The sequence below is a fragment of the Sprattus sprattus genome, assembly GCF_963457725.1.
Source record: "Sprattus sprattus genome assembly, chromosome: 8".
In the NCBI taxonomy this organism is placed as follows: domain Eukaryota; kingdom Metazoa; phylum Chordata; class Actinopteri; order Clupeiformes; family Clupeidae; genus Sprattus; species Sprattus sprattus.
This window is the reverse complement of record NC_137927.1, coordinates 26,855,126-26,926,174: the sequence shown is the minus strand read 5'-3', so window position 1 is coordinate 26,926,174 and position 71,049 is coordinate 26,855,126. Positions and strand designations below refer to the sequence as shown.

General features: G+C 42.8%; 7 protein-coding genes across 8 annotated transcripts in view; 3 read left to right on the top strand and 4 right to left on the bottom strand.

Annotated features, from left to right (window-relative positions):
* syt7b (synaptotagmin VIIb) overlaps positions 1–2,805 on the bottom strand; it is a gene marked incomplete at both ends in the record, with an annotated part of 85,484 nt that extends 82,679 nt beyond the window's left edge. The window contains one exon of the mRNA XM_080843204.1: positions 2,772–2,805. Within this exon, the coding sequence (XP_080699330.1) occupies positions 2,772–2,805 (34 nt within the window). The remainder of the gene's footprint in view (positions 1–2,771) is intronic.
* Positions 2,806–8,915: 6,110 nt separating this feature from the next.
* On the bottom strand, positions 8,916–13,582 carry slc25a22b (solute carrier family 25 member 22b; the record flags this gene model as incomplete). Its single annotated transcript, XM_080843554.1, has 9 exons — positions 8,916–9,069; positions 9,331–9,406; positions 9,639–9,793; positions 10,114–10,267; positions 11,006–11,066; positions 11,257–11,314; positions 11,871–11,961; positions 12,098–12,153; positions 13,452–13,582. Coding segments are annotated over 9 exons (936 nt in total), but the record flags the coding sequence as incomplete, so codon positions are not given.
* A 4,840-nt stretch (positions 13,583–18,422) lies between these two features.
* rplp2b (ribosomal protein, large P2 b) lies at positions 18,423–20,269 on the top strand. Its single transcript, XM_080843022.1, has 5 exons — positions 18,423–18,513; positions 18,936–19,059; positions 19,403–19,451; positions 19,584–19,679; positions 20,148–20,269. The coding sequence occupies exons 2-5, from the start codon at positions 18,937–18,939 to the stop codon at positions 20,225–20,227; spliced, it is 348 nt and encodes a 115-aa protein (XP_080699148.1). The 5' UTR covers positions 18,423–18,513; position 18,936; the 3' UTR covers positions 20,228–20,269.
* A 5,877-nt stretch (positions 20,270–26,146) lies between these two features.
* fth1a (ferritin, heavy polypeptide 1a) lies at positions 26,147–29,973 on the bottom strand. Its single transcript, XM_080843930.1, has 5 exons — positions 29,692–29,973; positions 28,185–28,290; positions 27,580–27,726; positions 26,741–26,866; positions 26,147–26,600 (listed from the first exon to the last, which is right to left on the bottom strand). Exons 2-5 carry the CDS (start codon positions 28,284–28,286, stop codon positions 26,442–26,444), a joined length of 534 nt encoding a protein of 177 aa, XP_080700056.1. The 5' UTR covers positions 28,287–28,290; positions 29,692–29,973; the 3' UTR covers positions 26,147–26,441.
* A 9,370-nt stretch (positions 29,974–39,343) lies between these two features.
* sh3gl3a (SH3-domain GRB2-like 3a) lies at positions 39,344–57,532 on the top strand (the record flags this gene model as incomplete). 2 transcript variants are annotated; one of them, XM_080843909.1, is made up of 11 exons in its annotated part: positions 39,344–39,388; positions 51,983–52,051; positions 52,284–52,356; positions 52,687–52,830; positions 53,748–53,881; positions 54,435–54,593; positions 55,220–55,323; positions 55,465–55,589; positions 55,987–56,019; positions 56,464–56,532; positions 57,327–57,532. In XM_080843909.1, the coding sequence occupies 11 exons, from the start codon at positions 39,344–39,346 to the stop codon at positions 57,530–57,532; spliced, it is 1,161 nt and encodes a 386-aa protein (XP_080700035.1). The 2 variants fall into 2 exon arrangements, with proteins under 2 accessions (XP_080700035.1, XP_080700036.1); XM_080843910.1 differs by lacking the exons at positions 55,987–56,019; positions 56,464–56,532.
* Positions 57,533–59,775: 2,243 nt separating this feature from the next.
* gjd6 (gap junction protein delta 6) lies at positions 59,776–60,993 on the bottom strand (the record flags this gene model as incomplete). The annotated part of the gene is given in 2 exon segments (XM_080843908.1): positions 59,776–60,975; positions 60,979–60,993. Coding segments are annotated over 2 exon segments (1,215 nt in total).
* Positions 60,994–68,882: 7,889 nt separating this feature from the next.
* LOC308369460 (E3 ubiquitin-protein ligase MARCHF3) overlaps positions 68,883–71,049 on the top strand; it is a gene marked incomplete at both ends in the record, with an annotated part of 3,367 nt that continues 1,200 nt past the window's right edge. The window contains 2 exons of the mRNA XM_080843911.1: positions 68,883–69,067; positions 69,382–69,586. Of these exons, the coding sequence (XP_080700037.1) occupies positions 68,883–69,067; positions 69,382–69,586 (390 nt within the window). The remainder of the gene's footprint in view (positions 69,068–69,381; positions 69,587–71,049) is intronic.

Sequence of the window (71,049 nt, the reverse complement as noted above, 5' to 3'; positions counted from 1 at the left end):
TCACTGCCTCAAAGCCCTGCAGGTAAGTTGCTTATTACTCAGCTGTCGGCCTGGCATATGTCTTTGTCTAACATGCCTCTTTGAGGTGATGATGCGGAGCTGGAGTCCACCTAAGGTTGGAGCAAAAAAGCACAAAGAGGAGTGCTTTCACCCGTTTAATTTGAGGAATAATTGACTGAATCAGGAGGTTAAATGTGGGATGCTTGGCTAGAACTGAGAGCCACGGCAACAATCCATCTCTCCAGCAGAAAGGTTTCAGGGGTCATTCCGCCGGGAAAGAAGAGAATTCATGCTCACTGCACACACAACCAGTTTCAGCTCCGTTATCCTTTGTACCACAAATCAACAAATAATGTATTGGCTTTGCCTGGAAATTAGCTCGTAATCCGTTTAGATAAGTACAGTGCGAGATTCCAGAGAAATTCCCTGCTGAGTTTCCATTCAGGCGGGGGAAGAAGCTGCTTACTGTCATGACGATAATAAAACTGAGATTAGAGGGCAACTGGGGTCCCCAGAGTCTCGCTGCAGCATCATTTTTTCCTAACGTTTTCCAACAAATTAACTAAATCCATTTTTGTGATATAAACAGGTTTTAAAATGTTCAAGGAGGGAGTTTGTAAAATGTCAGAATGACTACTCCTTTATGTTTTGGAAGACAAAAAAATCAAAGACCGAAAACCAAAACAGATTTCTGCTTTGACGGAAAATCTCATTCTGCTAGACATAGGGGATAAGTGTTATCTTTTACTTTAGTAATTCAAATAAATGAATGTTTCCAGCTCCAAATTGCACATTCGGGACTTAGAAAGGATCTACCTTTGCAAATATGAATTCCTTTCATGGTCATGTGCTTAACGATCACTTTAACCAGTTAATGATCTGAGTTCAACTCTAAGTGTGTGCACCAGTTGGAGCAGGTCATGATATAGGCTACAACAACACAATTCCTATGGTTCTTACCTACCTCTCCATGGAACCACCCTGGCTATATACAGTTAAAACAAACTGTTCCTTAAAAATTCCAATCCCATTCTGTTTTGTGTGTGTGTGTGTGTGTGTGTGTGTGTGTGTGTGTGTGTGTGTGTGTGTGTGTGTGTGTGTGTGTGTGTGTGTGTGTGTGTGTGTGTGTGTGTGTGTTTGAGTGTGTGTGTGTGTGTGTGTGTGTGTGTGTGTGTGTGTACATGTCATTATATAATCAAGGTTAATAGCTTGCTGAAAATGTTTCAATTCAGAGGGCGATTAAATAGATAAATGACCCCCAACACATACTGCTATGGTTCTGGCTGTTTCAGACAGTGCGTCTGATACAAACCTAAATTTAGGCAAAGAGATGGCAGAGATGAGAAGGAATCCTCAGGCGATGAGGGAAAGATAATCGATACGTCAGTCTGTTAAATCACTGGCACAGACATGCTCAATCTCCCCCGCCTTGCTCCACCTTGAGATGCGCCGGGAATTTACAAGGAGAAATGCACGTGGAGAGGGAAGCACCGGCATGCGCGGGGAAACGGACCTATGGGCGCGACCGTTACCCTCCTCGCCGTCGTTTTACAAACATAATGGCACCGCCCAAGCTGAAACGTATCACATACGATGAAACAAGGAAAACAATTCCGGTTGCCGTTAATTGAAACGTAATATACGATGATATAACATCTACATCGCATGCGCGTATTTCCTTTGAAACTGCCACTGTTTATTTGCCAAAGGGAGATTCCAAGAGCGCGTTGTTGGACTTGGTAGGCAAGTCACAGGTGCCCCGATTAGATCCACCTACCGAGCAAGAAACTGTTGACAGAAGTCAACAACCATCATACCTTATAATCTTACAGACCCCACACACCCGAACCTCCCAACAGAAGCAATTGTTCGCTTCAAAATACGGATTGGAGGTTAGGGTTCTCCTTGTAATTCTAAAAACCACGTCTCAAGAGTTGCCGCGACAAGGGGCAAGGTAGACGGGCTAGAGACAAGTCTCCGCCACCAGTGATTATCATGCCCCTTGCAAACATGCGAAAACCCTGGGTATATTTCCTCATAACCACTTGTAGATTGCTTGTCGTTTGCCTCAGCGTTTGGACCGTCTAACGGGACGCTGGTCACGCTCAATAATGCGCACAAAAAAGATAAGAGATTAGCACTCATTTACGCACACAGGCCCGCACGCGCTGTCGCCTTTGCACACCCTCTTTCTCAATACACACATATACACACGCTTTCTAATAAAAACCAGTCGCTGCGACGCGCACACGCACACATACACACACAACGCAGGCTCGCCTTTCAAGGATGTATGGATGAGAATGTAATGACCTTGTCTTTACCCGCCAGGATGGCCTAAAGTCACATTGACATGGATACTAATAACAACAAAGTAGCATAAGCAAGCATGGCAGAACAACAAGTGAACATTGAACAGGCAAGCGGCATCCGAGTACTCTACTCAGTAGTCTAATGACGGTTATTATTACTATAGAGAAACGCACTGTCTGTATCGCTGGGGTCATTGCCCACATAGACATGAAATGCATTCACCAGGAATATCAACTAGATAGTCACACTGCAATATTTTCAACGATGGGCAATACCACCAAGTATTGTTATTGCAAGGAGTACTGACCCCGAGGATAACGGGTTTGTGTTGAAAGGGATGCAAAACATCTGCTTAGTTGTGGATACCGACACTCCTAGCTATTCAAGGGCGTTTTTACCAAACAAACCAAACAGTGAGGAAACAAAGTGGAAAAGCTACGCGTATGGTGTGCCCTTACCTTTGTTGTCCTCGTCCTCGCGATTCAGATGCATGACTGTTCACTTTTTCACTTCAGGGCTGTTCGTAATTGGTCTCCTCTCCAAAAATTCCCAAATTCTTTGAATAGTTTCGTGTCCGAGTGTTGTGTTGCTTCTCTGCGAGCGATCGACCGTGCGCGCGCGTGTCCTCAGCCAGTGTTTCGCTCGAGCAGGTAGTCAGTCGGTGGTGTTGCTCTCTCCTCCTTCCCTCCTCCTCTTCCAGCTCCCTCCCTCTTTCTCTTCCTCGCTCTCTCCCTCTTTGCTTTCCTTGTCCTATTCCTTACAATCCCTACAGTCGATTCATGGGGTTGTGACAGGAAGAAAGGAGAGGGATTTTGGTGAGGAGGAAGATGAATGATGGGCAAGTGGCTGTCTGTTGTGTGATCGTCGGACGCTGGAATCATCAGCTCATGTCCTTGCCAGATGATTGCACGAGCCATTCATTGGTTTGCCTACATTACAACGCGTGCCTCTCCGTCTACGCATCCAACTGGATCCCACTGTTCAATTGATCAGTGTGGTTGCCTCTTCTGCTGGATGTCCTCATAACCACACATCCTATTAGTTTTCAGCACCAACCCCTTTGGCCATTTCGTCATTCTAATATGATATTATCTGAAAGTCTGAAGAGAGATTATATAAAACTCTGTCTTGACATTTAGTGACATTTGTCACAGTTTAGCCCAGAGGTCCCTTGCTTGTCTTTGTGGAAATATTTTCTCAGCCTCTCTCAAGAGAAAAACAATAAACTATTGCACATGCACACACTACTCTACTCTCAATATGTTTAGTGTGAAAGCTTTTTGCCTCCAGGATGTATTTTAGAGGAAAAAAAGACAATAAATGAACTCCTAATTACTGTAAAATAACAAGGCTACACACAGTAAAACATTCTAAGTGACACTTTTACCTTCCCAAATTTCCCTATGGGATAGAATTGCTAACAGATAATTGTGAAAAATACAGTGATCATCATGTACCTCCACTCATCACGGCCAGGTGTGTTAATCTGACGAGAAAAAGAAAACACTGAAGAGAAAGTTTTTGAAAGGCATTAAGTACAAACAAGTAGCCCAGAATAGACCCATCTGTGGCTATTTTTGTTGTCTTCCTCTCTTAGATGGCTTAACCTTGAGTGTTGTGTTCCTGTGGCCAATGACACCTCCATGAGATGGGAGATAATATGCTGGCGCTTGGAGCAACTGGCTCCGTGCCTCACCCTGTATCTGTGGACCCATTTGGCCCAAAGATATCACGTTCTCCCAGTTATCAGTGGGTCTGACTGTCTGATTTTCTCAACCCCCCCACCCCCACCACCACCCCCACCTCGCCCGCTCTCTAGGACATTCTGACTGGTCTTGCCTTTCATCCATATATGTCACTTATGCAGATGCACAAATGTGCGTTTCTACAAACCTGGGTGGGTGATCTGTCTTGTACACAAAGAAATGTCCTCCAGATCATTTTCATAGAAATGTTCTATATCTGAGTGTACTGACTATGCCAGTTCCCTCTCTCTCTCTCTCTCTTTCTCTCTCTCTGTCTATCTCTCTCTCTATCTCTAGCTCTCTCTCTGTCTCTCTCTTCCTCTCTCTCTCTCTCTATCTCTGTCTCTATCTCTAGCTCTCTCTCTGTCTCTCCCTCCCTCTCTCTCTCTCTCTCCCTCTCTCTCTCCCTCTCTCTCTCTCTCTCTGTCTCTCTCTCCCTCTCTCTCTCTCTCTCTCTCTCTCTCTATCTCTCGCTCTCTCTCTGTCTCTCTCTCCCTCTCTCTCTCTCTCTCTCTCTCTCTCTCGCACACGTGCTCTCTGTGCATCATCTCTGAGCTGAATATTCATCAGTCCGCCTCGTTGATGCCTCAGAGATCCAGTCAACAAGCAGGCCTTTCATCTCCTACTGTTTTCCTGGGTGATCAAGCCTGACGGTATGAGTGCCTTGATCTAGCCACCTACCTACTCAAACCTCTAACATCAACAGCATACTCATATCTCGTGCTCAAACCAGACCAGTACGATCAGAAGAGACTGGTGCACATTGATTTGAAGCTGGATAACAGCAGATGATAAGAATGTCAATTAACCATAGTCCCCCTACCCCATCTCCACGCCTGGTAAAAATAATAATAATTATACCACAGAGAATAGGTGATCGTTTGAATGAGGCTCTGCACACTGTTATGTTGCATGACCCCCATATCTTCCCTAAAGACAGAAAAACCAACATGAAGGAACATGTGTGAGTAAACACACACTCAAACAGTCACAACCCATTCCCATATAAATACATCCCCCATTCCTTTTTTTTGCATCTAGGTTTCAAAGCAGACCCTTTGGCAATACATGAAACATTTCCTCCATGGGCAAAACAATCTAATAAAATGACCAACAGTCAAAACTGCTTATGCACATAGGCCCTCACCAGCCTATGGGCAGCAGCATGGAAAGACTATCTCAGGGCTACATGCTGTTTGCAGCCTCTCTGTCCCTGCCTGCTTGGGAAACCCTTCCCTTCCATATGCTGGCCTTAGTTGTCTAGCATATAGTCTCAAGGAATACGTTAGTCAGTAATGCTTTTTAAGGAATCAAAAAAGACCACCAGCATAAAGCCACCTTTTGCCTTGGTGAAATCCAGTTAAAATCAATTCAAATCGCCACAGGGAATAAGAAGCTCTAAAAAAAAACAGAAAACTGGCAGGGATGCTTGGGAAAATAAGATGGATAGATAGATGTAATGAGATGTGAGGAAAAGAGATGAGACGGGTCGTGACGGAAATTGATCGAAATGGCGCTGAGGACTATTTTCTGCCCTGGCCCTGGAGCCCGCTTGCCTGGATCGTCTGCTCTGTGCCTGGCATGTGGAATAGGATACAGGGCTTCAGCGCTTGCCCCCCAATAAACAATCACCTTTTCTTCTTATTATTATTCTGATTCTTCTTCTTCTTTCTGCAATCAATGGATTTATTCTCATGGCCTGATTTGCTTGATGGCATGTCTGGTTGCCTGAAGTCTCACTGAATCGGTTCTCTTTTTCTCTTTCGCTCTCTGGATGTTTCTCTCTCCTGTTAGTTATTAGCTGAATACACACACAATGTCGACAGATATTGATAGAATCAGTCCCTGAATAGATTACCACTTTGGGTCCATTTCCAGCATCTGTTTTAGAAATTGATTTATTTAACAGTTTTTCTTCAGAATAAGAAAATCACATTTAATGGATTTGCATGTCTGAACAGCTAGCTGCAGAAACAATGCAGACATTAGTATTCATGACTAAAGTGGGGCAGTTTGAGCCAATATTTCAACTGGAGTTTCAAGTGATCCATAATTGAATTATAAAAAATAGAAATATTCTGATGATGAATAAATGAACGGACAGCTCACAAAAAAAAAAAAAAAAATCTTTCCTGCAGCAATGACACATTGCTGCTCTCTGCTGGAGAATTGGCAGAACTGCAGAAAACAACCGAAGTGTATCGGTGCCAATCAACATGTGTTCTAAATTATCAAAATTAAAAATAATATTTAAAACTCAAATACAGTCATTAATCATTTTTTCCTCATAGGTGAATATGTATAATGTATAGTATTGGCAAAAGTATTGACCTCATTTTAAACTAATAAACGAGACATTTATTAAGTCATGGGAAAACAAAAACACTGCCTTTAAGGTATAATTTTTCCCACCTAACTTCACCCAGACAAATTACTTTGACCTACTAGTTGTCAGCTCAGAATGTATAATTATGAATTTTGGAGCTGTGGGCTAATTCAATTGACCTTATTCAGCATTTAATCTCCAGAACAGAACATTTTCTAATTTGTGAATGAAAAATTGGCTCGGACTCGGATTGCTCTGGTGGTCACAGTGGAAAATGATCTTGCCGTCCAGTACATGTTGGGAATGTGAGCATTACTGGGGAAGTCAAATGCTAAGGCGCTTTAGGTTTTCAGAGGCTTCTCTTCTTGTTTGAAACATCAACCACATGAGATGAGTTTGGCAAGTCGGTGACTCTAGAGCCTTGTTGCCCTGGTTACCACTGTCCAAAGGACCACACGCAGTCCCCTGGGAGCGGTTACCGGAGGAAACGATGATTTTCATAGCGCCAACTGTTCACGAGCAAAGAGAAAGAGACCCAGGCAAGGACAGCATGGGCTGTTCTTTTCATTGACAAACAATCAAAGTGAGGCAAACAGCAGAATTTATTCTTTTATAGCATTTATTTGAAATTGGACACTTGGACATAACTTGGACATAGTCTTTCATTTTGAATATTCACTTATACATATATATATATATATATGAATATACTTATGGAGTTTCTAAAGCCATTCAAACACACAAATTACCTCTATCTCTCCACCAACAATCTCCCACTGAAGCTTCTAAAACTCTGATTCTATCTTCAATAAAACTGTAAAAAAAAAATACCATGAAAGGTTTACAAGGTAATCAGAGAACTATGGATTATTTAAAATGACATATTTAACCAACAGGAGACAACATGAGTCAAACCTGAACTTATATTACTCTACCATTAATAATTGATAATCCAGTCCACAAGGGTCTGCAAAAGTCATAGAGCATCAGATAGTAAATGCCTAATAGAAAAACGGCCTGAATTAAAGTTAAATTTGGATTTCGTCCATCTGAGTGTTTAAAAACAAAAGTCCTTACATAACACGGACACATACATAGTCCTGGGCGGTAAACAATCTTACTTTGGGTACATTACCAGTGAGGGAGCTCTGACTGAGACGGTAAAACGCACAAACACAAAATGTATCCTGAGGAGGATTTAATACCTCACACAAGTACAATTCAACATCAAGTCAGTCATCTAAATTCCCTTATCTGGGCTTTGTCAATGCTCAACCAGTGGCGAAATGCTGGGAACCAAGATTCCATGTTCCCAGTTTGGGGAAAAATTATTGATTGCTCCACAAATTCAATTCATGCTGCTCCAAGTCCCTACCAACATGCCTTATACAGCACAACTGCCTCCCATCTGACTATCTACTGTCAGCGGGAGATGTGGAGCAGTAGACAGGTGCAGAAGAGTGCTGAGAGTTCAGTCACAGAGTGCAGAAAAGCTAGGCCACGTTGCTGGAAATCATTATCTGCTGTCACCTCAAAGACAACTCTCCAAATAACTTGATTCCTTAATCCCCATAGGGGTACACCCAGTGTCACACTGAATTAGCTTCACAAAGAGAACATTCTTCAAATAATTGTGGGGACAATGCTATATGAATTGAGGGCAGATACAGGACAGATAAGGCCATGTCAAACAACCTTTACTAACTAGTGGACTGATCTTACCTTAACACTAAGATAGAAAACAGATGAGATCAATATTCAAAGATTTGACTAAATACTACTTTTATACAAAAAGTGCTGCTCCCTCATACATTTCTATGTGCCTCCTTAAATATATATTTTCAAGCTCACATCATTGTTGTTATCTCAGTTACAGGTGAACTGAAACACTAGGCATATAATAGAAACCATACTCAATACCAGCCACAATGTAATCTCCTGAGAGAACCAATTACTTTTACTCTCCGTATTATACCAGCCAATCCATACAGTGTTCTAAAATCATGCTTCTTTATTACTGAAGAGAAAAGTAGCTGCATTCAATTGATTCATTTCTATAATGAAGTAATGACCATTTTTTAAAAGTTTCATCGATTCTTCAGACACAGCTCTTGAAAAGAGGAAATTAAAAGGAATAAGATTCGTTTTACTCACACTACCAGTGAAAAGTCCGGTCAGGAGAGTAAAAAGTCTGATCTATTTTTAGACTTAGAGCAACTGTCAACTGTCGAACTGATGAGTAGGTGTGTAGGCTTCAAGCAAGATACTGCGCTCCGTGCCACCATGAACCTGCCAACTGAGATGAACTCCACCCTGCAGGGCCAGATTTACTGTCTGTGAACAAAATAATGTCTCTATAAAAGCATTTGTTACTGTTCCCTCTTCCAAGAGGATTTTACAACGCCAAGGGAAGGTCAGCGGCAGTCTAGACCATGACAGAGGGACGAGAATGAGTTCGGCCTCATATCTCCAAATGATGTGTAGTCTGTTCATAAAGCCATGTCTTGAACTACAAATCCCAGGGGATGCGGTTATGGGTCTCTCCTAGGCAGGAGGCTGAGGATGAGCTCCCCCACGCCCAGGAAGTACACAACCTGGGCAATGCCAAAGAGGGGTGCTATGACCAGGGCACGGCAGTAGGCACCCTTCAGGAAGGCGGAGGGACCCTCGTGACGCAGGATTTTCCTGAATTAAACGAAAGAATGGACAAGTTCTTTATTTTCCAGTTTATGTGTAAAAAAACAGTTCTGAAAATATAAATGTTAAATGTCTGTCAAACCTAGCGTATGGTTTTAATCCATGATAGTTTGCACTATATTATTGATAAAAGCAAAATAGATTAGCCTTCCACCTATAAGCCCTGAAGGCATGTGCATTTTAGTTGCGTTACTGAATTAATGTCCATTGTCCGTTTTTCTTAGTGTCCATGAAAGCACCACATGATACCTTATGCAATCTGTCACTCCGGTGTAGGTGTCTTCATGGCCTCCTCGAGTTAAAGACTGTATTCTGGTTTTAATCACTGAAACAGAAACATGCACAGATCACCAGTATTTAGCCCAAACCTGCATCACCAGTATACCAACTATATAACAAACTTCTATATTATACAATATTCCAACATATACAAATACATGGCCCATGAGCTATAGTAATTATACTGTTCAAAAGAATGTACATGCATAACTACAAACATGAACTGTGTACTCCTACAGACTGTAAGATGCATTATGAGAGAGCATTGGCACAGGTACCATCCACAGGGTTGACAGCCACAGCAGCCGTACTGCCAGCCACGCAGCCAGAGATGAAGGACACATAAAATGGGGCAGGTCCCTCTGTCCCACTTCTTCCCAAATTGTTCAGATTGGCAAACAGAGGGAAGTAGATCATGGAGAAGGGAACATCCCTGCAGAAGAGACAACAGGATGACAGTTCCATACAGCTTGTGTGTATGTGTGTGTGTGTGTGTGTGTGTGTGTGTGTGTGTGTGTGTGTGTGTGTGTGTGTGTGTGTGTGTGTGTGTGTGTGTGTGTGTGTGTGTGTGTGTGTTTGTTTGTGTGTGTGTGTGTGTGTGTGTGTGTGTGTGTGTGTGTGTGTGTGTGTGTGTGTGTGTGTGTGTGTGTGTGTGTGTGTGTGTGTGTTTATGTGTGTCTGTGAGAGAAACTGTATGACAGTTTCTGTATGCATGTGTGCATGGAGTGGACATGTGTGTGCGTTCTGCTCAACCTCAGTAATGTGGCTCCAAGGCCCTTGTACAGTCCAGCGATTCCTTCACTCTTTAGAAGGTCTTTGGTCAGCTGGAGGGCTGTGGGAGACTTCAGTTGCAGGTGGCCTGAAGCAGCTCTCCCCTGAGCCGGCGCAGTGGCCTTCCTTTGGGCCTCTGAGAAACATCCACCAGCATCAGCCCAGCATCATCAACATGAGACAAGATGGCATGGTGAAAATATCAGTCTCCCCCTTACCTATCCGTCCAGCATCATCAACATGAGACAAGATGGCATGGTGAAAATATCAGTCTCCCCCTTACCTATCAGCCCAGCATCATCAACATGGGACAAGATGGCATGGTGCAAATATCAGTCTCCCCCTTACCTATCAGCCCAGCATCATCAACATGGGACAAGATGGCATGGTGCAAATATCAGTCTCCCCCTTACCTATCAGCCCAGCATCATCAACATGGGACAAGATGGCATGGTGCAAATATCAGTCTCCCCCTTATCTATCAGCCCAGCATCATCAACATGGGACAAGCTGGCATGGTGCAAATATCAGTCTCCCCCTTACCTATCAGCCCAGCATCATCAACATGGGACAAGATGGCATGGTGCAAATATCAGTCTCCCCCTTACCTATCAGCCCAGCATCATCAACATGGGACAAGATGGCATGGTGCAAATATCAGTCTCCCCCTTACCTATCAGCCCAGCATCATCAACATGGGAAATCATCAAGATGGCATGGTGCAAATATTAGTCTCTCTCTTACCTATCCGTCCAGCATCATCAACATGGGACAAGATGGCATGGTGAAAATATCAGTCTCCCTCTTACTTTCCCGTCCAGCATCATCAACATGGGACAAGATGGCATGGTGCAAATATCAGTCTCCCCCTTACCTATCCGTCCAGCATCTTGGAGTTGAATCTTCAGCATCTCCATTGGGGTGGTAACAATGACCTGTTGTGTGCACATACAGTAATATCACACACTGCACAGCTGCAACCATGGGTCTGTGTTCATCATAGGAGATAATGATGTCTCTGAGACCAGGACTGGACTGGACTGGCTTAACAGCAAAGCCACCTGGCGCTGCAGTGTTTTTCAAAGCCACATGGGGGCGACAGGGAGACACACTATCATAACTCACCTGGCAGGTACCGGCTCCACAACCCGCCAGCATCTCGCGCAGCAAAGTCAGCTTCTGGCTAACAGGGGGGGGGGGGGGGGAGGTGACATAAAACAAGACAACTATTTGATAACTCTGTGATTAATGCATATCCTTATTCATTCATCGGAAGCACAGCTTCAGCAATGTTAACTTATTATTAGGCAAAGATACAAACATACACACACACACACACACACACACACACACAGAGACACACATATACACACACACACACATATACACAGTCGCAAGCTCACACACAAGCAGCTTTAAAAGGTTAATAATTCACCAGTTCAGCTCAACAGAACATTCAATAATTCAACAGCCTGGTTTTAGTTGTCATGGAGACATACAAAAATAGTCCAAAGATAGTCCAAGAAGGCACAACATTGTGGGTTTGTGAATGATCTCAACTTTCCAAAACATTTGCCATAGATCAAATGATACACTTTCATCCTAAAATAAACCACAATTCCATTTTTGCAGCGACTCCTGTTTCAATCAATATAATTCATATTACAATGCTTCAAAATAAATACAGTGGCTACGGAAATAACCCTTCATAGTTTAGTGTGTTTATCATTATCGCATACCCATCCTTAGAAAGTTGTTGTCGAAAGAAATCATTAGCAGCAAGCTTTATGGCTTTCTCTGGGGTGACAAGGGTTAGGTTGACTGCTGCACCTTTAAAACATTCAAAGCATAAACAAAACTCATGTTCCCAGTCACCATTGTGTACATAATGTGAACATTGTCAAATGATGGGTAAACGGGGGAATTGTGAATGAATTGTATGTGTTTTCTATTTGCTCAGACTTACCTCTGTACATCCCAAAGTAGCCATCTGAGCGAATGGTTTTGATAAGGCAATCTGACCTGTTAGAGGCATGATGAGTGAAAAAAAAACATTTTCAGCTGAAGGAAATCAGAAATACTTTTGTGTTATATTACTTGCTGAATCTCTATGCATGCAGCTATGGCCAGCTGAGTGATTGCAGCATAAAGATGGACTGGTCAGCACATTGGCATTTCAAACCAAAACAATAAACAAGCTTTGTGTGTTCATTAAACTGTTGGGGAAAATGCTATAACTGTAAGTGACAAGAGGATATCTCTCCAACTATTCCCTGATTTTATAGGTCATAAATTATACACATTTTGTAGAATGCCCTAAAGTAAAAAACAAAGCACAAATCATTCCATGTCATGTCAGAACTGCCAGAAGACGCCATAAAACACAGATGAGCTAATTTTCCTCCCATGCTTTCTAATAAGACATGGGTAGCATTCCAAGTACACTGTGTTTGAAAATGAATGTTCTAAATGGCTGCTGAAATCAATAATTTAAAGTTATTTACAATAATAAGGTGGCCTGAAATTCAGGTAAGAATTTCATTAAGCAGTTCAACCCTGAACCAACCCTGGACTACAGAGTGCATCGCCTAGAAGGCCAGCGGGAACAACAGTGTTTATAAGTGCATCGCCTAGAAGGCCAGCGGGAACAACAGTGTTTATTAGTGCATCGCCTAGAAGGCCAGCGGGAACAACAGTGTTTATTAGTGCATCGCCTAGAAGGCCAGCGGGAACAACAGTGTTTATAAGTGCATCGCCTAGAAGGCCGGTGGTAACAACAGTGTTTATTTTTCCTACACAAGACCATACACGATTACAATGAATTTAAAAATGATACCAAGTTGCCTATAAAAACATACCCCAAAAAGTGTCAATTTGCTGTAGGCTAGTTTTGCTTTAGGATTGCTCCTCAAATCTAGATACTTTCCACTTTGTAGCTTTAGGTTTGAGCTGGTTGTGTTTTCCCATCATTATTTCAGTAGCGTAAATTCCTCTCTGACACCAAATAGTCTGAGCTCATTAAGAAGCCATCTGTATGATGCTGAAACTTGAGCTGAGTGTTATTCAAGACACTTAGCGCATCATGAGTAAATGTTCCTAAGAACTTCAAAGAGTCAATAACCCACTGAATCTGTCACTGAGTGAGTGACTGGAGGGCTTTCCTTGTTACTGTCATTGCTATTATGGTTAGGAGTGTAATCAGTTGTAACCATTAGCTAATAAGTCTGGATGTTGGCACACTTGGATCCATTAACTTGAGTGTGTGTACAGAACTCTTCATCATGGCAATTTCTGGATACTAACAGGGAGGTTTTGCCTACATGTTGTTGTAGAGACGAGACCCATTTTGTTGATTCTGGAGCCTAGTCTTGGCCAAGTCGATCGGAAACACACAAGTAACTCCAATCAGTCCAGCTATGCCTCCATTTATAAGCTTGGCAGGCAAACTGAGAAATAAAGCAAAAGAGAGAATAGGCAAACATTATATTGTCTTACATGAAGAATTTATTTTTTTCACTTTCATGAACCATAGAGATGACTTATAAAATACATATCATGAAGGAACTTAACAGTTATATTCTGGGGGAAAGATTACCTGATTGTGTTGTCAGCCATCAGTTTAACTCCAGAAAAGGCCCTCCAAATGCAGACTGTCTGTCAACCTGACAATCAGTGTACCGTGGGTGTGTCAGTATTTACATACACGTCCTCATCGGATTTAATTTGCCTTTCTGTTGTACATGCTACACAACAGGTGTTTCAATGTTGAGAGTTCACATATTTGTGTCAAGTCTATTAAAAGGAATAACCAGCAATCTAAGAGTTACAGTTAAATGAAACTAGTGAAATAAGAACACTGTAGACTGTAGAAAGTGTATGAGTCCTTCACATGTTTTATTTTAATCTTGATCTTCTCCTGGTGAACCTCAGGGTACATCTGAAATTTTGAGGAAAAACTGGCATCATCATCAGGATCACCATAGCTGTTTCCAGTTTGTTGAATACTTTAATTTGATCTGGTAATCTAATCTCTCTGTGCTATTACTGGCCTCCCTGGGGAGGGAATCTGAGGTGTACTGGTACGAAGGCCTCTTTATGCTCTGTAAGCCCTGTAAGATGAGCCGACTATTAAAAAGAGGGATATTATAGACGCTGTCACACCCTCTATCTAAGCCAATCTTGCCATTCTGCCCCTCTACTGTATTCCTTTCTTACTCCCTAAGATTGAGATCCATACCCTTTGGCTATAAGTGTGTGTGCTTACGTGTATTCGTCCCTACACAATGATGGTTTTGTTTGTACAAGACAATGTATTCAGTATGTGGGGAACAAACAGGAGTGTATCTCATACAGCCATATCACGCAGCATCTTAAACACAACCAGCATCCAACATGAATCTTAAGCACACTCTGTGGTACAGTAACCATAGCAACCAACTCTTCACAGGCCCCTAACCAGTGCTATAATTACCATGGTAACAAATCATTGAAAAGCAAAAGTTGTGATCATTTGTACCAAATACTTTTTTGATGTGTAGCCTACACACAAGACCGTACCTACTGATCAATGCATATCCCAAATTCATGACCAAAAAAAGCCATGTCAGAGCTGTCCTGAAGAACATCTAGAAACAATGCAGAGCATAAGCTCACAACTACCACTCTGAACTACACAACTCAAAATGTCATTGACCAAACCGCTCTACTCTAGCATGAAATTATATGAAGCACACCATCTCTCTGTAATGTCAGAGTTGCTTAAGAGATATTTGAGCTCTTTGCTTCTCTATGAATCCCATTTTCCCATTGCTCTCTAATTCCCTCTCTTTCCTTCTCCGGCCTGTCTGAGTGCTTTCTGTTCCGGTCTCCTTTACAGACAGATTTGTAACAATACACCTGTGACCTAACCTCTGGTTTTGTTTCCAAAATAAATGGAACTACTGTGCTTTGTATCTGTGTGACTGTCAGTGAGTGAGGGTGAATGAGCCTACTGAATGTAGGTTTGCCAAACAGCACTGAGCTGCACATTTTTTAGTTTTTTTCATTGATGCATTTGCTAAATTGATTAGTGGTGTATATACAGAGCCATATACACTGTTTTATTGAGTTTCACATATGGATAGCACAAGAGGAAAGGGATAGGGTTGTAATATAGAAAAAGGATAGGGATCCCTAATGTAGTATAGAAACCCCCTTGTACTAGAGATCTTCTGAGTATCAGTCATGTAAGTAATGTACCAAAATACCAAATACCAAAAGTGTTAATACAATAGATACTAAAATGGCAAAACCATTGAGATAACTTTCTATTTTGACCTGAATTCAACACATACTAATGTAGCAGAATGTTCATTATGACTACCTGCCATTATGACATCTTACTAGCATGTGGCATGTTGTGTTTAACTGAGTAATCAAGAGAATCGCTATACTGATTTTTAAATTTTCAACATCAAATGTTATTTTCCTAGTGTTAAAAGTGTTAAGGTATTGGGATGATTATTACAATCCTGAAAAGTAACCCTAAACTTAGTTTTGAGTCTAAAAAAAACAAGGGAGAAACACGCAAAATGATAAATGAAAGAAATAGGACAGATAAAAACTAATCTTACTTGATTGCTGGAAGGTGTCCCTGCATACCATGGTCTGTCTCGTCTTCTTTATTTCCCCAGTCTCTCTCAGCCCTTCTCCTCTCCTCTCTTATCACCTTACAGTTGAGCCTTCACCAGTAGAGGAGCGGTTTTGAGAACTGTTCTCATTGGTTGGCCACAGGTGAGGTCTGGCTAATGAAGCCTATTGTTGCTTGTATTTGTGAATGCATGTGTGCATATCTCTTTCTGTGTGTGTGTGTGTGTTGTGTGTGTGAGAGGGGAGTATAATGTTTCGACCTAAAACTTTACACACTGCCCACATAACAGGGGTTGGGTTGAAAGGGTTCTGAAGGAGTGCCCTGTCTGATGTCTGCCCTGAATAGGGGAATTGTTTTTGCACCTGAGTTAGGCTGCCCACCTTTGTGGACCTGAGCAAACCACATCAAAGTAACCTTGTGCCTAGTGACTGGCATGCTCAGATTTGGAATGAGACACTGAGGTAAAAGACAAGCTAAGAAATGTGGAAATAATACAGTTGAAATGTGGAAATTTTATAATACAGTTAGAAAAATAATGAATTCACTATTCTGCTGTCTCGTCAATAATATTATTTTTCTTTTCCCGTGTACCCCTCTAAGGAAGTATCAGTCATGAGACACAAATCACAGGAACCAATTAAGTTCATTTTTTCATTAAGGAATGAAGCCAACGAAAAAATGATTCAACATTCACAACAAACAATTACTGTCCAAAACAGACACATGTGAATCTGTTGTCAAATTAAAAGGTGTAATTTTATTGTGTCCAAGTGCTCAACTTCTTTACATGAATTATCTTCGGGTTTCCACAAATGTAAACAAAAACAAAACAAAAAAACATACAAAATGGATAAAAACTATATATATTATACTATGCAGGAGACATAGTGAACAACTGATGACTACTATTTTGGAAATGTTCTACAGTGTGCAAAGGCAAGGACTTATTTATATATCGATTTTTCGATTTCTCTCGATTCTCTCTGGAACGATTCTGTCTCGATTCAGAAAAGTTCATAATCAATTTTTTTACACATTCATTTTGTGTGCAAATGCAAGCTGCATTGATTATTGCATTGTTCATAGAAAGTCATAATTGTGACAAGGAAAAATCTTTTTCTCTAATAAAACAATAGAGAATGTAATTCATCTGTTGATTTTCTTTAATTATTAAACACAAAGTAGAAAGTGATTTGGGACTGAGTAGAAAACGAGATGCATCAATAATCGTTTTATCGGTTAAGAATTGATAATCGATAATCGGTTTAGAATCAATAATCGATGTAGAAATGAATCGTTGACCTCTGAATCGGAATCCAACCCCTACGAAAAAAATCCAAATTAAATAATCATAAAAAACATTGTAAAAAGGGTGAATATCATGTATGGATTAAAAAAAACTGACATCCACAGCAAACACATATCTGTGCAATATATATTCCGCTTTTAGATTCCCACTATTACAATGAGAATATGTAACATTGGAAACTGAGACATGCCATTCGAAGGCCCAGTGAAATGTGCTCACATGTGGAGATCTGAATGTCCAAACAGAACCCAACCTGATATTTTGAACACTCAAGGAGACCATTTTCTGACACACAATGTCCCTATTGACATTATATCTTTTCACAGGAGGCATTCTGATCCCTCGAACAAACCAAAATGGGAGGGATATCTTGCAGCTCTGTCGAAATCTGGGTCTGTACATTGCCAACAGTAGGTTTACGAGGGGACTCATGATTCACATTTTGCTCACCTCTTGGGAATAGTTCTGTCGACTACATGGTAACAGGTATAAACACATTTTCTGATGAACCATTAACATCTCTGTCTGACCATAGCCAAATCACTATGTATCTAAAATAGAGAAGGAATAACACCACATCTACCCAGCCCAGCAAGCGAACCCACCTCAGGAATCCATACAGATGGGCCCCAAACAGAACTTTCAATCTTGCAGTGAATAATTTAAGAGAAATAGCACACAGGGCTTATTATGCCATAAAGCAACACATTCCTGTAGAAATTTCAATCTCAATCTGGCTCAAAATGTGGGGTCCACTTCCAAATCAAGAATTCAACAAATGAGATGAACATCCAATTGAGACCCTGCATGCAGAGTTCTGCAAAATAATTTTAAAAGTACCGAGATGAGCCATAAACAATGCATGCACTGCAGAATTAGGCCAATATCCATTCATGATAAAAAATGTAAAAAATACAGAAAAGGGCAATTCAATTCTGGATACACTTGAAAAGCAGTGACCCCCACTCCTACCATCATAAAGACCAGAAATACCAAGAGTTGAGCAAAGAAACAACTGGCCATCGGCCTGAGTTAGAATTTGATTGTAATAGAAGTTGAATTCAGGAAGACGAGCTCTTGTCTGTGGCAGGAAAACGACCACATTTTAATGTTTTAAAGGAAGGGAAACGTGATTGCTGTAAGTGTTTTTATTTTAATATAATGTTTTTTGAAGTATGGGGGCGTTAAACACTGCTTTGCCTGTAGTCTTAGAGAAAGCCACTCTGCCACACAGACATAATAAGATTTTTTTCTGACGTCTGACGATGAGTAGCCACTTGAGCGCGCGTACGGAAGGAAACAGATATAATAGGCACCTCTCTTGACCAATTGAATTTCACATAGGCCCGCCTACTGACACTTCTTCCGTTTTCCAAACCAACGCTACTTCCTTTCCGCCCGTACGAGCTCTGCCGTGAACACGACATACCACGCTCTCAGAAAAGTGAGTATTGGATTAAGTCTTATTTTGTGCATAACCACAAAGGGTTGTAGCTAAAAATGTGACGTAAACTGTGCCTTTGACCATGTTCATATAAATAGTGGATATACATTGATGTGAAGCGAAGATTTTATGTTTATTTACTCAAGGATGCTAGCTGCTGTCCGCTAATGCTAGCTCCCTTGGAATACCATGCGTGTCCTTTTAGAGTCCCCGCTTTCACAGTTAATGGGGGAAATGTTGAATGCTGTAGTGATAACTGTACAGCGTTAATGCAGTTGTATTTCTAACAAGGGGTCGCACATTTCTTGCATGAAGTAAAAATGTACGAACGAAAAAAACGGTTAGGCAACTTGGTACTTATATCAAGATATGTTTGATTTAACGGGTTGGGTTTAATGTGTGTGTTTGCGTTTTTATTTCAGGATGCGTTACGTAGCTGCTTACCTGCTCGCGTCCCTCAGTGGCAAGGATAGCCCAAATGCCGCCGACATCAAGAAAATCCTTGAAAGCGTTGGTATCGAGGCCGATGACACACGCTTGGACAAGGTATATTTGTCTCAGCGTGACATATTGACAGTAAAGCGGGTCGAACCCTAGATTTACCGACATGACTGACGGTCTTGATTTCGTAAATGTGTTGTCAGTGTGAGATTCTGAAAAGTTAACCAGCAACAGATTTACAATAGTTCAGACCATCTCAATAAATGTTTGGGTTTGCCACATTTTCTGTAGGATGCCAGTGTAAAGCACTGTTGGCAGATCAGATGTTTCAGAGTTGCTCCCATTTGAATGCCCTGCACATACTTAATTCACCAGTGCGGTGGTTATCAGAAGGCTAATCAAATCATTATAAGTTCTCAATGTAATCTTGAACATGTTACACTTGCAGGTCGTCTCCGAACTCAGTGGCAAGAGTGTTGAGGAGGTGATCGCTCAGGGTAAGTTTGTTTATATTCATTCCAGCAAAGAAACGGCCATAAAAACCAATATGTGTTTCCAACTAACCGTAACCTGGTACACACCATGTAGATTGTGTTGTCCTGGATATTAATGCATCTCTTGCTCCATAGGCTACGGTAAACTGGCCAGCGTACCCTCCGGAGGAGCTGTGGCTGTTGCCGCCTCCGCAGGTGGAGGTGGTGGTGCCGCTGCGCCTGCTGCCGCAGGTTAGTTGCTCCTATAGGGCTGTGGGATGCTACTGCGCTCAGTACGACCAACCAGTTGGATGTAGTCTCACATGCTTGTTCACTTGTGTTTTAGAAGGGTAGTATAATCTAAGATGTGTATCATGACCTGCTACTGGGACTAGGAAGATTACCTCTGGTTATTGATCATGAATATCATGTTGCCCCCAACTTTTCACTTTAACTGGGCACCATTGATCCTTTATTGAAAGTAAATATGCTGTGGGTATAGTATTAGTGAGTAGCTATTCACAGGTATGCTGATGCTCTTTCCAAAGTACTCATCAGCAAAGTCAGTCAGTAATCCCTGTGCAAGGAACACAACCCTCTATATATTTTTTACACATGAGAGCTAGATTTCCTACTTCAAGTGTAATCTAGCCAAATTCAGGATGTCAGTTTGTTGTTTTTGCCATGTTGGCCCTCTGACACCTGTCCTTCTATCCCCAGCTGCTGAGGAGAAGGAAGAGAAGAAGGAGGAGTCTGAGGAAGGATCCGATGATGACATGGGATTCGGACTTTTCGATTAAACTCTCTGAACCAAGCTAATAAAATATTTGTATAAACGGCCATTTCTGAGACTTGATTTCTGAAAATCATTGCACAGCCACGGCTGTGTTACTCTTCACCAGTTTCATCTGCTTGACCTGCTTCTCTTGAACACATAAGTAATAAGTCATAGACCAAAAGAACCCTGTAGTTTCTCAGCAGGTACTGTAAAGCAACTAATGGTGGATAGTTATGATTGTATCGTTATGCTGCTACACAGGCATTTGGGAGGCGAGTGTAATAACATTTAGTTTGCTGTGAAGTTCTAAAATGTCTGAAGCGTTTGGAATAGGATATTGGGAGATTGCAGAACTTCAGTTGAACACAGGTCTTAAAGGTATATGGAGGCATTTAGGAGTTTAGTTTTTTCCGATACAACTTAATTAAGAAAAGCTCAGGCCTTAACTCGGCACCATCTTAGAACTAAATGTGTTGTACTTTGAGGGATTGGTTATTGACCAACATTTGTACTGGTTACCATAAATTGTATCTTGGGCTACACTGCTAATTTTGAAAGTTGTTTGTGCTTTTTGTGATGAAGGTTTACTTTTCAACCAAAGTTAACTTCATGAGGTCTAGTCAAAGAACTTATTTGCTTCACAATCTGAAAAGCTGTAGTGTCACTTTAACAAGCCTCAGGATGGCTACGTTTTAAATGAACTTACCTTTGGTACTGGATTTCCACCTTTCGTGATGGGAATGGTAACCAATGTAATTATTTTATCTGTATACATCAGAATTATGTTTATTGGCCAAGTACATTTTCACATACAAGGAATTTGACTCTGGGTTTAGTGGCTCTCAATGTACTTACACTGAAATATACAGTAAAACAACAGTTTAGGATTAAATAAATATAATAAAATAATTTGTAGTCAACTGTTCATTAGAGTGATGGCAAGGGTGAAGAAACTGTGCCTGTATCTGGTGGTTTTGGTGTACTGCCAGAGGGGAGGAGTCGGAAAAGATTATGTCCAGGGTGTGAGGGTTCTGCAATGATCTTCCCTGCCCGTTTCCTGGCTCTGGAGGTATGCAGGTCGGCATCAATAATCATTTATGCAGACCTGACTGTCCGTTGTAGTCTGTTCCTGTCCAGTTTGGTGGCGATCCAAACCAGACCGTGATGGATGTGCAGAGAACAGACTAAACTAGAAAATGCATCTCCTGAAGGAAATACCAGCGCATGAAATGCAAAAGTTAGGAAAGGAAGAAGAAAAGAAAGAAGAGTGAAAGAAGGAAATAAGAAAGGAAAGAAGAGTGGAAGAAGGAAAGAAGAAAGGAAAGAAGAGTGAAGAAAGGAGAGAAGAGAGGATGAAGGAAAGAAGAGTGAAAGAAGGAAAGAAGAAAAGAAAGAAGAGTGAAGAAAGGAAAGAAGAGTGGAAGAAGAAAAGAAAGAAGAGTGAAAGAAGGAAATAATAGTTGAAGAAGGAAAGAAGAGTGAAAGAAGGAAATAAGAAAGGAGAGTGAAGAAAGGAAAGAAAAGTGAAAGAAGGAAAGAAGAGTGGAAGAAGGAAAGAAGAGTGGAAGAGAAAAAGAGTGAAAATATTGAAAAAAGGAGATAAAAATGGAGTGAAGAAGAGAGATTGAGTGTGAGAGAAAGTAGACTGAGAGGGATAGAGAGAAAGAGGGAGAGATGGAGAGAAAAAAAAGTAGAGAATGGAAGGTGTCTTAATGTTCCTAGTTACAGTTAAATTGAGAGGGACAGAGAAGAGGTTCCTTTGATTTGGTGCAGCTGTCAGTGAAGCACAGGTGCAAGCCAGTTTAAAGACCCTATTATGATGTCATAATGGCCCAATGTAAGTCAATGGGAAAATTTAGATTCGTTTTTATTTAATATCTTAAAAAGTATAAAGTTTAGAAAAGTGAAAAATACATAGCATAAGTGTCCTTTACAAGGCCTACGCGACAAAGTTTGAATGAAGTTTCTACGTTAAGCGGTTCGGGCTGAATTAATCGCAGAAAAAGGTAAGAAGAATAAGAAGAAGAAGAAGAAGAAAATGCCTAGGAATAACAATACAGGGCATTTCATGCACTGTAATGAATGCAGTGTTAAACTGGATCAGCAGCTGAGGCAGGTTGTACTTCCTGAGCTGGCGCAAATCAGAATCAGATTTTATTGGCCAAGTAAGTTTGCACAAACAGGGAATTTGACTTGGTAAACTGACTCAATGTGCTTACACAAAATATACATTACAACACAATACAAAAACAAACAATGGTCTATGAGGTTTATGAAAGTATAGGAGCTCTGAATTGTTACAATAGTGCAAAGAAGAAGTGGAGAGTGCAAGAAGTGCATGGATAAATATATATGCTACAGTGGATAAATATATATGTTACTATGGGTTAGTTGTTCAATAGTGAGACGGCGAGGGAGAAGAAACTGTTTTTGTGTCTGGAGGTTTTTGTGAAACTGATCTGTAGCGCCTACCTGACTCTGGCGGTGCTCAGAAGTTACATTTCCATTTACATTGTGTCATATCAAAATCAATAATCTGATCAGTCTACAGGGCTAGCATCTAGCAATGGGGACCTTTGATTTTATGTTTTTACACTCTTGTCAAACAAGTTTCCTGGCTATACACACATGCTCTTTTTAAACCATTGCATTCTTTGTCTTGACCCCACTCCCTCTTTCAACCGGACCCCATTGAGGTCACCTGGAAGATAAAAGGTAATATCCAGTATTTAATATACATGCTTGACCCCTGAACAAAATCCTCCATAGTTGATTTTCAAAGTGAAAAGTAAATAGAACTTGTAAAAAAATCATGGTTTTAATACAGCGGTGTGGCGAACATGAAGCAGTTTTGCAAAAACAAGTGTAATACAGAAAAGCTGTGTGTAGAGACAAGTGTCATGTAGGGTCAGGCAGAAAGGCCTGTGTGCAGAGAGGAGTGTCTTCTGAGGTCAAACAGAAAGGCCTGTTCCCAGAGGTGAGGCTTGTTTTCGAAAACAGGCCTACAGCCAGGTGCAGGCTGTGGAAGACAGCAAAGCATTCCTAGAGGGGTCTCGGGATAAGAGATGCATACAAGTCAAGGGCAGACGAAGCCTCCCAAAAAGTCGTAAACAGATTCTCTGAATCATTAGCAAGGACACAAACCAGCTCTCACAAGTCAACATTGTCTTAAAATGTTTCTCTGCAACAACTGAGCAGAATACATTTACATTTAGTCATTTAGAAGACGCTTTTGTCCAAAGCGACTTACAAGGGAGAGAACAGTCAGACTAAGAGCAATAAAAACCTGGTGTAACAATAAATACTTCTTTACATAAGAAATAGAAAAACGACATAGAAAGAAAAAAGATGTGCAGGAATGTAACTGCTGAAGTGCAAGTTAAGCACTAGTCAAGGTGCCAGTTAGGAAGGGAGGTCCTCTCTGAAGAATATTCTGAGTGGCTGAGCTTGTATAATATGTAAAGGTTTGAGTGAATATTCTGATTCGGCCTTCTGACACTCATTGAAGTATCAACTCTAAGATTTGAAGAGGTTGTTTCGTAACAACAAATTCCTGCAGCAAACAGACATTTTTTATGCAATTTTACTGAACATCATGAACTTAAAGCTAAAAGAAGAAAGAAAAACAGTAATTGTGGCATGTGCAAAAGCTTGTGCATCCTTCCACTTGTAAAGACATGAACTTGTCAGTCTCATTTCACTTGTTAGAACTTTCAAAGCAGATCAGGAATTGTCATTTGTAATGGTCAGCTCATGGCAATTCCAGTGGATTTATGATAAACAAATCTGTTATTTCCACAGGGATGCCCAAACTTCTCGATACAACTACACCTCGGATCCTGGCATAACATTGAGAGGAAGAAGAACTGGCCATCCTCCCTGGACTGCTCAGTCAGTTCCCAGAAAAACAAATAGAACAAATCCACTCCATGCCCGGGTGAATAGCTGAAGGGCAGATGCAGTCAGTGGGAGAACAGATCTCTGCTCATCACGATGAGGCCGGACCGCAGCACATCTTCCTCTATAAGCCATGTTTAAACACAGTGCCAGGTGAACGCTTGGGCAGGGAGATAGAGAATATACTACAATGGCAATCCTATAATGGTGTGCGATTATAAGAGCTTTACCTTCTTACATAAATGGTCGTGATCTGCTGTCATCAGCTGCACCATTGCAAGGGCAAGTGAGGGGAAGGGAACGACCTTTGAACTGTGTTCAAAGGTAAGGGTTGTTTTAGGCCTTTGGTTTTAGAGTGTTGTTTAAGGTATTTTATATAGGCGTCTAGAAGAGAAACTATTCTAATTTCACCTGACCATCAGAATCTAAGCAAATCACTGATACAAATTCTAATATGGTAAGCATGAAGACATTTTTTATTTGACAACGGCACTACATATTGCTTCTTAAATGGATGAATAATAGGTGTTTGCATCGTCACAAGGATATGGTTTAGTAATACAGCATCAGTATTAATTATTCTGTCTTCTATTATTTTATCTATTCTATGTTAATATGACCTTTTGAACTGGTTTCAGATATTTACCACCAGGGGGCGATATGCACCAGGATTGCCTAAGGGTAGACCTGGTAGGGAAGATTTCAGTCAGACTAGACCAGTTAAGAGGAACAAACTGGCATAAAAGAAATTGTCTCTTTGATTCTCTTTTTCAGGAAGCAAGCAGGGAAGCAAAACTGACTGACTAAAATACCCTTGTTTTCGTGGTAAACTAAAACAGAAGTAAAACTGTTCTGATCATAAAAGCTCAAAATGAGAAAAGGATGAAAAGTCCCTTAAAGCCATACACTTCCTATTTCAACCGTTGCTCAGGCCTGCATATGGGGGGTTCGCTTATTTCTCTGAGACAAGGGTGTTTGAAAGACTTGTCCTTCACTAATTTGTACGTATATATGTATGTATATATGTGTAAATAATCCCTGTGTATTAGTATGTGTGCCTGTATATAGATATTCATTTCTTGATAGTATAACACTCTCCACCCATGTGTTGCATGGTTACCACCTATAACTGATCTTCTGTCCAAAGAAACCAAAGAAAGACTCATGATCTCTTGTGGAAGGTAAATTGGTAAAGTTCAAAAGTGTAAAACTATTTCAATTATTTCTATTCAGTTTTTAGAATATACTTTTATGGGTAAAAAAATGGCTTTCTTCATATTGTAGTATTTGAACTTAACGCAGCACACCTCCACAGGTTTAAATGATGATGTGAAATAACGATAATGAGTTTTTAATTTGTGGGCACGGTCCCTAAACGCCTTCCAAAGCAACAAATACTTACAAACTGGTTTTACAAAGTACATTCACCTCACCCCCAAAGTGAGAGGAAGTTTTAATTCACACTTCCCTCTTCACAGCACAAAGGCAACTAAGAACAAAATAACTGAATAATAGTAGTGTCACTTGTACGACCCAACCCTGTTTAACCAACCTGGAAAAAATGAAGCTTGAATGAATATATACTTGTTTACACTTGTTATATTGTTCTACTCTCCTCCCTTTTCGAGGCATCTAGACCGTAGTTGTTAATAGGTCAGCCATGGCCTACTGGTTAGGGTTTCAGGCCGGAAACCGTAGGATTGCCGGTTTGATCCCCGACCAGTAGGAAAAATGGGCGGGGGGGGGGGGGGTAGTGGTAGACCACTGCTCTACCATGCCCACATCCACGGCTGAAGTGCCCTTGAGCAAGGCACCTAACCCCGATCACTGCTCCCCGGGCGCCGCCAGTCAGCTCACTGCTCCGGGTTAGTGTGTAACCTCACTTCACTGTGTGTGTGTCACTTCCCTGGATGGGTTAAATGCAGAGGTGGATTTCAGAGTGTGTGTGTGTCTAGACCACCTCCGCCATAGAGAGGACTTTCACTTCATACTTCAATATTTACAGTTCCTTTTTCATGTTACAAGACAACACAGACAGTCAGAATCCAGAGGGTTCCCTTTATTTGGTTTGATAATAACATCAGTAATAAAACACAACAAAAGCCAAGGACGGGCGCGTCAACCACTGAAGACAAGCAAAAACAATGATGATAAAATCTATGGCTTATGGGAACTGTGTTTTTTTTGGGGGACAGCAGGGTGCAGGAGAACAAGCAGAGTGTTGATAGGGGCCAACTGACTGGTCTTAACAGCAGATGACCAAAGAGCTTGAGCTAAAGAGATTCATGCAGCCAGGTGGGAGGTGGGAGTGGGGACTGGGGGTTGGGAGGAGGGATGGTTTAGCTGCTCTCTTTGCCCAGCGTGTGCTTGTCGAACAGGTACTCGGCCATGCCGTTCTGGGGGGCACCCATGCGGCGCAGGTTGGTCACCCAGTCTGCCAGCTCCTTGATGGACTTCACCTGCTCGTCCAGGTAGTGTGTCTCGATGAAATCACACATCTGTGAGGGAGAACAGCAGATCGTGAGGGCCAGGAGGACGTTTAAAAGTTGTAACCTTCCCCCATAACCAGATGACATGGTATTGGCTACAGAGATCCATCACAGGTAAGTGGCTTCTAGGTGTATGTGTGTGTACTTACGTGAGGATCAACGCGCTCGGAAGCGACCTTGTGGAGGTCCAGCAGGGACTGGTTGACACTCTTCTCCAGCTGGAGGGCACATTCCAGTGCCTCCACTCCACTTCCCCACTCATCCCTTTCAGGCTTCTGTAGGCCACACAACACCAGCACACACACACACACTTGTTCAGTGACACAACCTCAAATTCACATCTTATTCGGACACACTACCCTCAACCCTGTCGGGGGGCTTTTCACAAAGTATGGAAACATCGCAACAATTTAGTGAAATCCACATTGGGACTTTCCACTGAGGTATGAGTCCTGGAAACCCAGATTTTACTGACCACAGTTGTCTGGCTGACTAAATGTTTCACTTTGTAAAGTGCATTTGGGCGTCATTATTCCTCATCCATCCGTTTAAATTCAGTAACTAACTACTTTTGCTTAAAAGGAATTGTGGCCAAAGTGCTTTTTTGGCATTTCGGTTTTCCTATCTTCTGTCATGATGGGTTTGTCTGTGAAAAAACTGTGATATTACGAGACGTTCCCTTTCAGTTGAGGTTTAATGTCTTTGAGAGATAGGTGCTCCACCCTTCACTCCCTCAGTATCTACGCTGCCCTGTTAGTCACCTCCCTTTGTGGGCTCTATATCTCCCCAATGCACACCAACACAAACACAAACACGCGCTCACACTCAAAAACTGGCATTCACACACACACACACACACACACACACACACACACACACACACACAGAAAGCTCATAAAAAAGCTATCCAACAGTTTATATGCAAACACACTCACCCACAGACATGCATAAGGGCACGCATTCACACCAAGTTAGATTAAATACACACCCTGATGTCCTGCAGGAAGATCCTGCCACCCCTCTGGTTCTGGAGTTTCATGAGTTTCTCAGCATGTTCACGCTCCTCGTGAGACTGGGCACGGAAAAACTTGGCAAAATTATGCAGAGCCTGGTCATCCCTGTCAAAGTAGTATGCCTGGATAGGAGAAAGAGGGCAACTTCACATGAGTGTGGAGAAACATGGCATACTTGGGGTTTAAATAAGGGAAGAGAAAGAGCCAGCCATCACTGTTCCTTCAAATTAAACAAATGGCAACACATTGGTAGAATTTGTATGTAGGACTACATACAAATTCTACCAATGTGTTGCCATTTGTTTAATTTCAGAGTATGACTTCATACTCTGAAAATGCTCGCTATCTCCAGGTAAGGTAAGGGCAAGCCATGAATGAACTTTGACTTTTTTTTTTTTTTTATCTACAACCAAGTATGTGAACCCACTGCTCCCAGGTTTAACTGAGGTAAACAGTCACTCACCCACTTCATGCCCTAGTCATCCAAGTTCAATCTGCCCTTGCTGCATAAGACACCACCCCTCCTCTCATTTCAGCAGTTTTCAACCCTTCTTTCTGTAGGTTTTGTAGTTTCTCTTACCATAGACAGGTAGACATAGGAGGCATACAGCTCCAGGTTGATTTGACGGTTGACGGCTGCCTCGCAGTCCTGGTGGAAATTCTGTCTCACCTGAGCGGTCATATTTCTAGAAAATATATATATAAAAGAATAACACATAAACAGATGTGATAAAAAAGGTCAAAGCTGCACTGAAAGATAGATATTTACAATTTTAACAGGGTCAACCGCCCAGTACAGTGGCCACGTGGGGAAATGAGGGACACCCCACATATTTAATATGAAAGTTTGATACGAAACGACGTGTACGAAAATCGCGTCACTTATTTGTTCAATACGAGACTACCCGGTACGATAAGGAACGGTTGGCAACCCTACCATTCCGGATGTCCTCATACAAGGTCGTCAGGAAACTAAAAGGCTGTGATGACAGAAATGTGATGATAAAAGAAACCAACAGTGTGTTTCATTTTACGTGATCGTTTTCACCAAAAAATGAATCTGATGACGTCCTTGGAGAGTTAACAGGAAATTGGGTAATGCTCCTTCAGTCTGGAGTGTATGTGTAAGGGCCGATGATGAAATACAGGGAATTAACATTGGGTTTAATGTTTTCATGTACTACCTTCTGGGACATCGGGATTCGAATCTAACGTTACATACACACGTCTAATCCTAAACATGAATCCACCTTCTCTGCAATAGAAATGTATACGTGACCCAAACTATGAGGTTGCAATTATTGAGCAAGTTGATTGTATAAACTGACTACTTTAAAAAAAGTTGACTTATTCCACTGCCGTTAACGTTCAACTTCTTATCTGACCCGATACAGCGGCAGAGCACGTGACAAGAAAAACTGGCACCAAGTGTCTTGTAAAGATAGTTATCAATTAAGTGTTTACCGTGGGCTTGACTTTTGGACTGCCTTGGCTGCCACTCAAATTTTCTTTATGGATAGGTAGAGACGTCAAAGAGTTGGGCAATATTGTAAATTATCAACTTTATAGCTCAGATTTGCGCTATAATGTAATAAAACATATTGAACTCTCGACTGTTTTTGGCCAGTTTCTTAAAAATCATGCAGGTATTAACTCTGTTACGATAGTAGCTTAAGAAGACACGGCACCGTGGGTAAAGCGTAAACAGTTTGTAGTGACCAATGGCACCGACAAGATACGTAAACAAACGCTTCAGTATAGCTAGCTAAGTAGCGTTGTGAGTTCTAGCACACACACACACACAAGTGCATTTTAGTACGTTTTTCTCCTTAGGCTAAACACGAAAATGTGTCAGCATTTTTTGAAAAAGACTAGGCATAATGAAGGTAGACAAGTCATGACCGGGTAACTGAATATCATCTCAAGCGTCCTTTTTCAACTTCATTAAAATTGTCCAAGGGAGGCCCCGCCATAGTCCAGCTAACACTAACAATACGACTATGCTAGCGACCTACCGTTTACATTTTCATACAGACTATTCATAGGTTGGTAGGATAGTGGTGCGTTTATCATAAAATAACACTTACCTTTTTTGATTATCTTCGTGTTAAAAGGCAATGTTTTCGTTGAAAGCTTGCAAGTAGCACAGTCCGAATAAAGCTAACGTTAACTTGCTAATGTTATTTCGTCTTCGAAGTGAGAAGTGCCTTCTTTTTAAGCGATATCTAATAAGCTTGTGCTGCAATTATACTTAAATCAAAAATGGTGATAAATGAGGCGCAAGTTCAGACAAAAGTAGGGTTGCCGTTCAAGCACTGTTGAAGCAGGTAACCTTCACTCTGTCCGTGATAGATGTGACTTTCACCGTGTGGCGCAGTCAGAAGGATATGAAGTAATGACGTAGGTGTGGACCGCCTTCTTCGAGCGGCTAGCCTATGAGAAAAGCTCACCTATGCATAATGTCTGAGGCTGCATTCGTGGTAACTGCGCAAAGTCAAACAAAAGTTTAGAATTCATTTTTCTTACTGTAATCATAATATAGGCCTACATTATTTCAGTGGTCAGGATAATGTCTAGACAGAAGCCTAGTCCTCAAGTCCAAGGTGTTTGTGAGGAACAAATTTATCTTGAATTAAAATACATATAATAAAGACCAGTACTATAACCATTTTGTGTTGAATAAAAAAATCATATTACAGTAAACATGATCATGTAAAGTATACAAATTAAATGCATATGCCTACCACTACCGGCTTCTGTTTAATCATTTTCAGGTACTTCTATCATCCTTATTGGCCCATTTAGAACATTAAGGATAAGATGCTAAATACACTAGTAAACAGCATCAAAAGTCTATTGCATTTTATTTCTGTTAAAAACAGCATCTTTCAAGCAACACAATAATCTAAAATGTACAATCAGTTTGTCATCAGATACAAAAGTTATATGTCTGCATGCTTTTAAAGAGACCATAAAGTTATTCCAGTCATTGCCAGCATCATCATTCATTGGTTATGTTTGGTACCTCCTGCTTTTAAACCATTAAATGTGAATTAAATCGTAGACTTTTCTCCCAATAAAATATTTTATTGTTAGTTGAATTGTTCTCGTGACTGCTTTAAACCTATGCTGGTAATATGTAAGCCTCTGAGGTTGCAGTTTTCAATGACTAATGTTTATGCCTATAGGCCTAACTCAAAATGTAATTGCAGTTGATGGAATCAGGAACCATTGCATTCACAGACATCTGTAAGTCTTTTCTGGTGCATTTAGTTTGCTTCTAATGCTTCATGGACTTTCTTGAATACTTATTTCCATATCTTAAATATCTCGGTTTTTGTTTTTGAAAAAGTGGTAATTTTCCTCCTGAATATCTCCATAAATATGCAGAATATGTCTTGTTTAATTGAAGTACGGGTATCAAGAAAAATGTGTTGTTCTCATAATACTCAACACGCATTGTGAAAGCAGAATGGTCTTGTGACAAAAGGTCATTTTGGGAATTTAGTAACTGGGTCTGTTTGGAAGTTGCACAATTAAGTCTTAGGAATGATGCGTCACTGCTTTAGTCATTGTGAGCGTGAAGGGTTCAGCACATGTTGTTAAATGACTCTTTGCCTGCCATGACTTAGCATTTTATATAACCATGACAAAGTGGGAATGTATGAGTTAAGTCAGAATTATATATGACAATGCACACACCTACTTTTGGCATCCTTTTGGCGAACATTTGCGTGTGTGTTTATATCAAATTTTAAGACGTGGATATTATGTTTATCACACAACTTAATCTCGCTATTCTGACCCTATGTGTTATATGGCAGGTGTCAGCCTGGAAGAGAGAAAGAGAGAGAGAGAGAGAAAGAGCGAGAGAGAGAGAGAGAGAGAAAGAAAGAGAGAGAGAGAGAGAGAGAGAGAGAGAGAGAGAGAGAGAGAGAGAGAGAGAGAGAGAGAGAGAGAGAGACGACAGAGAGTATGTGTCTGTGCGTGATGGATTCAGGTATGGGAGGAACCTCTAGATCAGCTCCTCTGAGGTGTTTAATGACACAGCCTGCCCATTGGTCCACTATCATTACCACAACCCACCATCAATTTGACAACATGGTAAATACAGTCGGTTGGAGAAATATAGTCATGTAAGCATTTTGACAACCTTATGTGAACCATGTAAAAGTCACTCTGCAATGTATATTTTCAAAACTTACATTTAGTCATCTTCTAAATTCTTGTTCAAGTATTTGTGACAATTATGTTTTGCCAATCAGTGCTTGAAGTGTAAAGAAGCATCATGATAGTGAGGTGTGTTTTGATTGGGAAACCATATTGATTTTTGTCGATACTGCTACTGTTATAAGTGTCATATTATTTCATTAAAGTTACAAAGTGTGCTGTAGCGAGGGGTGCCAAACACGCACTCTGACTGCAACGCCAAAGACCCAGGCTCATTGGTATGGCAGTCAGAGCACATACTTATGTGTAGTGATGGCACATCGCCACACTGACCTCACCTTTGGGAAGCACACCCTTGCGCTTCACGCAAACAGGCATTCCTTGCGGATCCACCAACCATACTTATCCCATCCAGAGCGCCCCACACACAAGTGCTTCACCCATCTATGGGGTCCCTCACACAGGGGTCAACTTACCTGGGGGTGCCTCATACAGTTTTACGGGCATGTCTGCAATGACCTTACAGCAAGCCATCCCACTTCTGCCACCATTTGTAGCCAAGGGTGAGCGTAGTCACCCTACCCGGCCTCCAAACCAGGTCTACAGGGCTGCCAAAGGTGCACTCTGACCGCACTCTGACCGTTTTTATTCTATCGGTCCTTTCTTTCAGATGTGTCTGAATAAGAGCTGAAAATCCATCAGTACTGTTTTACAGTGGGACATTTCCCCCTGGTGGCCAGGAAAGAGTCTCACACAACCAAATGTAACCAATGGCTGATGATCAGAATCAGAATCAGAATCAGGTTTTATTGGCCAAGTAAGTTTGCACAAACAAGGAATTTGATTTGGTAAAGTGGCTCTCAGTGTGCTTACACAAAATATACATTTCAACTCAATACAAAACCAATACAGTACAAAAACAAACAGTGCAATGGTCTAAGAAGTTTAAGAAAGTATATACAGGAGCTGTGAATTGTTACATCAATAGTGAAAAGAAGAAGTGGAGAGTGCAAGAAGTGCAGGGATAAAATAAATATATATGCTACAGTGGGTAAGCTGTTCAGTAGTGAGACGGCGAGGGGGAAGAAACTGTTTTTGTGTCTGGAGGTTTTTGTGAACAGTGATCTGTAGCGTCTACCAGAGGGGAGGCATTTGAACAATTTGTCTCCAGGGTGTAAGGGGTCTGAAGTTATTTTTCCTGCCCGTTTCCTAACTCTGGAGGTGTACAGGTCTTTTCTGTAGACCTGACTGTCTGTTGGAGTCTGTTCTTATCTAGTTTGGTGCCCGATCCAAACCAGCAGACAGTTATTGAAGTGCACAGAACAGACTGCGGTGTAGAACATGATGGGCAGCTCCTGAGGCAGGTGCCTAAGCTGGCGCAGGAAGTACATCCTCTGCTGGGCCTTCTTGATGATGGTGTTGATGTAGGGTTCCCACTTCAGGTTCCGGGAGATTGTGGATCCCAGAAACCTGAAGGATTCCACAGCCAACACAGTACTGTTGAGTATGGTGAGGAGAGAGCTGGGGGGCTCCTCCTGAAGTCCACTGTCCTCTCCACAGTTTAAAGCGTGTTCAGCTCTAGGTTGTTGCAACTGCACCACAGGGCCAGCTGTTCAACTTCCCGCCTATATGCAGACTTATCATCTGATGAGACCGATGACTAATGTGTCGTCTGCAAATTTTAGGAGTTTAGCAGATGGGTCTCCTGAGGTGCAGTCGTTTGTGTAGAGTGCGAAGAGCCGTGGGGAGAGCACGCATCCCTGAGGTGCACCAGTGCTGACTGATCGGGTGCTGGATGTTATTTCACCCAGCCTCACCTGCTGCTTCCTGTCTATCAGGGAGTTTGTGATCCACTGACAAGTGGAGGCGGGCACAGTGAGCTGGGTGAGTTTGAGGACTTCTGGGATGATTGTGTTGAACGTCGAGCTGAAGTCGACAAACAGCGTCCTTGCATAGGTCCTTGGGGAGTCGAGGTGTTGCAGGATGTAGTGCAGCCCCATGTTGACTGCATCATCCACTGACATGTTTGCCCGGTAGGCAAACTGCAGAGGGTCCAGCAGGGGGCCTGTGATGCCCTTCAGATGGGTCAACACCAGTCTTTCAAAGGACTTCATGACCACAGACGTCAGGGCGACGAGTCATTCAGTCCAGTGATGTAGTGTTTCTCAGCTAGCTCAGATCTGCAGGAATTATCACATGCTTGAACTGAAATCAAATACACTGACAAATGAGGCTTAGTGAAAAACAAGAGTCTAGAGAAACATCTTGTTTTGCCATTCTAACAGCCGGGCCTTTCCAGGTAGAGAAATATGTATAAGACATTTTTTAAACTAAAAAAACTGTCACTTTATAGATCATGTTATACAGACATTTAATCTGTTACTTACTAAAGACAGCAAGTAACTTAATGATAAACTTTACCATATCAACAATTAAATTATCATCTAAAATGCAGGATGATCTGTGAAGAGAAAAACAAGAAAGCTTGTTTTTGGCAAACACCAAAGACCACAGTAAGAAGTCAAAACGTGTGCTATTGCAATTTCTTGGTGAGTATAAACTTGGCAACTTTGATCCTAAAACCAGTGGTGGTGTGGACAACACATAGCAGCATGCTATAATTCTAGGGATGTCCTAAAGATTTCAACTCTGGCTTAAAAAATTAACAAATACAGAGAAACGGCCACCTGTGCCTTTGATACAAGTATTAAGTACACTGAAAAAAAGAATGTGTTGGATTTACTCAATTCAATAATGGACATTGGTTGCACACAAATGGTTTGCTTTGGTAGCAACTAACACAATTGTGTTGAATCTACACAAAATATTTGTGTTCACTCAACACAAGTACTTTATGTTGATACCAAGTAAATTGAATGATTTAGTAAATTGAATGAATCACTTTAGTCCAACACAATTCAAAAAAGTTAATTTAATATGATTAAATAAAGTAAATTACACTCATTTTAATCTCTTTATTCCAACACCATTCAATTATTATTTAAAGAATATCCCAAATACATTACATTTTAATTATATATTTATACTTTTTGTAAATTAGTCAATTCATGTCTATTTCTTGATCATTTTAAACACTAACCACTTGTATTATCATTAAAAACGATGAGACTGTTATATTCTAAACGTTTATTCCACAAACTGGACAAGTGTGTCCCAAATGGTGAAAACATATCAAAGACTTGACATTGACTTGTGGTAAGAAAATCATAAAATACATCATTCTCTACACAGTAAGCTCGATCGAGAGAGAGAGAGATTCATATGGTCTAGAACTGTACTGTAATTACAATTATAAAACACTACAGGCTGCAACACCACTCAGTGCTGGATAAGTGTGTCCTAAATGGCGGAAAAATGCCAAAGACTTGACATTGAATAGTACAAGTCAAATAGTCTAAATATGTAGTAAAAACATAACACATTGTTGTGGTAAGAAAACCAAAGAATACATATATTCTCTACACAGGAAGCTTACTCTGACATCTGGTAAGAAAACCATGAAATCATGTCTTCTGAGAGAGACAGAGAGAGAGAGAGCGAGCAAGAGCGAGAGATTCAAATGGTCTAGAACTGTGGTGTAATTACAATTATAAAACACTGGACTGGTTGTAACAAAATCCAGTCTGCAACACCACTCAGTGCTGGACAAGTGTGTCCCAAATGGCGTAAAAACATGCCAAAGACTTCCCCCTGCATTGCAATTGAATAGTTCAAATCAAATTAGTCTTAATATGTAGTAAAAACATTGACTTGTGGTTAGAAAACCATAGAACACATATAGAGAGAGAGAAAGAAAGAAAGACACTGGACTGGTTGTACACATAATACAAACGAAAATTCAAATTGTTCAGAACTGCACTGTATTTACAACTATAAAACACTGGATTGGTTGTAACAAAACCAGGCTGCAGCACCACTCAGTCTTGGAATGTAGAGTCTACAATATACCATCTTCTCCACTCATACTGGAACAGAAGAGAGAGCTCTCTTCACTGGCATAGCTTAGTTTTCAAGCTTTGAGTCTTTCTCGACAGTTCACCTGCATCCAGCTCCATGATAATCTATTGAAATGCCTCAAAGGTGTAGCGGAGCTTTTGTAGGGTACTGCAAGTTCAAGGCGTAAAAGAGCCCAAACAACGTTGCAGAAGCAAGTGCTACATTCTCAAGATCTTGAAGCACCATCACACCCTCGAGGACTATCCTGACATCAGAGGGTTCACTGCTGGTAGTGTCTCTCACAACATAGAACCCCACTGTTGTTCTCGATCCCCACTTGTTTCTCTCTATGGCACTGAGGAAATCGGTTTCAGCCATTTCCTGGTAAAACAAAAAAGAAGATACAATTCTTTAATGATAGGTTCAACATCTTGTAACTTGGCTTGTAAACAATTCAACAGTGCAATCATTTCTACCTTCAGCCAGGACAAATCTATCATAGATCCGATGCCCCACTGTTTATGACCTCCAACCCAAGCAAAGCCGCTGCAGGGTGGAAGGTAATGTTTCTCCCCTGTGTGTGTGTGTGTGTTTGATTGTGGGTCTGTATGTGTGTGAACAGGATTACCAAAAAGTACCAGCCCGATTTGTATGAAACTTGGTGGAGGGGTGTAGCATGGGCCAACATTGTAGGCCTTCTGGCAGATTCTCCCATTTTTGCACAATGAAGCACTGTATCACTTATTAGTCGCATACACTTACCACATACTCCTGCACAAGATCCTCAGGATCCTCGCAGAGGTAAATGCAGAGTCCTTTGATGACACATCCAGCATCAATATCTTCCTTAAGGATAAAAATAAAGCACAAGGCAGCATTTTAAATGAGATGTCAACATGGACACAAATGTGATGGTTGTGATGACAGTTAAGTTAGAATTCTTACCGTCACCATGGCAGACATGTCTTTCAGCTTCTGTCCCTGCTGCCCCGATCTCTTCTCAAATATTTTCAGCAGATTTGCAGTGTGTAGGTCCAGCTCTGAGAGAAATCTTGACTGTAGAGGCATGGTCGTTATGCGTTTGAACTCTGCATTTATCTGAAACATGGAACAATTTTGTAACGATATGGCACACTGATGTACACACAAGACATTTGTTGAGACACATTTGGCCAACCATTAGCTTAACAGTTTAATTTACAACACAAGAATTATTAAGAAGTCATACCTGTAGGAGCTGATTATAATAATCACATCTAATCAATATAAACTGTAATCTGTTTTAATCCAACTATGATACTTGTATTATCAGTGTGGTCCTATTGCCAATAAAAATGCTATCCTTTCCTGGTTTTCTGCTACATGCCGCCAAAAAGCGATATTTTTTTTTTGCCCAGTTTTTTGGCGGCATTAAAGAAGCGGTAAATATCCATAAATTAGCCGCGTCATTGTTTAAAACAGAGGTACAAAGCTGGGGAAAACGTAGCGGTTTATAGTCCGCAAAATTACAGTATAAGCTTAATTTGATCAAAATGTAATTTGTTAGTTTGATGAAACATCCAATGGTGGATCAAAGTACACAAGTAAAAAGAGAAACAGTTTTTTACCACTTTGGCTATGTGCTCTCTTACCTCAACAACCTGCTCCAGTCTTGTTAACTGTCTCTGAAAAAGAATGAGGAGCTATGAGTAACAGACACTGATACGAGATAGTAGTCTCTCAAATACTCATGCATATCCCTCGATATGTAAAGATCGCCCAATTAAAACACATAATTTGCGCTTTTCCTAAGATATCAAATACTTTATTGTCTGTGATGCAAAGCTTTTTGGAGAAAAACTGCTTTGAAATGACTTATTTGCTGCAGCTTGAGGCTAAAATTAGCGTGCATATTAGCAGCAAAATAACTGCGTATTCTCGGTCAAATAACTCACACGCTATACCTCTTAACGACATTTGGGGATCGTTAAAAGAAAACTATAGCTACATTACTTGTCTGTGAGATTTATGTCGGAGACACGCTAACTGTGGATTGCCGCCAGTTTCATGTGGGCTAACACACAAAAGTATTACACAAGTTCAGACAAACCTACTCAATTCCCAGGTTTCACACAAAAAAGTGTCACTAGCAGGCAAATTATAGCAAGCTAGTCTCATGGTGTAGTTAGTAGGCTATCTTAAATGGTGGAGGAAGATTAGTACTTGCCTAGCATGTGATAGCCAAAGCTAAGCCTAATGCTAACTTTAACTTCTTTTTTACTTTCTCCAATGGTGAAAGAAAAGCCGTCTAGTTACTTTAAATCCCACATAATTTAATAACCAGGTAGCTATTATAATTCATGTATACTTACATAGTTGAGATGAGTGATGGCTGGACATGTGTGGATAAATCCGGAATTTCTTACACTGAGCTGAGCCGTTGAATTTGAATTGATGTCTGCTTCTTGCTGGAGCCGTTGAACTTGAGTGACGAGTGTGAGTGATGTCTGCGATTGCGCTGTTATCGCGAGACATAATTTGAAAGCTGATAGGCTAAATCTACTCGATTGATTCACTTTATCCCAACGTGATCTAAATACGTTCATGTACACTTTCTGCATACCATATAGATTCAACACAATGCAATCACGTTTGGCTAAAGAACTTGAAACAATTGTGTAAAATACACACAATATGCTTAGTTTAATTCAACAGATGGCCAATGTCCTTTTTTTCAGTGTATACATATTGTATCTTTTTGATTATTTCTTAACCTATATTCATTTTTACTGTATTTTGTATTCTTAGGGTATTTTGAAATGTCTGTTATGTGTTTGCGAAGGTTTATGTAAAGTACTTTGATTTACCTGTCCTTTGTACACAAAATATGATCTGAAAATCAAGTCGACTTGCATTGATTCCTTGATATTTGTTTATCAGCGCTTTAGCCTACACCATGGCCGACACTACATTATTTTGGCCACGAGAGGGCAGAGTGTTAATGTAAAATAGCGATGTTGTAATTGATTCACTTATATTTTAGCCAAGCTCAACGCATCTATTCCAAATTGATTAAGCTTTCAGTTGAAAGTTAGCTCTTTACCATGAAGAAAATATCGACACTTCGATGCCTTTTATACCCAGGTCAAACTAGTAGGCTAAAAACTAACTTTAAACTCATTCGAACTTTATTACGTTTTTCTGGGGTTTCGGCGTGTCATGTGGAATTATCCCCCCCAGACATACACTCACGCACACTTAGAAATGTACAGCCTACATAGAGTGGCATGTGTATAGTATGCATACACTTCATAGAGTGGCATGTGTATCGTATGCATAAGTTTCAGCTATGATGTTCATGCGACGTGCGTGGGCTTGCTCTGCTCAACGTAGTTTGCATAAACAGCACTCTCTCCACCAATCAGCTTTTAGATCTAACCACATCTCCCCTATAGAAAACTGTCTGTGGTCTTGTACTGAGTGGTCGCCTCAAAGCAAATACGCGATTGTGTGAACAGTGATTAGCAAATACCACTTTTGTAACATTTCTGCGTTATACGGTTCACCTGGCTTTTAGTGCACCTTCATTGTCCTCCCCGGCCTTCTCTGTGGTGTTTTTGTACATTTTTGAGGATGTCGGTGGCCGGATTCAAGAAGCAGTTTCATAAAGCAAGCCAGGTAAGACGCCCCGCTTCCTTTCGTGGTGTCTTTTCATTTTCTTGACATTATATGGTTAATTGCTTGCTACCTTTCATGAACTGTTTAACTGAAAATCACAACTGACTGTTTACCTCACCTCCCAGCCATAGCCCCCAAGCCTGATACCGTTGTGTTGCATTGCTCACTCCAGCGGTTGCCTGAGGAATGCAGTATGAGAAATTAGCCAAACAGTTAGAGTGGTGAAACGTTTGAATCGGAGATAATACACTTGCTTAAAATGCAGTTTCCTTAATAGATAATTTATTTGAGGTTCTGTCTAAGTTGTAGCAGATAGTTCAGCCATCATATTAAAGCGTGAAAGCACTGCGCTAGCATTAGGAAAAAGAAGCAGACAGGCTAACAATAACTGCCTCTGACGTTACTAATATAAATGAATTAGCTAGCTAGCTAGTTAGCTTTACGCTAACCCTGATTTACACATCTAAAAGTAAGCTATGGCTAACCACGATTAACAATGAAATCGGCTGATGTCCAGTTGGTAACAAGTGCACAAGGATAATTAGCAAGCGAAATAACGTTGGTGTTTGAAACGCTCAGAGGGAGCTGTGTGCGTCTTCAATTTAATTAACCACTTAATGTTGCACGATTACACAATTTTAATAATGAGCCATTATGGGATGTTGACGTTAGCTTATTGCTAAAATATAAAGTGACTGTGAGGTTAGCCAGCCAGATGGCAATGGATAACAGCATTGCATCTTAAGCATTAGGTATTTCAAAATTAATTGTTTAAGTTACATTATAGGCAACATGTATGGGTCTGCAACTTGCAAGTGTGATTGAGCACATTTGAGGGTAGGCATTACAAATAGTTTGTTGAGCACTGAAGTGTCATTCCATAGATCACAATGCAGCTGAAATTAGATATGGAATTAGTGCAGTCTTGGTTCGCAGTGTCGTCGATATTGACAGGATAGCTGTAAATCACATGGATGAACCATATATGCATTGCCAAGTGAATAAGGGTTCAGAATGTCATTGCCAAGATAAATACATTACGTTACGTTGCCATTACGTAGATGTTGTTTGTCAGAAGATGTGACCCTTCTTGTTGCTGATTAACTGAACCGTGGTAGTTTTAACAACCATAATTAATGCTTTAATGCACATACTTTGTTTTGATAATGCACTGTAAAGTACAGATGTACTTTTAGATGTGTAAGGTTAGAGCCTGTCCGAACAAGTCACAGCAGTTGGAAACCTGTCCAACATGTTCACTCTAATTTATGTGCTTGTAGGATTCTCTTATTAGCACAGTTAGGACAAGGGTGTATATAATCTGAAAGAGTTTAGTGTATTTTCTTGTACTCTAGTGATATATTTTCTCTGCACAAATTTACCAATTGACATTTAAAGCTGTAAAATACTGTGCAACTGCTAATGTCTCATTGTCCTGCTGATCGAAATAACTCCATTGTGTGAGAAATGCCCCCACATTGTTTTCCCTTCAGGATGTAGGCCTAGGCTGTCTGTTCTGGTGTGCACTGATATTATACAGATTGTATTACTGAGCGTCTACTGAATTATCGTGATTGCACACTTGCAACACTTTGCCTCTCCAGCATAGTTCAACTTTTTCACATTTTCACTGTAAGGCTCTGTCACCATTGTTTTGTTTTAAAGTTATTTGCCCATGTGCGTCACCTACAAAAACATTTTTGTTCGATCTGAAAAAATGCCTGATCTGATATAAATGGCATTGCAATTCGAGAGAAAGGACTCAATTCAGCACTTGTTGCCTATTCTGACAATTGTAACCTTCGTGGCATCAGCTAACAGTCTCTTCTCTGAGAGAAGAATGTATCCACATGTTTTTTGTTGTGGACAAACTGTCATTTGCTGTGAGTTGAGTTAGCATGCTTTCCATTGTTTTTCCATGTGGAACAGGGAGTGACTCCAGTACGGCCCCAGCTGAATAAACACAGAGACCTGGTATCATCCTCTCACGGATGAGGTTGGTTATTAGCCCAAGCCCTTACGTCAATGCTGCTGCATTGGGCACACCTCCTATGATTGACTCCTCACCTGCCACATGGCCATGCATAAACGGCGCAGCAACCATATGATGGTGTGAGTGTGTGCAACTCCTCATGCCTATCAGAGTGCAATGATAGGCCTTATTAGTTAAGCAGTCTATGGGCCAGTTCCATGTGAGTCTTTCAGTTCTGTTGATGACAGTACAAGGTTCATAACTTTCCACTCCACTTACCTAGTTGTGAACGAGAGCACGTAGGCTGTGAGGGATGAGTTTCAGTGTCCACACAGTGTGGGAGTTACATTTTTAGTTTAAAGGCCTTCAGTGTTCTTACTTTTTTAGAAACGAAAGCCACCTAGACATATATTAGCTTGAAGACAGAAACCTTTGTCAACAAAGCACATTTTCTATGCCTCTGACCCTTCAGTAGTTCTCACACCATGCTACCACTGATCTTCATTCAGTCATGTAGAATTCGGTATATATCTGTAAGCTTTCTCTTAGCCTGTACCGAGTTTTTAAGCCGTTTTCGTGGTCTAACACAACCGAATCACACTTAAAAAAACACACTGCATGTGATTCAGGTTTCCTGTTGTGCACTTCATATGACTTGGCTTCTCTGTCTTAGGAGACTTAGTCATGGATTGTAGGGCTGTTGCCGGTGTCTCCTGTCTGGGGTTATGGATGATGTTGTTCTTGGAGGACGACAGCCCTTGGCAGGGCCCCTGCTCAGAGGTGCCGTGCACCATGGGAATGTAGCTCTGGGAAATATCACATGATGATTCACTTGCCTGCGGAGGGACTCTGCTTATGTCGGTGTAGAATAGCCCTAATAATACTCAGAGATTCCATAGTGTCATTAGATGAATCTAAAGTATTCTAAAATATAGCTTCTGTTAATTGCTGCTTGCTGCTCTGTTGGCATGCATCCTGCCATTGGATGTCAATGTTTATGTTAATTCCCAAGAACACACTAGCAAATCATACATTAAGCCCCCCTCAACATATTGACAAAGACACAGGCTACCAATTGAGTTTAACCATGTGGTCACTAGTAGAAACTAGAAGGGCTTCATCCCCCCCAACCTCTCTGGGGCAATAGAGTGCTGGAGGGCAGGAAGGCAAACACGTTTTGTACAGATCTGCACTGAGGATGGAACAGCAAGAGGCTGTTTGAAATATGGATGACAATGTGACGAGGATGGGCTTTATAAGGAGCTCATAAACATTTCAGCAGTCACATGCTTTTTGCCTCTGAGGTTTGTCAGCTCGCCCAAGTCTCAACTGCTCCCAGAAGTCTGACTGCTATTAAAGAACAAGATTTGGAATTGACAGTACAATTGCAGTTCCCATGTCCTAATGCATTTGGTGTCTTTGATGGGTAAAGCACCTGACAGGGTTGCTTGTCCCCACCTGTTATTTCCTCCCTCAGTGTCTGAAGGTACTGTAATGACACAATGCACTAACCCTTTGCAGAGCCCAGGCCGTTAGTTAACATCCTGTACCTTTGAGGGTGTGTGTGTGTGTCGTGTTTTTTCAGCACAACGTTTGAAAGGGGTCAGACTGGGTGTCACCGACCAAAGCTCCTTGATCTCGAAATGTCTGTGCATGCAGACTTCTCTTGCGCTCATCAATGCAACATCAACCGCTCAGCGTACCCCAGGGGGCTGCATGTGGAGAAGGCTAAACACTCTTATAGAGAGGAGATGCAGCTTCGTGTCTAAACAGAGGCTTGGTCTGCTGCGTGCCAGAGGCCACATTTATGGGACTCTTCAGCCAGGCGTCCGGCTATTCCATATCGATTGTGTCGAATCGACTCCTAACAACAGAGCCATCCAGGTTTATTACCCCCTTAATGTAGCATTCTCACACACTCCTCTCAGATGTAATGGCTTCTCTTGTCTTCTCTTCTCTTCTCTTCTCTTCTCTCTCACTGCAAGGCAGACTCTGGTATTTTGTTTATTAGTCAGAGAGATGCATGGAATGCTACCTCCTTGTTCAGTCGTTGCGCTAGGGATGTTTTTAGACGGGGGAGAAGTAGACGTTTTCTGTCTCCTGCGAGGCATGTTTAATGCTTCAGGGAGAATGTCTGCATCCATGCAACAAAAACAGAGTGGCTGGTGGGTAATGCATCACCAGCCTGCCGTTATTGATGGGTCTGAACTGCTGCACAGTTGTGTTTTGAAACAGAGCACCACCATCTCCCTCCTGACACAGGACAAATGTGAGCCAGAAGCCATCGATCAGCAGTAGGCTGTATTTGTTTTCCCTGGTTGACTGCTGGGGAAAAATGTTATGGCACTGCTAAGGACACCAGTGTATGTCGAGCCTTGTAGAGACATTCATGGCGCAGTGTGGGACTTGGGAGTGGGACTTGGGAGTGGGGCGGGGTGGAGGGTGGGGTGGGGTGGAGGGCGCTCGTCGCCCCATCCCAGTGCCCAGCCCTGCTGAGGCTCATCCCTGTGAAAACAAGCCAGTGCAGATGGGAGCCACCAGCGGCAGGATGTTCTCTGCAGCAGCCATGCGGTGCGAGAGGGGTCTCTCAGGAAGCTGAGCACAAATGTGCGCTCCATTTCCCGGAGCAGGGGCGGGTTGCGATAACACAAGCTCTTATCTACCATGGGCGGCGGGCGCCCAAACTCAGTCCTTGACTCACACCCCGCAGAGGCTCGGGGAATCTCCCGTGGGATGTTGCGATGTTTGTTTTAAAAAAAAAAAAATTTATTACAAAATCGATAATCATTAAAATCGAATCGTTGACCTCTGAATCGGAATCAAATCGAATCGTGAGGTGCCAAGAGATTCCCACCCCTAATATCTAGCCTTGGATTGTTTTGAACCATGAGACTGTGCTGACTCCTTGGCTCTTTAACTCCACGTCCGGTCCACATTTCCTCTTAGCCTTTCCCCTCTCTTTCTTAGTACTAGCCGTACGTGTTTCCTCAAATCAAGGCGTTCTGTCTCAATGTACGGGCTGATATTGACATTTCCTGTAGTTATTTTGTGGGTGAGGGGTGGTCAGTGGAGCTGGTGCAGAACGGAGAGATTTTGAAGTCTGTTCTTCTGGGAGCTGCAGACCTGGACAGCAAACTCATGCATCCACACACACACACACACACACACACACACACACACACACACACACACACACACACACACACACACACAACAAAGCCACAGTTCTCCTCTGGTCACACACTAGTTTTGTGTACAGATTGCTGTTAAATGAGGAATTGGGTTTCATGTAAAAAGATTCAGTAGTCAGGTGGCTTAGTCCACAAGGGCAGGTGTAGAGAAGGCTTAATCACATCATGGTCAAAGACTATGTCTGATATGTGAACCAATCGTAGAGTTATTCAGTATTTCAACACGCGAAACAGCAAGGTATTTATTTATTAATTCACCACTCTTTGTTTCTCTCTCCAAGGCAGAGATTCTTTGAAGAGCTTAACACTTTTGTGTTAAGCCACTCTGGCCCCTTTAATGAACCAGACTCTCAAACCCACATGAAGTGCATGACCACAGCAGCTGGACACTATGGTCCCTGTTGTCTGTTGAACAATGATGAAACAGCCAGGAACTTAACATCACCAGATTTCAGGGATACCATCTCCTGGTTTCTGCATTATGCCCATTTTTTTTGTAGTAATATATTGGTCTCCTTCTCTCCTCCACCTCCCCACAGAAGTGCTGTTATGAGCTGATGGCTGTTGTGTGTTGTCAGTCAGGCATTCAGTGCACTGATGGAGTTTCCTCCTGCTGGTTTGCCTAAGTGAGGGGATGAGAAGCACTTGAACTGCGAGCACTGACTCACTGTGTCGGTAAGGGGTCAGTTTGAGGAGTTTGAGGAATTATGCCAGCCACCCGGGAGAAACAAGTGCCTGCGGAATGGGACATTTAGTCCAATGCAGTGTAATTACAGCATCAACTGAAGACTCATTCAGGGAATGAATACTGGTATTTTTAATTGATGGGAGTAGAGTAGAAGTGGTTTATTTTGCCCAAAGTGATGGTTAGCATGATGTGTAGTAGGCTTTGATAGGCAGTAAGAACAGGTAAATGCCCACTTTGTTCATTGAAATATATTGAATGTGTTTTTGGTTGTTCATCTCTTCCTCTTGACAGACTTGATATTTTGCCTGTTCTCCAGATGGGGTAATCCATCAATGTTAATTGACACCAAAGTTATTGTTTTTTCCAGGTATGGTAGTCTGCTTATCAAAATGTTTGGATTTTGGTTATGGTGGGGAGGAGGTGATAATCTCCATTCTCGGACGTCAGCTGGATGATGGCTGACTAGTGATTACTAGCTGCCTGAAAGGTTGAATCTTCTGAGTTGTGATTGGAGTGCACTCTTACCTGTAAGCCCTACTGCACACTGACATTTGTGTGCTTGTTCCACAGAAAAAGGAAAGGTATGTTTGGTGAGGGGGTTGTGCGTCTCTGTATTGTATCTCAGCTCTCAGGAGAGGCAAGGGTTGGCGTTTCTTTGCTACAAAGTAGTGCCTTTCATAACCTGCCAGGCCCCTCTAGTAGCACATTGTTCACTGTATCCAGGAAGCTATTTTGAGTAAAGAACATGTAGTCTGATTATCTTGCTTGTAACTCAACCCAGGGACATCCACATTGCCAGGGTCTCAGTTTTGGCCTTACAAAACATCTACATTTCTTCTTTTTTCATTTAAATACGTGTTAGCATTTTGCCAGGATGAGCCCTAATAGCAGTCTTTGGCACTGCTGGTAATAGCCTCTCGAGGAGGAGAGAGATGGCAGAAGATGATAGGCCACAGTGACCACTGAGGATCTCTCACAGTTCCTCTGTGTCTGCTGACAGCTGGAAATGAGATCCTGCCGTCACCGTCTGGACTCCAGCAGAGGCCAGAGATTGCAGGGAGCGCAGCTGTGCCGCTCTGGAGAGGGCAGTCCCTGTGACCAGCTCGTGCCAAGCCCCCACCACAAACAGGCCGCGCTGCATGTGAGGATGTGGGCCCGTGTGTGAGGATGTGGGCCCGTGTGTGAGGATGTGGGCCTGTGGTTATCAGAGGTCAATACCTTCCATTTGCTCTTCATTGAAACCACCTGTGATGAGGGGATGTCTTTTTGCATGGACCCTCTTCTCTGAGAGCAGTGTTCTTAGACAGCCAGCAGTGAGTCCTGTCGGTGTCTTCCTTGTCCTTGCTGTTTCTCCAGGAATAGGCTATCACCATATTAGGATCACTTTTACTCTCTCTCTCTCTCTCTCTTACTTTCTCTGCGTCTCTATTGTAAGCTAAATTTATTCTGACCTAGTTGGTCGCTTTTGCGTTCAGTGCCAACCAATGCCTGGAAACTTCTACCATTGGGATGGAGTAGAGCTCCACGTGCACATTCTGATGAGTGTCTGGATTGGCCAGTCTAGCATGCAGCTTTTACTTATCTCTGTTTGCTATCTAGTTTTGGTGTAGGTTATTGGATTTCGTTAAATGTTCTATGACAAATTCCTTTGGTGGTCGGGCTATGAACTGATCCCTTTTATGTTTTTGAACTTCCTCATTTTGCCAGTAAGGTTGTCTGTTGTGATACGGGTACTGATACTCTTGCCTCTCTGTATACGGCTAAAAGATGCTCCTGTTCTGATGATATAAGCGCAGAGAGGACTGTGTGTCCTTGGCGAAACCTATCCAGTATCCACAGAGGTTGGCTCTCATAAAAGAGAGTTATTTTACACAAAGCAGATGTAAAGTAAATATAGGAGCTAGAGTTACTGCAGTCTCACCACAAGGTCATCTTTTTGCTGTGTTCATCAAGCTCCCTTGTCTCAAATATAGACAAAATGCCCCGAAATGTTTCTATGCATGTTTTTGTATGTTCTCTGTTGTCTTTGTGAATCATCGTTTCCTGCTCTAGTCACGGTTGGCATATCCTTTTCTTGTGGGAGTTGGGGTTAAACGGAAGCTTTCGATTACGAGTAGACAGATGATGGCTGGGTCGCTGCCACAGTCCTATCGCACCCTGAATACAGGCACCATATTTTTCAGAATATTGCATCAGGGCAGAGAAATCTGATTACCCAGGAAATGGAGGGCATTGACAAAGGTCAACATTAACACGGGATGACGTCAGGAACATGCCCTGCGCTGAAAGCACACCTCCTCAGGTCTTGGAGATCAAGAACACTGGGTTAAGCTTTGCTGACTATTTTACACAAAAGCACAATCTCACACTTAAATGGGTTTCACACCGGGAAAAACCAAATCTTCCCATTGAGTACGCAGTCGGGTGCAGTGTAGGCTGTGCTGCTAGTGGAGATGAGTAGGAGGAGAGGAGGAGAGGTCCGTGCTGCTGCACTCTCGCCGCTGTTCCAGAGATTTCGGCTCTGCTCCCTTATCTGTAGCTACAGGCTAACACAGCCTAGTTGGAGAGGTCCCCATCAGCTTACTGTGCTCAACCTGGCTTGGATTTTTGATACGCCATTTTCAGGTTCTTTTTTAGTTTGACTGTACTTTTATCTTGGCTCGTCACATTAGTGCGTACACATCCCCCCTGCCTGAAACTGGACCTGCCTAAATCTAATAGTACATATGGTGAACTTAGACATGTGATTTTAAAAAAGCACCCATCTATCTGTCGTGCCTGTTTGGATATGTAGCAGTAATATAACAGCAGTATCACATTTACACTCTTGTTTTCATACTAGTGCTGTCAAAACGTTTTTTGTGATTTCATTTGAAATATTTATTTAACACAATTGTGGCATAATATTGCTTTAAAAAGGAAAAACATTTATTAATCACGATTAATCACAGCAAATGATGTAACTTTCTTCTCTTTTTTTACCGATTGACAGAGCCATTGGTTACTAATTGGACACTAATTGGACCTACCTTTCAGTATCTTGCAGAATGGATTATCACTTGCCAGTTATATTTAGCCTGATTTATTTTTTCGACAGAGCTTCCTGCTGTTTTCGGTCCTTGCTAATTGGCAGATGGTCCAATGGCTCTTCTGCATTCATTTTCTCTGAATCTCAAAGGGGCTTATGGCCTTGAAGGCCTGTTTGCGTGTAATTCTTGCTTGACGTTGTGGGTGAAGAGTCTACTGTCAATGTGCTTCCCTTTTCCCTTTGAAGACATTATGTCACAACTTCCTGGCTAATGTGCTTCCTACAATGGCTGTGTCTTCAATGACTTTTTTTTAAATGTCATTGCGCCATGAACTATGTCTGTGGCAATTTGAAGTAGGCAGTAGACAATGCCTCAGCTCCATCTGGCCAGCACCACCGTCATGACTGGAAGTAGTAGCAGGAAGCCATCTCTCTTTCAGTGACGTTCTTCTGTACTTTACCCCTGGGGACTGACTCACCGCTCCACTATCAGCCTCCTGTTAATGGTGACTAATGTCAGCCAGTGATAAGGTGCTGTGTGTGTGTGTGTGTGTGTGTGTGTGTGTGTGTGTGTGTGTGTGTGTGTGTGTGTGTGTGTGTGTGTGTGTGTGTGTGTGTGTGTGTGTGTGTGTGTGTGTGTGTGTGTGTGTGTGTGTGTGTGTGTGTGTGTGTGTGTGTGTGTGTGTGTGTGTGTGTTGACGGTGGAGGTACATCCATTAGATGCAGCTCTCCTGCTGTGGGCTTCTGTCTGCATTATTAATCCCAGGGGTCAGCAGAGTTCATGGCTACAGTCCTCTTGTCTCATTCCTCCTCTCTTCAGCCCTAGCTTGCTAGCACTGTGCTGTGGGATGAAGTTAGCCATTGGAACAGAATGACCTTAGAGAAGTAGCCAAGACAGTGCAGACGATTCTGACTGCTTGCATGAATTGCAGTGTCATATGCTGCAGGCTTTTTAAAGGTGCGATTGTAAGGACTAGTCTTGATCCCTTTGATTATTTTACTCTCCACTCCACACTCTCGTTAGTAAGTTTTATGTCTCCACCTGACCTCTAAAATACAGCAAGCAACAAGCAAATCATCTGAAGAGCTGTTCTGTATGTGGAATTTTAGGTTCAGAACAGTTTAGGCTAGATGGTTTTGCAAAAATAAAAGAAAGACGGCCCTTTGAGGCACTCTTTTTGGGATTAGAAAGTGACGTGTGAAAAAAGGAAGTCAAGTAAACTACCACAGTGACGTAGATCAACAAGATGGTTTGGAAGCCAATGATGCAGGTCCCAGTGCAACACTGACAACTTCCTGTCACTTTCATCTGCTGGTGAAGCACTGCTTGATCACATGGATGGAACCATGCTCAGACACACAATATTGGAATGTTTTCTCTAATGATGGGAATAGCGCCTTTTGGATCACTGACGTCTCATTGATGAACCCAGGTTTTATTTTGTTATTTTTTTTCTGGAAGTTTCCAGCTGATGATTGCCCAACATGTACGTACAACTGAAGACGTATGTGAGCCTTGGACTGACTCATGCGTGCTTCATCACTGTGTGGGTTTGGCCCAAGAGTTTAGCCTCGTTGGTTCAGTTATGTGCAGTATTTTAATCAGCTTAACTCCACAGCTGAGTCCTGGGTTCTGTAGCAAACCCTTAACAAGCCATGAATGAGTGTGTGTGTGTGTGTGTGTGTGAGTAAGTGAGAGCAGAAAGGGACTTTCTTTTCTGTCTATGAAAGGTGTGAATCATGAGTTGGGACTCTTTCATGTGGCATGTGGCGTGTGCTGAGGGGTTGCCACTAAGGGGTGACTGGGGCAGTGCCAGGTTCCCTCCGTGGCACAGGCCAGTGAGGCAGGAGGTGCCAGACACCAGTGACGTCCCTCCATCAACACCCAAGCAGTCCTGGCACCCTAGAACCTGAAGCCTCTCTCTGCCAGACACCAGTGACATCCCTCCATCCGCTCCCAGACACCAGAGACATCCCTCCATCCGCTCCCAGACACCAGTGACATCCCTCCATCAGCACCCAAGCAGTCCTGGCCCAGTAGAACCTGAAGCCTCTCACTGCCATCCCCTGCAGTGGCCTAGCGCTTTAGTGACACTCTCTCTCTCTCTCTCTCTCACTCTCTCTGACTATCTCTCTCTCTGACTATCTCTCTCTCTCAATTCAATTCAATTCAATTCAAAAGAAGCTTTATTGGCATGACCATAGCGTTGTAAAGTATTGTCAAAGAACCTGAAGCCTCTCACTGATGCCCCCTGAAGCAGCCTAGTGCTCTCTTAGTGACTCTATCCACACTGTCAATCTCACCATCTCTATCAGTCTCTCAAGCTCAATCTCTCCCCACTTCATTTGTTTTCTTCATGACATCTCTCTCTCTCTCTCTCTTTCTCTCTCTCCTCTCTCTCTCTCTCTCTCTCTCTCTCTCTCTCTCGCTGTGTGACCAAACTCTATTTCACATATCTACTCGAGATGCCACAGTACAGTGTGCCCTCGGTTCGGTTTGCATCAGGTTTTTTAGGCAACGGTTACAGTACAGTTTAAATATCTTTATATATAGGAGAAAAATGAAAAAAACCTGTACAAAATAACCTATACAATGAACTATTAATTTGCCTAAAGACAAATAAAACTTTATATTCTGAAAAATGACAGACTAGGCCTAGTTTCTATCTCTGCTGACTGGTAGTAGCTTTCACTTTCTCTGGAGGTTCAACTACCAGTGGAGATAGATAGATAGATAGATAGATAGATAGATAGGGGTCTGTGTCAATCTGGTTTCACTTTCTCTCTGTGATTTTTTTTATGGAGCTTTGTTCCTGAAATGTGTGGGATGTGACATTGTTACGTGGTTCATTTTTTTCTCTCGGGTGACCTTATCCTGAGTCAGTAACCTCTGCGAAGTAGGTTATGTTTTTTCAGGGCAGTTTGTTAGTTTGTAAATTTGGAAGTTTCAGGATTTTACAAAAACTACTGGCTCGAATTCTATGAAACTCCGCTAGCATTCACTTTCTCGAACGTTTCGAGATGCAGCATTTGAACTTGCGGAGGTCAGTGCTCTCTCTACTTTCTTTTTTCCTCTTGATCTGTTTGTCACAAATTGTTGTTGGAAAGCAGCAGAGAGAGATGGTTTTGGCTGGATCCTCGAGTGGACTCTCTCTGGTCCACTTGGGATACGGCCTGGTGATGAGCATGTAAATGAGACTTCGTATTAGAAGTGTTTCCACTGGAGAAGCCAATAGTGGCGAAGCAATGCTTGCAGACTGTACTTTGTTTACCCTTGTCATAGATTGAATACTGAATCCAAAATGTTCTGACACGGCGGATCTGAAAGACGGCTGCCTCCAAGTTGCTTGTCTCTGTCTAGCTAGCGTTGCTTGTCTCTGTCTAGCTAGCGTTGCTTGTCTCTGTTTAGCTAGCGTTCGCCATTGTGAAGTTGGAAGCTGAGCTCACTTTGGTTTTAGTTTACCCTCTCTTCTCCAGCTCCTATTTGTGCACAGAGCGCTGACAGGCTCCAGTCTGCAACGCAACAGGCACATTTAGGAAATTAAAGGAATATGACACATATTGTAATACCGCAATCCATGTCTGTGTATTGAAGCGTAGGGGGTTTCACATAATACCGTGCAGCGTTGCATCCATAACATCAACCCACCTTATTGTTTCTCCTCATTATTCATTTTTTGTTTTCCCTTGTCTGCCTCTCTGTCTCCGTCTGCAGCTTCTAAGTGAGAAGATAAGTGGCGCAGAGGGAACAAAGCCGGATGAGGACTTCATAGAGATGGAGAGGGTAAGCCTTAATGCGTTTCTGCCCTTCATCACTAACTTGCTCCTTTCATTTCTACTCAAGGACGACCGTGTCACAGGCTGGCCTCGTTCTGGGCTGCCAGCTTTTGTTGTAGAGGCCGAGGGAAGTGTGTCACATGTATAAATAGACAAGTGTGCTTCATTCATGATTTTTTTTTTTCTTCACCCTACCTCTGCCTTATTGTCCTTGTTTTTTTTTTCTTTCTTTTTTTTAGAAAATTGACGTCACGAACAAATCAGTTTTTGAGCTGTTGTCCAAAACCACAGAATACCTCCAGCCCAACCCAGGTATGGTGCTGACTGGCAGTGAAGTTGGTTCACAAATGCAATGACAAGTCGACTTACTTTTCTTTTTTGTTTGTTAAAGTTTAAACATGAGAATGTGCCTCATAATGCTATGAATAATCATCCTCCATCCTGCCATACTTAGCCTGATGCCCTGTAGAATGGCCTTTTGAAAGAGGCCCAAACTGTGGCTATAGTCGGGCAGGGGGTAATGTGCTTGACCGTGTACCATGTGGGCAAAGGTAATGTGTTTGACTGTGTGCCATGTTTGATGTGCTTGGCTGTGCCATGTGAGCAGGGGGTAATTAGTTTGACTCTGTACCGCGCGCTCAGCTTCCAGGGCCAAACTGGGCATGCTCAACACCGTGTCCAAGATCCGGGGGCAGGTGAAGACCACAGGCTACCCACAGACGGAGGGGCTTCTGGGAGACTGCATGCTGAGATACGGCCGGGAGCTGGGAGACGAGTCTGCATTCGGTACGTGTCTGCTCTCCTCGTATCAGCCTCACTGTGACAGGGAGCACTGTACATCTCCTCATATCAGCACTGTACATCTCCTCATATCAGCACTGTACATCTCCTCATATCAGCTTCACTGTGTCACTGTTCATCTCCTCATATCAGCTTCACTGTGTCACTGTTCATCTCCTCATATCAGCACTGTACATCTCCTCATATCAGCTTCACTGTGTCACTGTTCATCTCCTCATATCAGCACTGTACATCTCCTCATATCAGCACTGTTCATCTCCTCATATCAGCACTGTTCATCTCCTCATATCAGCACTGTTCATCTCCTCACATCAGCACTGTACATCTCCTCATATCAGCACTGTACATCTCCTCATATCAGCACTGTACATCTCCTCATATCAGCACTGTGTCACGGAGCACTGTTCATCTCCTCATCACAGCAAGGGATGGGAGGAGAATATCAGCATCTGCTGGAGTGGTTTTAACCGCACTTACTTGAACAAGCACACACAAACACACACTCACACTGACACTACCCCACTCCCCAGCCCACACACTCCTGATGCCTGTATCTTTTGAATCTAGAACATTGAAGTCACGTTTTTGCGATTTGTATTCTGAATGTTTTTGATATCCAGAAACTCACTGATATGCCCTCATCTGAGCTCCCATCTGCCTCAGTGCTGAGATGAGATGAGCTGAGCTGAGCTGTGGTTAGGGCCTGACGGTCTCAGTAGGGCTTAGCTTCTGTGAGAACTGCTGTGGAGCTGAATGTTTTCTCTCTATCTCTCTCTCGTGCACGCTCTCTCTCTCTCTCTCTCTTTCTCTCTCTCTGTCTGTCTCTCTCTCTCTCTGTCTCTCTCTATTTATTTATTTATCTATCTCTCTCTCTCTCTCTCTCTCTCTCTCTCTCTCTGCAGGCTCTGCGATGGTGGACATTGGTGAGGCGATGAAACAGATGGCAGAGGTGAAGGACGCCTTGGACATCAACGTGAAGCAGAATTTCATTGACCCACTACAAACACTGCAGGACAAAGACCTGAAAGAGATTGGGGTGAGCACTGGCAACTCTTTACCTCCTGGAAGGCGTGTGTGTGTCTGTCTGTCTGTGTGTGTGTGTGTGTGCTCCTAGATAACCATTTTCCATTCTAAAACATTCCTGTAGCATTCCTGTTTAGGTGTGGTTACATGGATTCTGTCCAGTTTCTGCGTGTTTCTGTAGCGTTATTTAAGAGAACAAAATGTTGCAACTGCAATAAATCTGAATTCTTGGCAGCTCTTGGCAATTTTTTTTATATCTGCTCAGCTACACCTTAACAAATACATCTATCTTAACTCTTTGACTGCCCTGACTAGACAAAAAAAAAATCATATAAGAACCATAGGTCTGAGCTGGAGGGCTTTTTCATTTATTTCACCCAAAGCTGGTCAAAAAACAAAATGGACGATTCTTCCCAGTGGGTTGTCAAAGAGCAACAATAATAGCCACCACCATGAAATACCTTCATGGCTTCAATCAGACGTTGGCCGGAGACATTTAAAACTCCATTTTGTGTCTTTCCTGGCACTGCATGTCTCAAACTAACGCCAGTCCTGCTTCTCCTCAGCATCATCTGAAGAAGCTGGAGGGCCGGCGGTTAGACTTCGACTACAAGAAGAAGAGGCAGGGCAAGATCCCCGACGAGGAGGTCAGACAAGCGGTGGAGAAGTTCGAGGAGTCTAAAGAGCTGGCTGAGAGGAGCATGTTCAACTTCCTGGAGAACGATGTGAGTTCAGTGGCCCCAGTCTGACTGGCTTCAGTGATAGCTGCCAAGGCAACGAGGCCCCATTCATGGACCTCTTACCAGCATAGATTAGAATCTGGTACACTAGAGTATACAGGCCAGGAGTGCTGATGACAAGTGCTTCACTTCTTGGAATGCATCCAGTCTACACTTAAACTGTTTGCTAAAACACATACAACCTTTCTAAGATGTTAAGGAGCCTTTTCCCTGTATGTTTATACGTTTTTGTTCATTGATGTACCTTGAGAAACGATGACCACTTTCGGTGTTTACTCAAGAGCACCGGACTTTCATCTTACATGATCTTGACTTGATACCTCGACGGCTATACTTGAGGCCAGTAGAATGGCGTGATTCATCAGCCTGAGCACAGACATGCAGTGCATGGTCCGCTGTGGAAGACAGCCAACATAATGAGTCACTGGGCCTTAAAGGAATCAAAGAATGACGCATTTTAAAGGAAATTCACCGGATGAAAACAAATGATCTGGAATGGGTGTCGAGGGAGCAATAGCTATAGCTGCTCAACCCAATAATCTGTAGGATTTGTGTGCTGGTTAGCCTGACTATTTATTGTTCTATTTGTTCATTATTGTTGATGTTTGCAGGTGGAGCAGGTGAGCCAGTTATCAGCCTTGGTTGAGGCAGCTTTTGAATATCACCGCTTGTCTTTAGAAATCCTCGAGGACCTCAATAGTAAACTCCAAAGCAGGTAAGCTTTGAAAGTCTGTATCTAGAGTCGCTGGAGCAAATGCCATGATGTACAAATCAATATTAACGGAGATTGTCATTTTGTCTGATCTGTGTTGAAACTGAAACTTAAACTGGATGACCCCCTGTTCGATCCTGACAGGATAGCAACAGCTAGTAGCCAGCCCAAGAAAGAGTTCAAGCCAAAGTCCATCATGAGCAGCCTGGAAACCCTCAACAGCACACAGCACAATGGTTTATCATACAGCTCATCAATAAAGTCCACAGGTACGTCTGGCCCACCCCAAGGCAGGTATTCCTCTAATCTATGTATGACGCAACGTGCTGGTGTTGGTTTCATACCCTGACTTTGCATACGTGGATTATTTTGTGGAATCTGTGTTGAAGCGTAGTTATGTCCGTTATCTGACAGTGTCAAACATCGGCCATTCTGTGAAACAATCAAAATGCTAAGTTTATTTATGGATTAACAATCGATATGCTCAGTTTAATAATGGGTTAACATGACAACGCGAACCATTGCCGATAAAACACGCCGTCCAATAATTAACACCGTTACGATATAGAATTTGTCTGTTGCATTTCATTTTTGAGTTTTGCCTGTTTAGTAGTGGTGTGCAGTGAGCCTTGTCTGTATGTGTAATCAATCCATTGTCCCTTACAGATCACCAGATCAGCCACAGTTTAAATGGCAAAAGTAGGTGTTACACAGGTTTCCACACTTTACTTGACAAACATCATCTTTTAATTGTCAATTATGTTGTTTTGTAAACATGAAGAAAAGCTTAATTCTCATTTGTGTTTATATTTGTGATCAATCTTGGTGTGTAAATATTAGGTGATTACACAAGACCTCAGCTTGATGGCAATTCTCTTACATTTTCCGTTTCTGAACATTTTGTCTCTACTGCCATCTAGTGGTCTTAGTTAGACATAACCACATGTTTAATAGGAACACATGTCTAGAACCTGCAGTTTTGAGACACTGTTTGACATAACTAATTGGCTGCTCCTGTATTAACACATGTACTCAGAGCCTAGTATGTTTGTCTGTGGTGATGGTGTCTGAAATCTCACACGTCTGTCTGTCTGTCTGTCTGTGTGTCTGTGTGTCCTGCTCCATGTCTATGTGCTCATCCAGCCCATTCCCATCCAGTTGAGCAGTTCACCCCCATGCCTCAGTCATGGTCCGAGAGCCCGAATGGCAGCCGTGAGTATCCATCCATCTGATGTCCTCTCTTCAAAACACTGGCTTTCATATATCTGTGAATCATAAAAGTGTACTCAGCGATACTAAGAGTTTCAACCTTGCCAGTCAAACAAATGCACCGTCACCTTCTCAGCCCCCCCCCCCCCCCCCCACTCATGCATGCTACAATTTTCAGTTGGCTCAGACATATTTCTGGCACGTAGATCTAGTCAGAACCGGTTTGTTCTTCAGAGGTTTTCCCCCTCTATATGATTTGTCAGTGCAGAGCCTGGGGCACAGCATATAACATATTGGTAATCTTCCACATGTTCAACATTTATCAGACATAGCAAACATCTTCTGAATTGGCAGCACTGATTGTACTGCATGTATAGCAACAACTATTTGACCGTTATAAGCCAGAAAGCCTTTGAACCAACAGTGATCTTTAAGCTGCTGGGATAAGCAACATCATTCTCAATTGTCTTGTTTTGTTTTTCCCAGAATAAAAACCGTTTGTCAAGTAAGAAAGTCAGACAAGAAGAATCTCTGCCCTATTCCTCTCACTGGAGCTCTAGGAAGGCTTTCATTTCTGCCCCTTTGGAGCTCATCTGTGTAAACTGCCAGATCAGTTCTGTTTGACACAGCTGCCATTAAATATGCTCAGACAGGCATGATTAGCTGGAGCAGCTGTTGGTCTCTACCATTGGAGCCGTAGCCATCCAGTGTAGAAGGCAGAGGATAGGTCAGCACTTACTAAATGGACTATCGTGTGTGTGTGTGTGTGTGTGTGTGTGTGTGTGTCTGGCCCCCAGAGTCGGAGGTGCACATGGACCAGCCGTGCTGCCGCTGCCTCTACAACTTCGAGCCAGAGAACGAGGGTGAGCTGGGCTTCAAGGAGGGCGACCTCATCATCCTCACCAACCAGATCGACGAGAACTGGTACGAGGGAATGATCAACGGCGAGTCGGGCTTCTTCCCCATCAACTACGTGGAGGTCCTAGTGCCCCTGCCCCAGTGAGAGTCCTCTACCCAGCGGTGCGCTGACGGTCCAAATCAGGAAATCACAGGAGAACTCTCCAGTTGTCGTGTAGTCATTGACCTACCTGATTGGTGTTTGGCCCTGCTCAGCGAAGGCCGTACTATTCCACAGACATTTTTAAACAAATAGTCCGATTTCTCCTCCCCACAGCATATTTATTTTGTGCATTCGTTTTTTATTTAATTTTTTTTTTTTATCACAACTTACAATCCACAGTATTTCTGGTTGTGTTCTGCAGGTTAATTGGTGTGTGCATTGGAATTCATTCTTGCTCTGAAGCTATTTGCTCTTTTTCTTAAAAAAGAAAAAAAAACTGAAAAACACAAGATGTGGTGCATATTACTGAGTTGGTATGTTCTTAGGCTCTGTCTGTATATTTCTGCTCAAATGTGGAACTTACGTGTACCTGCCTGCTGTGGTCTTAAGTGTTTTGGAGAGAACACATTTTTAAACTGTGAGTTTTCTGAACTGCAACTGAATGAATGTCCTCCTATCAAGTCCTGTTCAAGTCTGTTTACATGGTATTACTTATTGTGATGCAGAAAAATGTCATAGTAAGTACCACAAGCTTTGTGTCAGGTAGGGTCAAAAAGACTTTATTACACTTTACCGTTCAAGTGCTTTTTTCAATGGTGTTCGTATTGCACTAAAGATATAGAATTTACTCCCATGGATGTGCACATTCTGCTCTTCTTCCTCCTCTTCCCCTCCAGGGGTGCACTTTTGCATCACGTTCACATTAGGAGATACCACTTTTCTATCATCCCAGCCATGCGGCCATCTCTGACCAATGACGTTAGAATGTCATGGACTTGTGGTTCCTGCTTTTGTACTAGAGGTCTGTCACTGTACTGTCGTGTCCCAGTGTTGGAGCTTGATGGAAGCTACAAGATCTACAAGATCTACTCTGTACCATGTCCTCAGTCTCAGAGTCCTGTGGACACTCTGGGAGTGAAAGCAGTCATAAACTGTTTTTTTTTTTTTTTTTTTTTGTGGTGCACCTGAGTTTTAGCGCTTGATCAACCGGATTTTACTGACAATGCTGTCTGTATCCACTCCACTTAGAATGGAATGTACTTTACAGCCATGTGTTCTTCATGTTACCATACGTAAATGTTTAAAGTTTGGTTATGTTCCAGGACGATGCCTCATATAGAGAATGCCATGCAAGCTACTGTATGTATGTCAGGATGTACAAAGGATGTTTGTACTCGTTTCTACTGAAAATGGATCATGCGTCACCCTGGTCACACATCCCAACCAGTCCCGAAGCATTAGTCATTAGCGTCGGCCACTATCATGCTTGGTTCTATTTCTTAGACTGTTGTTTTTGCTGGACAATTCACAGTTGAGTAAAGACAAGGGTTTCAATCCCTTTCTATGTGATTTTGATAACGAACAAAGCTATTTTTGTGACCTTAATTATCATGCCTTCAAGTCTTAATGCTGAAGAACTAAAAAAAAAAGGAGAGAGAGGACTTTCCTCTGAGTGTAAAAGGAAAGATCCCTAGATGTTCCTCCTCCTTTATTTTTGCTTTGAGCCATACCCTCTGTAACGTCCCACTCCTCTATCAGAATAGATCACCAGATGAGAGGAGGACCGAGGAGAGAACAGGAGCGTCTCCTTCTCTGAGGCCTCCATAGTGAAATCTCTAGTAATAGAGCGTGTGTACGTCCATGTCACTGTAGGAAAGCAGACGGTTTGCCCTCACACTACTGAGTCCTGTCTTGTTTTGACACTGTAATTCCTCTAGCTTTGCCTTGAGCACTCTCCACAGCGCGCCTTTCCAAAACCAATACAGACTTGCAACGGAAGCTGTGCATGAGATCCTCTGTCTTTTTCTTGTCCTTTTGTTTTGTAGCCTAATTTATACAAAGTGTTTTATAGGTGTTGTAAATGAATATATTATTACATATATTGCATAAATAAATGAAGATTGAATACCACGTTATTGGTGTCAAGTTTGTGTTTAAGTATGGCAGAAATGTTCAATCACGTCACACAAAAATAGCTCTACTACACTTATACAGCAGCATTTTTCACATATACAAAAACTGGAATCACAGTAAACTTTCTTTTGCACTAAAACCAGTGTTCTAATGCTCCACAAAACCTTTAAATCCCTCCAAAGAACTTGTTTAAGACTCACCCAGTGCTACAAAAAAAAAACGTATTCACTTGAAACCATTTCAGTCTTGGGGTTTATCCATTGTGCATAACTTTAAATCCAGACTTCAGTGCTCCTCTGCTTTGAAATCCGTCCTTTGTGTGTCTTGCTCTTGAGGGCCTGTGCTGCTCTCTGGTCCCCTGTAGGGTTCTGCGGGCCGTCCTCCTGCTCCTCCTTCAGCGGTGTGCAGTTCCCAGCGCAGGTCCAGTCCGGCCTGTGGCCCACCACCAGATCCAGCGTGGGCAGAGAGGTGGTGCTGGTCACGTCCCTGAAGGTGAGGGAAGTGATGGAGTGGCTGTCCTGGTTGATGGCCTCGTAGCCCTTCCAGGAGCTGTCCTTCGGTCTCACCGACATGGTGATCTTCTTCCAGCCCAGGTGGTTGAGCTCCAGGAAGTTGAGGAAGATGCAGAAGACGCCCACACTGAACATGAAGATGAGGAAGATGGTCTTCTCCGTGGGTCGGGACACGTAGCAGTCCACGCTCTGGGAGCAGGGGAAGGCCGTGCAGAGGAAGTGTGCCGGGACCCGGAAGCCGAACAGCAGCCACTGAGCGAAGACGAAGCCTATCTCCAGCGTGGCACGGAAGCACACGTGGAAGATGTAGTACTTGGAGAGGACCCCAGACTTGGCCCCGGCAGCGCCGCCCCGGCACACCCTGCTCTTGGGTGGCGAGAGGCAGGCGCTCTTCTGGTTGCACTGGGCGGCAGCGATGCCCTCCAGCACGTCGGCCAGGCTGTGGCCCAGGTGCCGGTGGGACTTGATGGAGCAGCTGTCCGAGTCGCAGCTGCGGGCGTACGCCTCGTGGCTCTCCTTGCCCGCGTCGGCGGCCTCCGTCGCCGGCAGCTTGGACAGGTTGTGCCAGGTGTAGATGATGAAGCCGAGCGAGGGCGTGGAGACGATGATGATCTGGAAGACCCAGAAGCGCGGCTGCGAGATGGGGGCGAACGCGTCGTAGCACACGTTCAGGCAGCCCGGCTGCATGGTGTTGCACACGAACATCTCCTGCTCGTCGGCGTACACGTCCTCGGTGGCCACGGCCACGATGAGCAGGCGGAAGATGACCATGACGGTGAGCCAGATGCGGCCGATCATGGTGGAGTGCTGGTGGACGGCGTCCAGCAGCCGCTTGAGCAGCGTCCACTCCGTCATGTCTCTGCTGCGAAAGACCTTCCTGAAATGCACCACTTGAAATAGATCCACTTTAGCCCTGGCGCTGCTGAGGCCGACGGGGGCTTTCATGTTCCAGCCCTGGCCCTAGAGCTGTGGTGCCATCACTGCACTGAGCCATCCCTTTCTCCTTCAGAGATAAGCTCCCTCCCTGGCCAGGCTGCGCACCACCGGGGCCCCACTTGACACCAGTCACATGGTGGTGCTCTCTCTTGTCTTCAGACTCCATTTAAAAACCATTCAAGAGACTGCAGTCTTCCTGCCTCATAGGACGCCTCGGATAGCACGGGCTGATAACATTCTTTATAGATTACGCCACCGGGGGGCTAGGGGGATGCATTTAAAAATATGTTTCGGATAAAGACCCGACACATTAACTTAAGTTGGAATGGGGCTGCGTCACCGATTGGCATTGCTGCACTAGGTCGTACCTCACTGGGTTTTATGCCCTAGCCTTCTCATTTGTAGTGACTATTAAACTGTAATGTGGATGTTATAGTACACATGTCCTGGCGAGGGAAACAATGAACGACAGTGTATGTGTAGTTATGCTCAATGAATTATTAAATAAAAAGTAAATGATTGACATTTGTTATGAAATAATACTATTTTTCATGCACTTTTATAGTCTGGGGTTATGTGCCATGTAGTGATCGGTTGTGACTTTTTTGATTTGTAAAATCATTTTAGTGGTTTATGGAAAAATATTTTTCCATCGCACCAAAGTGACCATATAAAATGAGAAAACTAAGATTACTAGTTTTCTCACTGTCTATAATCACTTGCCACCTGTTCGTACACCTGCACAGTACGTTCATGCTCACTGCAATATGAGTTCTGACATTAGAAGCAAACACTTCTGAGAATGGCAATGAATTGCACTTAAGGTAACTGTTACCGGTAAATTAAAACAACACAATAATCTATTTCCAAACAATAAAAGTCTTGACGAAAAAATCTGTTTCTCTAAGTCAGGTTATTCTTCCAGCGACCAACTCCCCCTGACCTCTGTCTGTCTGCTACATAGGCGTAATTTACGGGGGGGTTAGAGGGGTTATAACCCCCTCAATAATCAGATCCAGTTAATATAACCCCCTCAATATCATCACACATAATTCAGATGAACAAAAAAATGAAATATTCTGAATTAATACCTTGTTTGTTTTCTTTATTAATTTAATTTGTCAGCAAGATAGTATCATGTTTTGATCATCTGTAATGTACCCCCCCCCAGCCCACCGACTACTTGGTATTACCTGAACTATTTCGCGAGGTCGTTGGGAATGAATAGTAAGAGAAGACTAATGCTAACTGTACAGTTGATATGAAAAGGACACTGAAAGGCAGCCATGGCCAGACAACAATTTTTAATTGTTGGTCGTCAAAGGAGCCAAAAGCCAAAAGGAGTAAAAAGTCATGACGATAAGGAGGTAAATACCCGTATTGTTAAATTAGCTGTTATCATCCACTCTATAATCTTTGGTCTCGGGTAGCCTTTGTATGCTTGCAGTTGTGTGTAACGGTCCCCGAGCACTGACCTCAAACGTGTCATGACTCACCTTTAAAAATAGTAGACATTTGACTTAATTTGAGATGTTTCAGTTCAATAACAGGTGTTTTTTCACTACCTGGATAGTTTACGCCTCCATTTAAAGTGGAAAGGGACCTTCACTTTCCCCATACAAACCCTCAGAATGAAGAGGTATCAGTGGAGAAACAAAATTATTTTCGATTGAGAGCATTATTTCACATTCAAACAGTATCGTTGATGTGCTATGTGCAGTAAAACCAGACGATCTGAATAATTCCTGATTCATGCCAGATATTTATTTCACGCTTTGTAAGAGCTAGCTAACTATGTGAACTTTATAGGATTAGCATAGGCTACGTTGTAATGGCAGCGATAGACGTCCTCAAACTAAGATTCTAGAACCCACTGCCTCAAACATACTCGGTTACGGGTGGGTAAAATGCAATGTGAGTACAGAGACCAAATTGCTGTTTGCTCCCATACAGTCACACATACATTTTTTGGGGGGAATGCATTAATTTACTTAATTTACTTCATCCATTGACAGCTAGCTCCTATGGGCTAGTTCAGAGGTTACACCACTCCTTTTGAGCGTGCACTCCTGTACTGTACACACACGACAATATGTTTATTGAATTGTGCATTTGTATTGAATTGTGTGAATTTGCTGGATGTAGGTGTCAATAATACAGTGATGCAATTGATTAATCTTTAAGTTCTTGCGTGTTTTTTTCATAAGATAGACACACACAAAATCAATTAAGTGGAAGCTGCCACTGCTGACTAATGCTTAAACACTGAATTTTACTACTGTGTCATTATGGCATAAAGTCAAAAAGAAGCCAAAATCAGTAAAGGTATCGCAATGTATTTCTAATACAGGAACGGCAAATTGGCATGTTACCTTTTACACAAGAAGATGATTGATTAAATAAATAAATATGCCGCGAGTTTAACCCCCCCAATGGTAGACCCAAAGTTACGCCCTTGGTCTGCTATGTTATCACTGCCTTTAAAAAGCTCTTTAAAAGCCTGTCAGCATCAGGGGACAACTGCAACTGATAAACTTTCTTGGTTTGAAAAGGTAGCCCGACACCCTGAGGACCAAGTCAGTGCTGCTGGAATCTCTCACGGACTCACGCATGTTCCAGTGACACACAGAATAATTGGAACGTCCTTCTCTACATGGTTATGTGGTCAAAATTACTTACAGACAACTGGAGTGGTACTGCAGATTTATTCACGATACCGGGAGCAATATTACAATCATTACAATGCAGTAATAAGCCCACACACCTCTGGGCATAGTCACTTCTTACAGTTCTAAAGACTCCTCCTTAGGCCTATCACAATGTAGCCACCTGTTCTTCACCAGAGATAAGAATATTTACATAGATAGGATCCCCTTACCCCAAGCCCTGGGTGACACTCTGAGCTCATATAAACATTGGACAACAGGTCACACAAAACCCATGGCCAACTAAGTAACCTATTCAATTCATGTTATACTATGGAATACTATACTAACCTAATTAATGAAATGTGAAACATATACATTTTATCCTACACATGTTCCAGTGGCACGCAGAATAATTGTAACGTCCTTCTCCACATGGTTATATACAGCAGCAGGATGAGAGTGTGGCAGGTCTCTTATCTCAGGGATATTAACATAAACCTCCATTTGAAGGCACACATGCTCACCCCTAATGAGTCAAGAGCTCAGTCTCATGGCCTCTAAATGGCTGAGAGCCCTGGACAGAGGCAAACCTGATGTTAAAATAGTCACCATGACTAAAGGCCTTATCGATGGCCCTGACTGCCTCTCACTCCCCCCCCCCCCCCCCCAGGTATCAGATTAGGCTCGCGGGGTCTTGGCTCCTCAATAGGCCTGTCCAGTTTGACAGAGTGTTGAACAAAGCAGAGCAGGGCCATGTGTTTGTCTGGCAGTGGCAGGGCAGCAGTTCTTCCAGGAAGGGGGTCCTCAGCAGGGCAGCAGTTCTCCCAGGAAGGGTGTCCTCAGCAGGGGCTTTTCCCTCACGCGCCCCAGCCCACCTCCAGCAGCCGTGTCAAGGGTGTCTGGTCACACTAGTGTCACTTAACACGAACAACACAAAACAAAATCACACACACACAAAGCACAAAGGCACACATAACACACCATTGTCTGAGCATATATGAGATTACTTATATGGGCAGACACCCACACACACTCATGCAGGTACACATGTTTCAAAGTCTGCTGTTCACTAACTCTTGAGAAAGTGTGGAAGGTTAAAAAGAAATTGGAGGGAAATCAGCAATTTAATGGTAATTGAAGTGCACAGTGCAGCATGTTTTAGTGCTGACCTTTTTAGTGCTGTTTTTATGTCCTGACCTCTGCTTCACACCATGTAGGGCACTTTGCCCTGGTCCTCTCATGTCATTAAAGAGCTCTATTCAGTGGCTCTTATCCCAGGGCCTGGGCACATAAAGCACCGGTCATCTGGTCTCATGAGGACTTCAACAAACACCCCTTCTCATTATCGATCCCACATTATTGACCCGCTTACCTCAGAGACGCTGAGGCAGGGTGACCTGCCACGCATTTGCATTTTTTAAAAATGGTGATCATGAAACTTTATGGGAGGCGATCCGCGGTTTGAATTAATGTGAATTTCTGATGTGGCCGTCTAAGTCACGCCTCTGATGAGATTAGGGCTCGCGCTCCTTTCCTCCCGTCCAACAATAGGTCTGTGCACACCGGGCGCCTGGAGGGGGTACACCTCGCCGAGGTGAGGCCCCACTCCCGTCTCGTCTGACCCCCAGAGAAAAAAGGAAGTCCCTTTCCCTTGCTGCACCCGGCCGTTTGTTTTTTATTCCAATGGTAATCTGCGGGCGTCTGGGCTCTCTATACTGTCCCAGAAGTGTCAAAGGAATTATTCACCCTCTCGCACTGTTCATGAAGGAATTCACAATGATGTCCGTCTCCCCCTCGGCTTTGTGAGGGGCAGCTTGTGAATGAATAGCAGATAGGATTAGAGTCGGAGGGGGAAGAAAAGGGGAGAGCCCTGAGCCCAGAGCCTGTTCACTGCACCCCAGCCTCCCCAGTCAAAGAGAAAGGCGCTCTCCCACAACTCCACTCGGCTGCAGTGGCGCTCCCAGCTATACTTTCATCCTAGCTTAGCACAAATGCATAGAGGGAACAAGCCATAAATATGAATGGAAAGGTCGCTTTTACTGCTCCTGTGCTGCTAATCTTCCCCAGTACTTTGCGATTTCTCACGTTCCTCTGTCTTAGAAACTCACAAAATCATTTTTAGCCCAACAGTTCCAAGAGAAAAAGACAAAAAGAGCTCTTTGTATTGGCCCTCAGACTTTGAGTTAACTTTTTCCATGATGTGAAATCCATTAACTCCACTGTGTGTGTGTGTGTGTGTGTGTGTGTGTGTGTGTGTGTGTGTGTGTGTGTGTGTGTGTGTGTGTGTGTGTGTGTGTGTGTGTGTGGCTGTGTGTGTGTGTGAAGACTACTCGGTTTGAACAGAACAGCAGTGCTAAGTGCAGCCTGCTTGAAAAACATCCAGCAGGATATAAATGTCCCTTTTAATTTCCAAGTTGTTGAAATGTCTCCAGGACTGCAGCGCACTTACACTTTATGTCTGCAGTGACTGTCTCGCTCTCATGATCTACTCAGACGTGGATATGCTGACAGCAGCACACTACATTACTGAGAGGGAGCCACAGTAGTTCTACCATGGGTAGTATGAATGTAGTGGCAGACTACTAAAATGCTATTTAACAGCAGCATTTCAATTCCAATTATCATGCCTGGGTTATTGCCATGATTATGTTTCCACCTTGACCTCTCTATGACACCTCTCTAATCAGTACAAACTGAACTTGTGGCTCTTTAAAAGAATTACCCTAACATGTGAAGCAAATGAAATCTGACTGGCTGAAGACTATATCTTCTAAACAGAAAATCTTTCTAAATGTTACGTGAGAGCTCACGGTGAGCAAGCATACGGCCAAACTGTTTTTAGAAAGAGATAAACAGCTTCTTAACCACTTCTCTAAAATTAGACAGTCGCTTTCCCCACGACAGGATCCTGTTGTTTTGTTTGTTTTGTTACCCTCAATTACTTTGATGCTGTGGCAGTCAAAGTTTTCTGTCCCAGCCCAGGGAAATTACCATAATGTCAAGGAAATGAAAAGGGCTGGCAGTAGCGATGTCTAACTGGATTAGGTTGCTATAGGGAGTAGGTGTCCTTAGTGTAACTTGCAGTGATGTGAAAAGGATTTCCATTTGTCTAGTCTGTGCTTACTCCCCCCCATCTAATCCCCATCTATTCTCACCACTAACCTTGAGCTGAATGCTAATCTGAGCAGCAAGAGAAACCGTCTGCCCAGTGGCTCCTCAGAAGCCACAGCTCGCGGTTACAGGCAGACAGAGAGTGAGAGAGTGAGAGAGAGAGAGAGAGAGAGAGAGGGAGGGAGGGAGGAAAGGAGGACAGACGGCAGCTTGCCTCCCGGTGCACAGGACTACCTACTTGCGAGTTTCTGGAATGCTTGAGACGTGAAGAACGTGGCCACATGAAAGGTAAGTCCCTCATACTTCCACTGTTCTAATGTTTCTGTGGAGGATTATCTACGGTTTGGCTGGACGCTTCAGACTGGGTTGTGCTCTTGTCGGGCAGAACGCTTGAGTTGCTACTTCCATGAGTTTGTTCTGCTCTTGCTGGAGGTGAGTGTCAGAGGGAGCAACAATAACATCTCTTTTACAGTCACTGGATATGGCTTGGCTAGTCAACAGTTACTATTCTTTCGCCGACTGTCTGTGAATGGACCTCTTTTCAGTGACCTGTGATATGGAAGTAAAATGCATATTTTAGATTCAGTGAGTCCACACTGGGTCCCGGCAACCGAACTTGTGAATGCTGGTGTTGCTTTATATGGATGTGATTAAAGCCAACCGAAGAAAGCTTACACTCGAAAGGATAAGTAGGTGGGGGGCTGACAGTTTGATTAATTGGCTTATTCTCTCTGTATTAGCCTCTGTTCAGAGAGATATCGTGTGACAGAAAGTAATGATACAGTTGGAAAGAAAATATGCTGTTGTCAATACTGCATGCTGTAGAATGTAAACACTGCTTGTCTACTTGAAATGACCTGTGTGAATCTGTACTGGGATCCTTTATTGTTGATTATAACTCACCCAATGCTGCTGACGATTTGACTCAGAGAGAAGCTGATTTGCTAAATAACTTCTGGGCTGTTGTGGGGGTTGTGTTGACTTATCCAATTCACACACTTCCGGGCCGGGATCAGAACACAGATTACGAGCGTGGTCCAGCCTTCAGCATCTGCTCCATCTGTACACATGTGAAACTGAGATCAAAGCAGGGTCAGGTCACACACACACACACACACACACACACACACACACACACACACACACACACACACACACACACACACACGCACACATAAACACACACAAACACACACACACACACACACACCGGACGCACATATATGCACGCACACGCACACACACACACACACACACACACACACACACACACACACACACTTCTTCATATGCTCAAGAGCGGACGCAGATGTAGGATCATATATCTACGTGTGCCCAAATACACAAACACAGACACACAAGAATCAACTCACACATATACATATGCATGTACATCCAGACAAATATACATACACGTACATGTATACATACTCACGCTCAGACTCCAACTCACACACATTTCAAATCAGGAATTTAAAGTTCGGAACAATGAAGGCTCCTTGAACTTCACCCTCAGACTTGTTTATTTTTTTCTGTATTCCTTGCATGAAAAAACTGATATTACAGCAACTTTGTATAAACATGTAGTCCATCTGAGAATGAAATAAAGATATCTCTTTTCATCCCAACACATGGCAAAACCACAACACTGAGTCTTTGCTTGTGTTTCAGCACATTGTTTAGGAATAACAAACAGACTGAGACACTTGAGGATTCAGGGCAGACGTAGTTTGGGGGGGATTATGGCCTCAAGCGGGGTGCCCTGTCTGCTGTTAACTCACTTTCATCTGCCTTTGACACCCCTCGTTTAATTTCAAATAAATACGCCATCCTGATCCACACAGAAAGGAGGTGGAAATCACTTGAGGCAGCGGGCTTCGCTCCCATTGTTTGGGTGCAGACATGGAGTAGCCGACTGCAGACTGCTCAAGAGATTAAAATGATTTGCAATCTTTTTTTTTCTTCTCCAGAACATCAAATAGCATCCAAATGAAGTGCGAAAGGGGCTATAAAGTGATTCTCAGACACACTGGGGGTTTCTCAGAGTGCACGGGTGGAGGGGAATTATATTTTTTGCCGGAGCAAAAACAAAAAAAGAACTGACATCTGCTGGGCTGTGTGGAGTAAACCTCTGTGTCTGGGTTTCAGGTTGGATTCAGCTGAATGGAGTGAATGGCCCCCTATGTAGCAGCCATGGCCTGTGAGGAAGGCACCAGTGTGTTGGCAGCCAGCTCCGTCACTCTGCTCAAGCCCCAGCTGGAGCCCGCTGGAGACGAGACGCCCGGCCCTGATGGAGAGGAGGCAGACGACTGCAAGGGACACGTCCCCTCCAATCTGACCAGCTCCAGTACTAACACGTGGGTTCGATCTACAAGTGGAGTTTGTGGGGCAAGATAATGTGAAAATAGTGCTTTGTCAAGACCACGAAAAAACTATTTTAACGTCAGTGTGTGTGGAATTAAACACAGAAGAGTGTTGATATTAAAACTTATCAAAGGTTTAAATCTGGATCTTTATCATTTTATATGGTTTGTCTGATTTATGAAAGCTAAGTGTAGAAACAGGCCATACTAGGTCAAAAATCACTAGACTTAGACTGACTGATATATGGGATGTGTGTGTGTGTGTGTGTGTGGATATGGATGTGTTGTGCGTGTCCTTCCTGCTCCAGTCTGTGTGGGGATGAGCCATTCTGTCGCATCTGCCACGAGGGTGGCAGCGTGGAGGAGTTGCTGTCGCCGTGTGAGTGCTCCGGCTCGCTGGCCATGGTGCACCGCGGCTGCCTGGAGCACTGGCTCACCGCCTCCAACACCAGCCGCTGCGAGCTCTGTCACTTCCAGTTTGCCTTGGAACGCCTGCCAAAGCCACTCACAGAGGTGAGAGAGAGAGAGAGAGAGAGCTGGACTCTGGTCCAGTCATTCATCCCCTTTCAAAGCCCACAAAAGCCACAGAAAGCCCTCTATCACACTCGCTCCCTCTATCCTTTTCTCTTTCCCTCTATCACACTCTCTCCCTCTATCCTTTTCTCGCTCTTTTTTTGTTTTCTTTGCCTCTGTTATCTCTGGAAAGGATGTGGCCATCTTTCTCATGCTCATGTATTGCAGTGGATTGTCAAGCCACCTGGAGTTGGATGTCGCGTAGTCAGCCACATCGAAGTCTCTTCGTGTTCTCGACACAATGAATGACACTCAAAATGCTCAGCATCCCCCTCTCAGATTACTGATCTAGTAGGCATGTTTGCTCTAGCGCCCAGGCAGGACACACACATGGCCTCCTGAAGCCTCGCTTCACGTTGGAGCTTCAGCTGTCTTCTGACTGCTTTAAACCGCAAAGCCACTTAGTTTGAAAATGAGATTAGATGGCGCTTCCCTTCTACAGCAGAGGGCAGGGCATTACGTTAAATTCATGGCCCCTCCTTACATATGTGACGGGGCACACAGTAAGCTGCTGATTAAAAGCCATGTGTTTCACAGGCACAAGGCACAAATGTCACACATATAACTTTTACTGACGCTTGATAAGACTTACTTCTCACAAATTACACCCAGTGATTTTTGGGAAGAGTTGAAATGTTGTTCGATCACTTGACGATGACGATGACTCGCCTTTAAAGGCACCCAGTGCAACTTTCGAGGCTTAAAAGTAAACATTCAATTTCTAGTCTTTTTTACACGTAGTAAGTTTCAATAACTCCATTCCATTCCATATCGACATACAAGGAGCAAAGATGAGACGTCGTTGTGTGGTGAGAACTGATAGAAAATCGATAACAACAATCACCTCCATTTTCTTTATTGGTGCCACCAATAAATAAAGCAGGATTCCAGTCAATGGAAACTGACCGCCGGCGATTGTTGTTGTTTACGATTTGTGTGTGTGTCCATGTAATGGTATGGAGTTATTGAAACTTACTACGTGTAAAAAAAGACTAGAAATTGAATGTTTATTTTTCGAGTCTCAAACCTATAAAGTTGCACTGAGTGCCTTTAAGACCTGTGAAACCAGAAAGAAAATGGTAGTTGTGTGTATTACAGACATTAACCACAGACTGAATGCAGATATGTCCACTGCAGATGAGCAATACTTAGAATCAGCATATAGAATCACTGCTATAACATAACTTCAAGGCTGAAGACTCAAAAGCAATCAACTAGTGCCATTGCAGCACTATAACAGAATGATTAGGAATAGTCTTGATTTGCAGATGATGGATCATATTAGTACCTGCTATATATGTCAGAATTTGTATGATGCATGGGACAAAATCGGGCAGCTCAGGCCTCTTGTGTTCCCCTGCTAATGGTGGTACTGTTTCTGTGGTGTGTGTGTGTGTGTGTGT

What these genes read in the sequence shown, in the direction of transcription:
- rplp2b (XM_080843022.1), top strand. Translation starts at nt 18,937, where the DNA reads ATGCGTTACGTAGCTGCTTACCTGCTCGCGTCCCTCAGTGGCAAGGAT. An exon ending in TGAGGAGGTGATCGCTCAGG is followed by an intron (nt 19,452 to 19,583) that starts GTAAGTTTGTTT and finishes CTTGCTCCATAG; the next exon opens with GCTACGGTAAACTGGCCAGC. An exon ending in CGCTGCGCCTGCTGCCGCAG is followed by an intron (nt 19,680 to 20,147) that starts GTTAGTTGCTCC and finishes TTCTATCCCCAG; the next exon opens with CTGCTGAGGAGAAGGAAGAG.
- fth1a (XM_080843930.1), bottom strand. Translation starts at nt 28,286, where the DNA reads ATGACCGCTCAGGTGAGACAGAATTTCCACCAGGACTGCGAGGCAGCC. An exon ending in CCTATGTCTACCTGTCTATG is followed by an intron (nt 27,727 to 28,184) that starts GTAAGAGAAACT and finishes TCTCCTATCCAG; the next exon opens with GCATACTACTTTGACAGGGA. An exon ending in CCGAGCGCGTTGATCCTCAC is followed by an intron (nt 26,601 to 26,740) that starts GTAAGTACACAC and finishes TCTCCCTCACAG; the next exon opens with ATGTGTGATTTCATCGAGAC.